The sequence below is a fragment of the Castor canadensis genome, chromosome X (genome assembly GCF_047511655.1).
Source record: "Castor canadensis chromosome X, mCasCan1.hap1v2, whole genome shotgun sequence".
NCBI classification, from domain to species: Eukaryota; Metazoa; Chordata; class Mammalia; order Rodentia; family Castoridae; genus Castor; species Castor canadensis.
In genome coordinates this window covers 61,067,861-61,139,949 of record NC_133405.1, presented here as the reverse complement: position 1 = coordinate 61,139,949, position 72,089 = coordinate 61,067,861, and the positions used below count along the sequence as shown (strand labels likewise).

At 34.5% G+C, this 72,089-nt stretch overlaps 2 protein-coding genes across 2 annotated transcripts; one reads left to right on the top strand and one right to left on the bottom strand.

Annotated features, from left to right (window-relative positions):
• Window positions 1-22,905: 22,905 nt before the first annotated feature.
• Window positions 22,906-25,896, bottom strand: Nap1l3 (nucleosome assembly protein 1 like 3). The gene has a single exon (XM_020186408.2). It carries the CDS (start codon window positions 25,502-25,504, stop codon window positions 24,014-24,016), a length of 1,491 nt encoding a protein of 496 aa, XP_020041997.1. The 5' UTR covers window positions 25,505-25,896; the 3' UTR covers window positions 22,906-24,013.
• Window positions 25,897-26,007: 111 nt separating this feature from the next.
• On the top strand, window positions 26,008-61,721 carry Fam133a (family with sequence similarity 133 member A). Its single transcript, XM_020186409.2, has 4 exons — window positions 26,008-26,453; window positions 26,859-26,919; window positions 30,873-30,946; window positions 60,335-61,721. The coding sequence occupies exon 4, from the start codon at window positions 60,438-60,440 to the stop codon at window positions 61,176-61,178; it is 741 nt and encodes a 246-aa protein (XP_020041998.2). The 5' UTR covers window positions 26,008-26,453; window positions 26,859-26,919; window positions 30,873-30,946; window positions 60,335-60,437; the 3' UTR covers window positions 61,179-61,721.
• The last annotated feature ends 10,368 nt before the right edge of the window (window positions 61,722-72,089 follow it).

The following is a 72,089-nucleotide window of genomic DNA, read 5'->3' as shown; positions in this document are numbered from 1 at the left end:
GAAATATCTGATTTTCATCTATCTTCTCCCAAGGGACTTTAGGAAAGGGGAAGAAGATAGGGGGAAGGAGGCAGAGAGGGGAAAGAGAGGGCAATAGGGAAGGTGGACATGATGAAGCACAATACATGCATGTCTGCAAATGTCACAGTGAAGCCCACTCATTTACTCAATTAATATGTGTTAATAATTATAATTTTTAAAACTCTGAAAAAAAAATACAGTAACTTTCTTTGTTTGCCATAGTCAGGGCAAGGGACAATCACCATTCAGTATTGACAAGCTACAACTTAATAAGTTCATTATTCTGCTTAAATTAAGTTAGGATTTTAAGGATCATTTGAATTCTTCCTTTTCATGAAAGACATCTGCTTTCTGTGTTTGAATACCTTAAACTGTTATATTTGAAAAAAATGAAAAATTGAAAATAATCAAAATCAAATGAAATAAAGTTACAAAGATAAATTATTTAAAAAGGATAAACATTTTCAGATGTCTAGAGTCAAGTGTTATTACCACTTTGCTAAGAATATACATGAATATCTAGGAAAAAATTTTAAAACTTATCCATGTAATAATTTTGAGTTTTATAAAAACACGTGCTATGATCCCCTGAGAAGTTGGAATATAACATTAATAAATTTCTCTTTGCTTAGAAACTCCTCAAGGAGAGGGACTGTTTTATGATAATTAATGATAAGGTTGTCTACTTTGGAGAATTTCATTTTAATTCCCTCATATTTGATCAGAATTTTCAAATAGAAGATCTTAGGTATGTACTTTGAAATAATTTCATTGCTTTATAACCATTAATAACTCTTTTTTTCTGTTATCTCTCTAGAGTCATCACAGTCTCTTAAAGATTAAGTTTATTATTTATTTAGTCTAGATTAAGAGGCACTCCAAATCTTACCAATTTGTGTGCATAGTCTCTGCAGATAGTAATAAGATGAGCTACGTTTTCAAGAAAATCACTTCATTTGTAAGAAAATTAGTGACTAGTACAAATGTTGGAAATAATAAGGATAGTATTTCATTAATTTCCTTAATCTATTGTATACTACTACTACAGTACTACTACTATAGCACTAGTAGTAGTAGTAGTTAAATTTTATTGATCATTTATTGTGTGGGAAAGAATTCCTGCTAAATGTTTTACATATTGTCTCAGTTATTTAACACAACTTTATGAGACAGTTACCATTGTTTCTATTTATGGTGAGTAGGTTCAAGTTAGAGAAACCACACTAATTTGCTCCATATATCTAGACCAGGAATTTAGGTCTTTCTGACTCCTAACCAGCTTACTAATTTCTCCTATATGTGTACAGTTGAGGCACAATCAGAGAAGAAAATATAAGAATGCAGGAGGTTGGCCAAATATTGTTAAAAACATGAGAATTTCCTGGAAAATACAAAATGATCAGTGAGTAGGAGCCTATTCCTTACATAGTGGTAGAAAAAGTGTAACTTCAATACACACACACACACACACTCACTCACACACACACACTCACTCACACACACACATGCCTTCTTTATAGGGATATTGGACCTCTAAGAATCATTGAAGGTAGTCAAGTCAGTTATAGTTTTTAAGAATCATAAGATTTATGAGAGAGGAAAAGGGTTTCCCAAAGATAGGGATAAGGGTCATGGGGATAAACCCTGTGAAGTAAAGATAGAATAATAGTTCTGTAAGTCATGGTTCTCAAAAGAAGCAGAACTCTGGTTATATATAAGAACAGGGGAGATTAAGTATAAGAAATTTTCCCTAATGATTGTGGATGTTGACAATATCTATAATCAGCAAACTGGTGACCAAGAAGAGACAGCAGTATAGTTGCAGTCCAAGCTTGAAGGCAAGAAGAAGGTGATATTCAGCTGGAGGCACCAGGGCAAAAAGAGTTCCCTCTTCCTCCAGGGAGAGTCAGCCTTTTAGTTGAATAGGCCTTTAAGAGATTGGAAAAGACCCACCCACATTATGGAGGGCAATCAGCTTTGCTTAGTCTACTAATTCAAACATTAATCTTATTGAAAAATATCATCCCAAACAAACCACGAATAATGTTTGATCAAGTATGTGAGCACCCCGTGGCTAGTCAAGTTGCCACATTAAATTAATGATCACATTGGTTGTAGGTCATTAAAATGGTGGCAGTTGGAACTAGTCCTCTTATGACAACACTTCCTGGTGCTGGTAGGAAATGTTTGATGTGGGAAATTTGAAACAGTTGACTAATAGATCATTAACATAAAGGGTTCAGGTATACCAAGACTTCACAGCCCTGACATTCAATATTTTAGCCAAAGAATTGTTACAACGAAGCTATTTATGAAAACTACCTGAGCAATAGACTTAATAGAGTAGGGTAGGCAACATACTTTCTTTTTTTTGCTTCCAGGAATGAGCATTGCCCCTCACTGTATATTGAAAAGATGCTCACCAATAAACTAGTATATTGCTTACCTCTTTTAGCCCAGCACTATTTAAACAATTGACAAGGGGAAAAAATCATCTAAAACATCACAGTTCAAAGTTTCTATGGTGCAATAAAAGGAAAAGTCTTCTTGGAAATGGAATGCTACACATTTAAGGCAATTTCCTCTTGACTGTTCTCCAAGAACTAAAAAAAGTACAATTCTTAGCATATTTTCAGGAATAAAATGCAGATTGTTACACAGGACTGATAAAAATCACCAACATTACAGAATAAGAGAAGGTGAACAGAAAAATGTGAGATAGTTTAAATAGGGAAGCTCTAAAAAAAAGAAAAAATAGTTTCAATAAAAATGAAAGACAATAATATAAATAAAAATACTGCCAAGGTCCAGTAATTTATCATTACTTTATAATCCAACTATTTAGACAGAGTAACCGTGAAGCATCAAATCTTCAATGTCTGTATTTAAGAAGTGCTCAACTCCAGAGCTATTACACTTCTACACATGCCTTACATTTAAAATTTAAATAAGTTGGACAAGTAAATCAGTATCTGTGGTATACCAGTACACAAAGTAAAATCAGCATTATACAAATGACAATTTTAATGTATGAGTTATTTAGTAGAACAAATACTTTTTAAAATCCTTGGAGCTTTACCAAAAGAGAAAAATTTACAGGCACCCAAAACAACAATAAAGTAAATAAACAACTTATTCAAAGGATGGAACTATAACCTAAAAATGAAATTAAGAACAAAGTTCAATGTTAAATTGCATCAAAAAGAATAAAACACTTAGGCATAAATTTAACCAAAGAGGTAGAATGCATGTTTATTGAAACTACAAAAAATCACTGAAAGAAATCAAGGGAATTTTTGATAAATGGAAAGACAAACTATATCTATGGATTTATGGGTAAATATGGTCTTCATATTGTTAATATAGCCACACTCTCCAAACTGATTGAACAAGTCCATGCAATGTCTACCAAAATCCAAGCTGTGCTTCTTTTCTGCAGAATTTGACAATCTGATACTAAATTTCATACAGAAAATCCAGGGAACAAAAGTAGCTGAAATGATTTTGGAAGAACAAAAGTTGGAGCACTTATACTTTCTGATCTAAAAACTTACTATAAAGGTAGACTAATCAAGAATGTGTGGTGCTGGCATGACACCAAAAAAAAAAATTCAATGGTGAGAGGGGCAGCTGAAAAAATAGTTTATGCTATGTAATTCAAAATTCTCTTGATGGCTCATAGAAAGAAATTCATACTCTTCGTATATATCTGAATAATCCAGACTGAGAAATATGGTACCGCAATTGTTTTAACTGGAACATGGTGGCTAGATTAGCTATAGCAAGAGTGGTGTTATTGATGAAATAAATGTACACTTCAACTTTCCCACTGAGAAGACAATAAGCTTTTGGCTGGGAAAGTAGAAGAACCTCTTTTATTCTCTCATGTCTAAGAACAAAGGGAACTTTGGAAACTTGTAAAGGAGGGAATCAAGGGGACTTACAGTGTGGAAAACATGATTGCACTTGAAACTTGAATGGCATTGAATAGGACTTTTGTTAAGGCACCCCTGCGCTGGAGGTGTAGCTCAAGTGATAGATTCTCTGCCTAGCATGTACAAGGCTCTGAGTTCAAACTCAGGTACCACCAAAACAAAACAAGGGACTCCTGTGCAGAAGCATAGACAACAGATCTTTGATAGGTAGCTTTAAATTTTCCTTTTCCCTGTCGGAAAATTTTTTTCACTATCCCCAAACCATTAGTAAAGTTTTGTTAAGCATAAACATCAGCTGTAAACTGTAATTTGGGGAATTACTCCTTAAAGTGATATGTTAATTCTTAGTATAATGTGGGTTGAAGTGACAGCATCATGGGAAAGTGTTCATGAGACAGCACAATATAACCAGTAGAAAAGTATAAAGCACCTATCCTAAGAAAGAACCAAAAAGTGACATGCAGACACACTTTGGGAACATATAACCAAGTATTCTCTACTATTTCTCAGAAATCTTGGGAAAGGAAACTAGACTCATACTAGAGAAGTTGGTCAGATTAGTTAGGTTACATGGAGAAAGAAGGCTGGTAATAGTTTATTTGGATATTAAAAGAAAAAGTAACCATTGAAGTTCATGATGTTGGAAAAATATGGATTTGCAGTACTAGTCAATTATCCAAAAAAAATGGAAAATGAAATCAGCATGGCTTTGTGGACCTCCCCACTGTTGCCTGATCATGGATTGCATTTAGATACAATGAGGCCAAGTTTCCTCACCTATGAAATGAGGAAGTAGGAAATCTAACTTAAAGATTTAATCTTTAAATCTTTAGCATCAGCTTTATTGGAATAAGTGTTTATTCTTAAGGTACCCACTGTGAAGAACACTTGTGAGTATACTATAATATATCATTCTTAAAATAGCCTCCAAGATTTCATAGTTCCACTATATGCCTCTATGGCACCTTCACAATTGTGAATCTGTTTTCTGATTTTGCAGCTCCAGAAAATTGTCTCCTAGACCCTATATATAACTGCTATAACTAATATGCTCCTTTTTTTTCCCACCATGCTTTTCTAAAATGATAACAGTAAGTTCTGATCATTATATAAAATTTAGAATATTGAAATTCATAAATATAAGTTACTTAAAACCCTGTTATAGATAATCAATATCAATAATTTGTGAACTATGTACATATCTATGCATTTATTACTGTATTTTGTGACATTTTTTCATTAAAAAATTTATCTTAGCTGTCTTTCAATGTCAGTATAGAGCTAAATTATTATCTTAAATGCTTTTATCTTATTCAATCACTAAATAAACTATAACTTATAAACTGGTATATTGGCAGACATTTAAATTGTTTCTAATATTTCAGTATTATGAAAGAGTGACATTGAAATGAAAAATATTATAGTTGCCTTCACATATTATTTTTTCCTTAGGACAAATTCCCTGAAGATTTGCAGGGTCAAAGAGTATGCACACTTTAAATGTTTTGTTAAGTATTACTAAATAATACTATGGAAAATAACTACAGTTTTACCTTTCCACTTGCAATATGTGACAGTGCATTCTTTCATTTGATGGAACAATGATGCAGAATTTTGTTACTTTAATTTTGTCAACAAACAAGGGAATAGCAGTAGCTCATTGTCATGTTAGTTTTCATCTTGTTATTGGTAATGAAAGTGAGCATTTTGCATACTTATTAGTCTTTCATATGTACTTTTCTGAATTGCTTGTTTCTTTCTTTTACAAATAGTGTTCTCCTAAATTTGTCATTCTTCTTATACATTATTTAATCTCTGATGTTAATATGGACTTTAACTGAGAATATTAAAATAGTTCTAAAATTGGATGAGGAATACCATACAGTCTTTCTGTCTTCTAACTTTGCTCATGTACAAAGTGCCCTCATGAAAACTATCACAAAGCAAATTGCAAGAGCAGACAGACCAAATCAAGGTACTTAAAAATCATCCAATTTTGGTATTTTTCTTAAAAGCACCTGATGTATTTTTGGTGGATGGAGATATGATAATTAGCCCTGAATAAAAAATGTTTGACACATCTGTACTTTACTGCACGGAAACATTTTATATTACCAAGAAAGATGGACAATGCAGAGAAAACCAAACAAGCAAATAAAAAGCTTAACCTGAAAGTAAAATAGTGATTACTGGGAAAATTGGGAAGGTTGCAGGGGACAGAGCTGGAATAAGTGTGGTTGAATGCAATTACTGCATGTTACATTCATTATGAAGATACTACACAGAACCCCATTAATATGCACAATCAACACGTAATAATAAATAAAAATTAAATAAAATGTAAAAAAAAATCGTGAAACAAAAATCAAATGGCTGCTGTAATACTTCTTCAAACCTATAGCTTAGTACATAAGATTTGTTTTGTTTTGCTATAAAGTTATTCAATCAGTAAAATTATACGTGTGGGAATGCTTAATAGTACAAGCTAAACAAACCTAAACAAAACATTTGAAAAGACCTAATGTATTGCTAAAATTGTTATTTAGAAAATTAATGAGAGAGTTTGCTAAACTAGAGAAATTTTCTGATGCTTTTTCATGTACTACTTAGAGAGTCTTCCTTACTATAAATTAAACAAAGTCAGAATTTATTTTCCTAAAGCCTCATCATTTACACAGATTTTTAAAAAATAGCTATATTATTTCTCTAGCCCTTCAGCCCAATTAAATATAGCTGTAGTCTTCCCACAAAAGACTTTAAATTAATTGACAACTTACTAACACAATTATTACTCTGTGAAAATAGAACTCTTCCCATATTTAAAAAAATTATACTTGCTGAAATGCTTTCCTTGTACCCTGAATTCAGAAAAAAAAAAAATCAAAATAATAAACAAAAGTGATTTATTTTTCCTGGTGCACTCTTTTGTCTATCTTTCAATTGAAAGACTAGAGAGTTTTATTAAAACCTGAAGTACACCTAAAAATTGTAAGTAACACATCTTATTTATTCCCAGAGTCCTTTTATTGCATTGATTTAAAAGATATTTTCATTTAACACAATATAGGTTACTATGAGTTAATAACAGTGTCATTAGCTCTAACATTGTGATAGTTTACTTGAAACTGTAAATAGTAGTAATAGTTCAAGGAAAATATTACAAAAAAAGGTCTCTACTCTCCTCAAATTTCATTTCTCACTGGGTGTAGCACAAATATTTTAAGAAAGTTCCATCTTGTATGCCATTCATTGTCTTTCACTCACTGTGTTCTCTTAAAGTTCTACAAGCAATTATTTTATTTTATTTTATTTTACATGTGATGATTATTCTTTTATTTTATTCATATGTGCATACAATATTTGGGTCATTTCTCCCCCTTCCCTCGTCCCCCTCCCTTAGCCCCCTCCCCCTGCCTCCTCCCTTAACCCCCAACCCCTCGCTACCAGGCAGAAACTATTTTGCCCTTATCTCTAATTTTGTTGAAGAGAGAGTATAAGCAGTAATAGGAAGGACCAAGGGTTTTTGCTAGTTGAGATAAGGATAGCTATACAGGGAGTTGACTTGCATTGCTTTCCTATACATGTGTGTTACCTTCTAAGTTAATTCTTCTCGAACTAACCTTTTCTCTAGTTCCTGGTCCTCTTCTCCTATTGGCCTCAGTCACTTTAAAGTATCTGCATTAGTTTTTCTGCATTGAGGGTAACAAATGCTATCTAGATTTTGGGTGTCTTACCTATCCTCATACCTCCTTTGTGTGCTTTCACTTTATCATTTGATCAAAGTCCAATCCACTTATTATGTTTGCCCTTGATCTAATGTCCACATATGAGGGAGAACATACAATTTTTGGTCTTTTGGGCCAGGCTAACCTCACTCAGAATAATGTTCTCAAGTTCCATCCATTTACCTGCAAATGATAACATTTCAGTCTTCTTCATGGCTGAGTAAAATTCCATTGTGTATAAATACCACATTTTCTTAATCCATTCATCAGTAGTGGGGCATCTTGGCTGTTTCCATAACTTGAGTATTGTGAATAGTGCTGCAATAAACATGGGTGTGCAGGTTCCTCTGGCGTAACCTGTGTAACATTCTTTTGGGTATATCCCCAAGAGTGGTATTGCTGGATTACATGGTAGATCTATGTTAGGTTTTTAAGAAGCCTCCAAATTTTTTTCCAAAATGGTTATACTAGTTTGCATTCCCACCAGCAGTGTAAAAGGGTTCCTTTTTCCCCACATCCTTGCCAACACTTGTTGATAGTGGTGTTGCTAATGATGGCTATTCTAACAGGGGTGAGGTGCAACCTTAGTGTGGTTTTAATTCAAACAATTCTTTAGAAGGAACTTCCTGACTAAAAGTTCATTTTTAAAAAGCAAGTCGAGCAATCAATGACCCATCTCTGTGTCCCTTACAATATGTTAGCCCAAACTAGAAGAGGTTGTGAAGAGAGCATTCTACTCCGGAAATTTTTCTCAAATTTTTATCTTACAATTTTGTTGATGTTTTGAGTAAGATATCAACACAGAAATGAGGGTCAAGGACTATTGAAAAGGTCCTGTAGTATTTGACATTATGTGGGAAAAGAGTATATATTATAGATTTTCAGTCAGGCAACAGATTAGGCAGAGCATTGGCTCATCACCAGGGTGAATAAAAATTCAAAATGACCTTGAAAGGTTGACAATATAGGGATGCTACAGGTTTGCCAGTCAAAAACTATTGATTTAGGGAGGAAAAATATAAGAAACAACAAGAATATGATCTATTCAAAACAGTAACTATTTTCTCCTTGAAGTAAGGAGGAATGAGAGAGTTAAAACCATTTTTCACATATTCAGTACCATATTTTATCTAAAATATCAAATAAAAGTTGCTTTTCTCAGTTTTTCATTTGTTAAATAGAGATAACTAAGGCTGTAGGAAGGATCATGTTAGTTAGTAATATATATAGAACTGACATACAGTAAGCATTACATTAGTTTTGATATTAATATTATTAAACTTTCAGACTTCAGAAAAGATAACATTTCAATCCCTTCTTTTGTCTCTATGGGAGGTTCTGGTCACTAGCAACCATACTACTTCTTTTCACCTGGTTTTATTTTCTATAGAATAGTCACAAATTAGTGATTAACACAGTGGAATTTATTACTCAGCAATAAAAAGAACAAGCCATTGATAGAGATATAATTTGGATGGATTTCAGGATTACTATACTGAAGAAAAGTAGTACAATGTCAAAAGTTTACATATTATATGATTCCTATACAACCAATCACCTGTACGATTTTGTCATTTGTCTTAGAGACAAATATCTTGACAAACTATTGAAAAGGAGGAAAGATGTATTTTGTATCACAATTTCAGAGGCTTTAGTCCACAGTCAGCTGGTTCATTTTTTCTGAGGTGTTGTGGGGAAGAACAAACTTGAGGTGACACAAAGTGGTTCAACTCAGGACAGACAGGAAATAGAGAAAGAGAGGCAGAGGAAGGGGCCTGGGACAATATATAGCCCTTAAAAGCAATCCCCAGTGAAAGGAAATAGTGAATAATGTTAAAATACATTGCATTTGTGTAATAAAAAGGCAAAATGAAATGAATTGAAAGCTGTTGAATAATAGAGGGTGGGAGGAGAAGGCATGAGAGTAATAAAGGAGGTTAGACAATTGATGTACAATATATTCACAGGTGAAAAACCATGATAAAACCTCTGAGCAGTGAATATGCTCTTAAATAATGAAGGACTGGAATGTAAAACAAATCCTATTAAGGGGAAGATACTAATGGGAGAAGAAGGATAAATGCAGAAAGTAAAAGAGGCCAAATAAGGTCAATGTATTTTATATACTTGTATAAAAATTGAACACTAAAGCATGTTGAAATCATTTTAAGTAAGGGGGAAGGGGATGAGGGGAATGATGATGGGGATGAACCTAACCAAGGTACATTTTAAGAATATATGAAAATGTCACAAAGAAATACCCTGTACAACTAATGTATGCTAATAAAGTGTTTTTTAATAAAGAACAATCACTTACTGACCTACTTCCCCCAGCTAGACCCCACCTCTGGAAATTCCACTGCCTCCCAATTATACCATTAAATTATGAATTCATCAATGTATTTATCCATTTGTTAGGTCACACCCTCAATGATCCAATCATTTCCAAAAATCCCATCAGATGGCAGCCAAACCTTTAACACATGAGCCTTTGGGGTGACACTTCAGACCCAAACCATAACATCATTTAAAGAATGAGAATAAATTAGTGGTTGCCAGGAATTTGAAATAAAAACAGAGAGTTTAGTAGGAGGGAGTTTCTTTATTGAAGAGGAAGATAGCCCTGGAACAGGGTTGTAAAACATGGTAAACTGTCAATTAAAAGCTGTAACCTCGGACAGAGCTGTGAGGAATTGCCCATTAGAGCCCTGCAAAAGCTCAGGACCGAGATAAGAGGCACCAAGCAGAGATAAGCACCCATTCCTGCCCTTCTTTGTCTCCACTTGTAAATAAACTTCCCAAAGCAGGTCTCCCCTGCTGTTCTTATCTAAACAACACTAGGTTCCTAGCTCACTACCAGCCCAATTAACCTAAACAATCTAACTCACTGGTTAGGACACCATGACCTGAGCACATCTTTGTAACCTGATGCCCTACACTACCATTTAAATATCTTGTGAATCCTTTGTTCAGGGCTCAGACACTGGTACACGTCTGGGCCCGCTAGCGTAAAAATAAAAAAAACCTGAGTTCTCCACTCCTCTGAGTGTCGCTTGGTTTCTCCTCTGACTACCCTGCCATAACATTATGGTAATGGGATAGTTCTGAGTCTTGATTGCAGTATTAGTTACACAAATCTACATATGTAATAAAATTGCTTAGAAACACACACACAGAGAAAGATATATACACATGCATGTAAAATCTGGCATGATATAAATAAAGTTTGTAGATTGAATCAATATTAATTAACTGGTTTTGTTGTGTATTATATAAGATATTGCCATTAGGGACAAAGGTGCAAAGGGCACACAGGACCTTTCTGTACTATTTTCACAGCATTCTATAAGTCTTTAATTGTCTCAAAACAAAAAATAGTGATTAAGAATTCTTGGACTTATGGGTAAACTGGGCTGATTTACCTAGTTAGCGAAAGCCAATATTCAACAAACTGGTATTTCTGAGCATTATTCAGTTTGGAAAATTGTTTTCTGCAGCTGAGTTGCAGAAACAACCAAAAAAAATGGTTTATAAAGTCAATACATTTAAAAAACACTACATACTCTACTCTTAGAGATTGCCCTTTATATTTTTCTAAGATTTTCATTCTTGACTGTGTATCAGATTCATCTGAATTAAAAAAAAAGGGATTAAATGATTTTTTAAGAAATCAAAGCTATACTCACAACTCCAAACCACACACTGGAAGGACTACCTTCCAGTTACAGTGAAATTTGGGCCAAAACAATGCCGAACTCTATGTCAGTATTTCTATACCTCAAGCATAGTGTAGTTTCTCTTATGTGTGCAAGCCCTGATTATTTGATTTAGGACTCTAGCAGATAGTGAAAGCAGCAAGGAATGACAACTTAAGGAGACAGCTCTGTAACACACAAGGAGAGTTGAAGTAAGGAGAAATTACACCTGATAGAACAATAATGTCACCATTTTGTGAATCAGCCAAAATGGCAGCCCTGCCCTTGAACAAATTCCCATGATCTAAGACAGCCCCACCCCTACCAGAGACTAATGCACCTGTACTAACTTCCTTACCCTCCCTCTTCTATAAAAGCCACTGCTTTTTGAGGAAACTGAGGCCCAGAACAGTTCAGAGACTTGCTCTCCAGAGTGTCAGGTGTCAATGTAAAATAACAGCTTTACTTTACAGCAACAGCTTAAAAAGAAAGAAGAAAAAATCCTCTTGCCTTTCTACAGCATCTTAAGGATGCTATCAGAAAGCATACCATGGTGGACTCAGAGTCACAGGTGAGAGAGGTTCTCCTCAAAAATAAATTTCTAACAGCCCCAGATATTTGTAAAAACTCAGACTGTGGCTGAAGGGAAAAGTCATTGAACCAAGAAATACAGCTAGCCATGTCTGTATTTATAGCTATGTCTGTATGTCTGGGACCTTACTAAGAGGAGAGAAAAAGATAAGAGACACCATGGCCTCATTGCTGCTCTCAGAGAGAGCTCCACCCAACTGGGGACTGTATCCTGAATTTGCTACCATGGTGGACAGGAGGGGCATTTCTGCAGAGAATGCTTAAGGGGGGACAGCCTGGGAGTCAGTCCCACCCCCAACTGGGACCCTGCCCTCTACAAGGGTAACCACTTGAGGTCTAAGTGCCCCCATCACCAGATAGAAGGCAAGGTGCCTCCTCCTATGGATTGATGGGTGATGGGTCTCAGCCTTCCGTCCACACTCCACTTCTTGGCATCAATGTTGGGGAGCCATAATGGCAGAAAAACAAAAGGCCATTTTCCTCCTAGACAGTGGAGCCCGTTTCTCTGTTTTACCTTTTTCTTCTGGTCTCCGGTCCAATGACAAAAGTTATCGTTCGGGGTAAATCTGGCTAGCCCCTAGAGCGCCAGTTTACCTGGCCTCTGGCCTGCTCTTGGGGAGACCTCTTCTGTCACTCTTTCCCCATAGTTCCTGAAACTCCAGTGTCCCTGCTGGGATGGGATTTACTATCTCAATTGAAAGCTCAAATTCTCCTTCCCCCAGGCAGCTATCTCTGCTGCCCCTCCTTCAGGAACAAAGAGATTCTGCAGTGTGGATTGATGGGATGAGTGTAGGGTGAGCCAGGATGGCCCTCCCTATTCAAATAAAACTCAAAAATCCCCCACAGTCTCCACACCTAAAACAATATCCCTCAAGCCTGAGGGACAATGAGGCCTTATGCCTATTCCTTAAAACAACAAGGGCTACCAATTAGTTGCTCCAGCCCCTATAATAAATTTAAAATTCTTATAAAAGTTAATTTTAAAATACAAGTTACAAAGTAAACAACTGGAAAGGATATAGATAGGTAATAAATGTATTTTTTGAAAAGTTAAAGGAAAATAAATGTTTTTGGATAAGAAAGGATTTTGTAAAAAAGGGTTTATGCTAAAGATTGTTTCAAATAGGAGGGATAAAAACAAGCCATCAAAGGGTTTAGTATGTTATATAAAGGTCTAAGTAAGTTTTAAAAGTGCATAATAAAACTTTGGTGTATGATAAAATTAAAGTTGAATATAATCTAAGAGTTGCCTAAAAGATTTTTAGGGTCATATCAAACTAAAATCAAATCCTCTATGTCTATGAAATAACAAGGTTATCTTAATATTGTTCTGCTCTGAGTAACATCTACAAAAAACCATTACAGAGAAAGATTTCATCAAAGAAATTACTTCTGTTTTCTGCTGATCTTGTCAAGCTTTAAGTACTACTAAATCAGAGTTCATTTACATATTTGCTTATGTGTCTTAAATGACCACCTTGTAACAGTGTTATGTTATACTTTATCTAAATATGGTACAAACATTTAAAAAGTTAAAAGTGTCAATTTATATAAGCTAAAGTTTTCTTTTATCCAAGAGTGCTACATTTAATCCTGACAGCCCCTGCCTCCCACAGGTTACTTACCTAGGTGTGGCCTTAAAGGGAAAGACTCATTCTCTGAGTCATAAATGCATCAACCCAATCTTCCGTTTCCCAACCCCCATACCATAAGACAGCTTACAGTTTTCCTGGCAGTTATAGGATTTTGCAGAATTTAGATCCCTAGGTATGTAGTCCCTGAACAGACACCTTTTTATGCTCCTCCTAATATTCCTATTTGGTTCTTAGATAATGTATGGCCACCCATTTCTCTTAGAAAACTTGCCTCCAACAGACTCTGCTCCTCTGGCTGACTACTTGCCTTCTCAGGGAACTTCTCAGAGAGCATGCAAACCAGATCCTGCCCCACCCTTTAAAAATTTCTATCAAACCAGAGCATCTTGTTCTCCAAAAGGATCTTCTACCCTCTCCATTGAGACTCCGATGGACCAGCCCTAATCTGGTCATTCTCATGACACCCACTACTGTCAAGCTCAATGTGTTCCCCCAATGGTGGCACCACTCAAGAAACAATTAGGAAATGGAGAAGGGAATTGGAGGACTCTTGAAATTGTCTAAGGAACAAGTTTTCACAGTGGTTCCCCTGGCTAATGCCCATCCTAATGCCTGTTTCTTCTTGCTGTCTTATTCTTAAGCTTCCTCCCTTGTATCATATTACATGTCTGCTATTGCTAATCAAAATTTAACCAGTTGTACCTCCAGGGATACTAACCTCTCCAAAACCATCCAGGGGACTACTCTGAGGACCCCCACTAGGACACAGGAGCCTGAGGATCTTGGCCCATACAACGCCCCCTGCCAGCAGGAAACAGCTAAAGAGACCAATGTTTCACCCCAATTCCTGATCCTCAGCCCCTACCCTCATCATTATTAAAGAAAAAATGGGGGAATGATAGAACAATAATGTCGCTATTTTGTGAATCAGCCAAAATGGCATCCCCGCCCTTAAACAAATTCCTATGCTCTAAGACAGCCCCACCCCTACCAGAGACTACTGCACCTGTACTAACTTCCTTACCCTCCCCCTTCTATAAAAGCCACTGCTCGCCCAGCCTGGCAGTTTGGGCCTGCCATTAAACTTTGCTCTATGGATGTGAGACTTTTCTCGTGAGCTTTCTTTGAGAGCAGCGTTTTTCCTAACAACACCAACATATTATCTTCATTTTTCTGAGAGTTATTGGACACTGCTTTGCTATGAGACTATGAGGGGAGTCAGTTGAGCAGAAATTAAGTACACTATCACCACAAAACATCTCTGACTCAAGGCATTTCACTGAATCATGCTGACCTACATCTCATTCCACAGGTTGAGATTGTGATAGCTGAGAATGGAGAAAACACCATAAAAGAAGGGAGAAATGACCTGCAGCAGAAGAAATGACAACTTGGGGAGAGAATGACACTAGACAAATTTAAATTCAAGCTCCCAGATGCTAAAGCTCATTTTTCCCCACCTCTTCACACATTACATTTCTACATTTACTCTAATTCAAAGCTGAAAAGCAGGACACAACTGCCTAAACACAAGTGATTTAACAATGAAGGAATACAGCATAAGCAAAAGTCAAACAAGAGGAAAAAAAGTAACTGAGGAACAGGATTTTCAAAGTTTCACAAGCCATTTAAGGGTTGCCAAAGTGGCTCATGTGGAAGAGTGCTGGTCTAGCAAGCATGAGACCCTGAGTTCAAGCCCCAGAATCTCAAAAACAAAACAAAACAAAACAAAAACTCACACACCATTTGATGAATAAACTTGAAAACTCTAGTGATGAATATAAGAAAGATTTGATTTAGATAGTAAGACACACCCTATTCTTGGATGAAGACTAAAGTTCCGGATTCTCTGTAATTGAACTATAAGTTCAGACAAATCCCAATCAAAATATCAATAGGTTTAGATAAGTGTGTTGGGGGAGGGGGGAACTTGAAAAACAAGGTTGATATTGCAATTCATTTGGGAAAAAATAAATGAAAATATCCAAGAAAATCTCAAAAACTAATTGTATAAGTACTTATTCTTACCAGATACTACAATGCATTAGAAATTTGTGTTTTAAAAAATTTATACTAGTACAAAAATAATACTTCTGAAGAGGTGAGAAATATGCCCCAAAACATACATAGATGAATTAGATAAATATAAGAAAAAATTAATTACACTAGATATTCAACATTTAATGAATAGAGTTTAAATAAATTATTAGTTGTATTGAGGAAAATATAAAGGTGGTGCAACTATCTTGGTCTTTATATCAAAATTACTCCAGAAATATTAAAGCTTTAAATAAAGCTATAAGTATTGAAGAAACATAAGCAAATAAAAACTATTTTGGTGTGGTAAGATATTTCTAACCCAATACAAAAAATCCACAATGGTAAAAAAATGTGGTTATATTAAAATTATAACTAAATATGATATAACTAAATTATAATTATATCTAATTATAACAAGATTAGTTATATTAAAATTAAAACTCTTCTGCTGGAAAGAGAAAATAATATAAACAAAATTAATAGAAAAATGTATGCAACACATCAATCATTTTCTCAGTTCAAAAATAGTGCTTATAATTAGTAGTCAAATAGACAAAAAAATGTCTATTGCTTATTTAGGCCCATAAGAAAATTATGAAATAAATCATGGTATATAAATATCATGTAAGTTAAAAACAACAAAGATTTTCACATATTGGTATAGAAAGGGTTCCTAAATATAATAAATGAATAACATAAGTTATAAAATATTAGTTGTGTCAATAAACACATATAAAGTTATTTTTCATATAACCTGAGACTTCTTTGAATGAAGAATTAATGTGTTCCTGAAAATTCATAGTGAATTTTACCACGTCATTCATGTGGTAAAGTTTTGTAATGTATCACAGCATAATAAATGTCACATTTTAAGACAAAATAATGAAGGTACACCTAGTGCAAGTTGACTTAAACCCTTTTTATTTTAAACTGGAGGGAAAAAACACCACTCTTTTATTGGTTCTTCAAGTATATTTTTCCTCAAGTAAATAGAAGCATCTCTGAAGAGCTTTGAAAATTTTCAGAGTAACTCTCAAATAACTGTATAAGAAAAAGTCATTGTAAGAACTAAACTACAAAGCAATGAATAAAAATGCTTTGGAGAATTTTCTGTGCTCTGTATTTAAAGAAAGGTGTTCTTCTAAGTGCTATGTGTTTCAATACTTAAACATTTCATCTTTGATATTTTTAAAACCCACTCTACAAAAAGACCAAAATGTAAAATTTTAAATAATGCATAATTTTGAAGTGTTACAGCAAGTTATACACTCTGCTTCACCATGACGTTTGTTCTTTAAACTCATATGTTCAAAATAGTTTCCAGACCTGAATAACCCAAATTTCTCATCCCATAAACAGTTGGCTCAGGATCTCAGTCAGCCTGTCACTTTGTTCTATTTATTTATTTATTTATTTTTTTGGTGGTACTGGGTGTTGAACTCAGGTCCTCATGCTTGCTAAGTAGGCACTCTGACATTTGATCTATTCTGCTAGCCATTTTTGCATTGGTTATTTTTGAGTTATGGTCTAGCTTTCTGCCTGGGCTAGCCTGGACTATGAACTTCCTATTTGTGTTGTCCAGCACAGCTGGAATGATAGGCATGCACCAATGAACCCAACCATTGGTTGAAATGTGATCTCTTGAACTTTTTGCCTGGGCTGCCTTGGGACCATGATCCTCCAAATCTCAGCCTCCCCAGTAGCAGCTAGGTTTACAGGTGTGAGTTACTGCACCTGGCCTGTCACTTTGCCGTTATTCTTTAGTTGCACAGACTCTCTCCTGTTTAGGGTAATTCTCATTTCTGAATTTGAAACATATGTGGATTAAGTTCCAACCATTACAATGTCATAAATGAATATGACTTTTTTTCATGGGTTCCACTTTCATGCACTAAAAACATTTCAAGAGAACTAGAGGGAACTAAAAGAAGGAAAAAATAGAGGCTTTGAGAATCTGTTCAGTTTGGGTTGGAGTGCCCCAATTAAAATGTGATTATCTTGCCTTTTCAGAGGGTTGTTCTTTATTTCTCTTTATTCTATCTGACACCCTTTTCAATTCTCAGTTTCTATATGTTCAAATAGGAGTGGATCAAAATCACATTTTAACATTAGTTTCTTTTTTCTTCAGCACCTTAGTTATGAAACATCCTTTTTGTTCAAATGTAGTATAAATGTATATCTTTTAAAAACCAGTGTATTCTCAGTACTTTAAGGATTTTCTCCATAAATAAGTTTTATTTTATTCAATTTTTGTCTGGTTTCTCAATTTTACCAGTGGCCTCAAAATCTGGATCCTCATTTTTCAAAACCTCATCACTTTCATGACGTATAATCTGCAGGCATAATCCCTCATTATTTTCATAGGAGCACCAGTGGGCTGAAATAGCTTAAGTGAGAGTTTAAACTTTTACCTGAGCATACAATTACTAACTAAATTAAACCTCTACTTCATCACATTTCCCCAGCACATTTTAAATGGCAAATACCCCTGTATAGCCAGACAGCATGCACTCTTGGCAGCAGAATGGGGAATTTGCATCATTTGGCTATGTTAACATTTTCTTAGCTGAGCTTAAGCTTTTTCCATTACTTCTTCAGCAGCTTCTGTTGCTGCTGCTTCTGTTCATGAAAGTCCTTTGCTATTTTGGTCTCTTACACAAAAGGAACAGAGGAAACATTTAGGGTAACTATGGTGACTACTCAGAGCCCAGATCAGGACCAAAATGAGAATGAACACATCTCCTTAAGAAGGCAGTGGAACAATATACATTCTTCTAAGCAGCCTGTGGAACCTTCTCCAAAACTGATCATAACTTAGGGCACAAAGCAAGCCTCAGCGAATATAAAAAAAAAGAAACAATCCCCTGCATTCTATCTGATCACAGTGCACTAAAATTAGAACTCAACAACAAAAAGAGCAACAGAAAATACATGAACAAATGAGTGCTGAATAACACATTGCTCAATGATCAGTGGGTCATAGAAGAAATAAAAGAGAAAATTAAAAGGTTCCTGGAAGCTAAGGCAGTCCTAAAAGGGAAGTTTATAGCCATGAATGCATATATATTGAAAGGACAGAAAGATCTCAAATAAACAACCTAATGCTACATCTCAAACTCCTAGAAAAATAAGAACGAGCAAAACGCCAAACAAGAAGAGGAGAGAATAATAAAAAAAGGGCCAAAATTAATGAAGTAGAGACCAAAAAAAAAAGAATCAATGAAACAATATCCAAATCAATAAATGTAATACAGCACATTAATAGAAGCAAAGACAAAAAACTAACATTTGATCATCTCAATAGATGCAGAAAAAGCCTTTGATAAGATTCAACACCACTTCATGATAAAAGCGCTAAGAAAAGCAGGAATAGAAGGAATGTACCTCAACATTATAAATGCTATTTATGACAAACCAATAGCAAACATCATACTTACTGGGGAAAAACAGAAACCATTTCTTCCAATGTCAGGAATAAGACAAAATGTCCACTCTCCTCACTCATACTGAACATAGTCCTGGAATTCCTAGCCAGAACATTAAGGCAAGAAGAAGAAATAAAAAAGAATACAAATAGGTAAAGAAATAGTCAAAGTATCTGTATTTGCAAATGACATGATCCTATAACTCAAAGACCCAAAAAACTCCACTCCAAAATTCCTAGACATGATAAACAGCTTTAGCAATGTAGCAGGATACAAAAACGACTTACAAAAATCAGTAGCCTTTCTGTACACCAACATGAAGAAATTGGGAAAGAATATAGGAAAACAATTCCATTTACAATAGCTTCACAAAACCAAATACCTAGGAATAAACTTAACAAAGGATGTAAATGACCTGTACAAGGAGAACTACAAACTACTGAAGAAAAAAGTTGAGGAAGACTACAGTACATGGAAATATCTCTAAAGCTCATGGATTGGAAGAATCAACACAGTAAAAATGGCTACACTACCAAAAGTAACCTACATGTTCAATGAAATTCCCATTAAAATTCTAATGACAGTCATCACAGAGATTTAGAAATCTACCCTAAAGTTCATTTGGAAACACAAAAGACTACAAATAGCCAAGGCAAAACTGAGCAAAAAGAGCAATGCTACAGGAATCACAATACCTGATTTCAAACTATACTACAGAGCCATAGAAATAAAAACAGCATGGTACTGGCCCAAAAACAGATATGAAGACTAGTGGAACAGAATAGAGGACCTGGATACGAATTCACACAGCTACGCCCACCTTATTTTTGACTAAGGAGCCAAAAACATACGATGGAGGAAAAAACAGCCTCTTCAGGAAATGTTGCTGGGAAAAGTGGTTATCTACCTGCAGAAAACTGAAACTAGATCCATGCCTGTCAACCTCTACCAGTATCAACTCAAAGTGGATTAAGAACCTTAATGTCAGATCTGAAACCTTGCAGTTAGTACAGGAAAGATCAGGGAATATCCTGGAAACAATAGGTATAGATAAGGACATCCTCAGCAGAACTCCAGCAGACAAGCAACTAAGAGAAAGTGTGGACAAATGGGGCTACATGGAATTAAAAATCTTCTGCACAAAAGAAATGGTCTCTAAACTGAACAGACCACCCTCAGAGTGGTAGAAAGTATTTGCTAACTGTACATCAAAGGATGGATAACCAGAATATACAGGGAGCTCAAAAAAACTAAAGTCCCCCAAAATCAGTGAACCAGTAAAAAAGTGGGCACTCAGATAAACAAAACTTTTTCAAAGGAAGAAGTCCAAACGGCCAAAAGCACATGAAAAAATGCTCACTATCCCTGGCCATGAAGGAAATGCAAATTAAAACCACACTAATATTTTAGTTCAGACCTGTGCCAATAGCAATCATTAAAAACACCACCAACAACAAATGTTGGCGAGGATGCAGGGTAAAAGGAACCATCATACGCTGCTGGTGGGAATGTAAGCTAGCACAACCACTTTGGAAAACATTATGGAGCCCTCTTCAAAAACTAAATGTAGATCTGCCATATGATTCAGAAATACTACTCCTAGGGATAAACCTGAAAGAATGCAAGACAAGTTATTAGAAAAGCACCTGCACACCCATATTCATTGCAGCACTATTCACAATAGCCAAGTTATGCAGAGTCAAGATGCCCCGCTACCAACAAATGGATTAAGAAAATGTGGTATTTATCCACAATGGAATTTTACTCAGCCACAAAGAAGAATGAAATTTTGTCATTCTCAAGTAAATGGATGGAACTGGAGAACATCACCTTAAGTGAAGTTCACCAGGATCAGAAGGCCAAAGATCGCATGTTCTCCCTAATATGTGGACTTTAGACCTAAAAGAAATGCAGTAATACTATTGGACATGGGTCACACACTAAGGGGAGAACGCATACAGGAGGAATAAGGAAAGGGAAGGAAATCTAAAATATGAATGTGGTTGATATGTCCACTATAGAGGAGCGAATAAAGTAATCTTAAACTGGCAGAGGCCACTATGGAAAAGGGAACAGGAAGTAGTGGAGAAGTCTGGTAGAGACGAACCAATGTGGGTTTCAATACACAAGTGCATAGAAGCAAAGCTAGGAATCTCTCTGTATAGCTACTTTTAGCACAAACTAGCAAAAACGCTATGCCTTTTTATTATCTCCCATGTTTTCTCTTCAACAAAATCAGAGAAGAAGAGGGCAGAACAGGTTCTGCCTGGAAATGAGAGGGGGAAGGGGGACTAGAGGGGATGGGAAAAAAAAGGGGAGGTGGCCCAAACAATGTACACATATGTAAGTAAATATTAAAATGATTTTAAAAAAGAAAACAAACAAAAAAGGAAAAAGATTCCAAAGGAGAAGATTCATAAACCTTTAAACAAACAGACAAAAAAAAAAGAAGGAGGTGACAGCAACTGCAGAGGAAGGGAAAGAGGAGATGGCAGGTACCACCTACTTGATCAGGTTGGAAACAGCTAAGGGATCAGCTAGCCTCACCTCTGAGTCACAGCAAAAGGAAACTGTGTGCCACAAGGACAGCATGGAAGAAGACTTTGTTAAGCATTTCTCATATTACCCCGCCCATTAGATTTATTTCCAGCTGTCTTCTCCTTCAACCAATCTTCATTGGCTGGGCAGGTGTGATAGACAAACATGCTGCCCAAGGAATGTGTCAGTCCAACAGGTTTCTAGGCTCTACCCACCCTCTTCAACCTGTTGAAGTGGCTGAACTATCCAGCACAGACTGCTTGCATTTCAGGAATCTTAACTGTACTGCCATGTAAATCTTTGTCACCTCTTCCCCTCTCCCATTTCAAGCCTTAACATCCATTGAATTTGAATTACCTTTTGTTAAGGAAAGGACTAGGAGAAAAAAAAAAAACACTCATCTGCAAGCAGAGCATATCTTAGTTTAGTGTGCTTTGGAATGTTTATTTTCTGCATTATGGAAAATACAGGGAAATTGCTAAACTTTGGTGAGTGTTCTAAGAGACAATAAACATTGTGCACTCAATGTAGAAGTTTTAAGGGTACTATTATGTGTGTTGTCTGGAAAGCACAATACATATCCAATTTGGGAATCTATGCAGCTATGGAGTCAGTAGAACTTATTCATTATAGCCTTCATTTTAGATCTGGCATAAAAGTAAATCTACCATATAGATTCTTGAAGTATACTAAAATTTCATATTACACAGGCACTCTCAAAAGTGCAATGGTACTGCTAGAATAAATAATTTGCTTCCTAATATTGTTTAAAGAGATAAACAACATAAAGATCCAAACACATGACTGGTTAAATATATGTCATAGAATGTAAATATTTTTACATCTAAATACAAGGGAAGGTACCCATTACTAAGCAAAGATAAAAACAAAATACTAAACTTTATACTGTGAGGCTTAGAAAGACTCTTAGGAAAAGGAAATTTTATGCTTAGAAACTCAAAAATGTTCAAATCCTGCTTTCCTTCTGCCACAATTTTTCCCATAAGGCCCTAAAGGAAAATATGTGTATTGAGTAATGGCAAATGTGAATTAAGATACTACTTTATAATTTGCTTATGCCTTGTGCAAAGCCCTCTAGTAAACTGACCTTAAGAAGTCTTCTCTTCTTACTAATCTCACAGATCCAAGGTATAGAAGAGGTGAGAGTATGATGTCACTTACCCCATGGTAGTGACCTCTTCCCCAGTCAAGATAAAGGGTGGGCCCAGAGCATGTAAAAACAACTTACACTGATAGCCTTTCTTGGTAAGATACTCTTGCCCTTCTCCCCCTTTTCTACCTCCCATTTATTTTATGCCCCCTTCCTTCTTCCACTGCCCTTTTCCCCTTCCTTTTCTAATTCCACTTTCTTCTTCTTTCTTTTTTTTCCTGTTCTGCCTTCCAGACCCATTCCTCTCCAATAATTCAAAGGCATATATTCCAATAGAAGAACTGAGACCTAGGAAATATATCAAAATGTTAATAATACTTATCTTTTGTTAAATTTTCCTTTTCCTAAGTATTCTCTACTTTTTTTTCTGTAATGATCACTATATTTTTTATTTAGGAGAAAAATGTTAGATATTTATAGCATGACACACTTTATTTGACATTTATTTAAGTTGCAATAAAAGAACATGAAAAAAGTATCAAATGATGTAATCACTTCAGCGAAAGGCAAAGTAGAACATATTACAAAGAAAACATGTTATCTTTAGTTTTCAGTTACATTATATGAGGCAACATTTTTTATAATATTGTCATGTTCAACACCTCAGTGACAAATAATAATTTCACTATGATGAAATTTACAGGCCACCATTATATAAACAAATTCACAGAAATCAAATATGATTTTGATATTCTTAAATGTATGCTAATCTTTTTTTCAAGCTGTTAAATTTCAAAATGTATTGTTCTAGTTAGTATAAGTACTGTGTTTCTATAGCAAAATAATAAAGACACAACTAGTGCAAGCAGATATAAACCCTTAGTCTTTTGGGCTGGAAAAAGAAATAAGAAAAACACTTGCATTGGTACTTCAGGAATTTTGTTTTTTGCAAGCAAAACAATTGTCTAACAACTTGTCTAACAAATTTGTCTAACAATTCTCTTTTCAAAGTTACAATTTAATAGAAACATGACAAAAGGACCTCACAAAAATCAACACTCTATAGCACCAAATGAACAACATGCTTTAGATAATTAACAGTTTATGTATTTTGAAGAATATTAAACAGGCTAAATAGAATAAACTGTTACTTAAGACACTTTTTAGAACTTTTTAAAAAAGGTCTACCAAGAAAATTTGAAAACACAAGACCATAAAGAGTAATAGTGTTCAGGTTATAGAGCAAGCTTTATTTTTCTCCAAGGGTACATGAACCTGCTTCACTTCTGCTTGCTTGAATTTTTAAGATTCTTGAAAATTCTTTTAGCTGGTCTCTTTTATTTTCGGTATTTCCTTTTTCCATAATCTTTGCCATCTTGATAGTAGATGCCATTGACTTCTCCTGTATAGTAATAGATTGATTTCAAGATGACATTATCATGTAAAATTTGACCAATTTCAAAGTCCTCATCAAGAATAGCATCTTCTTGTGGTTCCAGCTTTCCAATCTTAGGAATCTCAGGAGGACTAAAGAAATTGAAGAATGATGCATTAGGAACCACTCTTGGCTGGATTTCAATTTCTCCAGTAGCAGTTGTGGGGTTCTGGGTGGTTGTCACAGTAACATCCTTTCCTGTTCTCCAATCTATATTGCAACCTTTGCAATCTTCAATTTCCCATCCCCAAGAAAAGAAGGGATCATTGTGATCTGGTTTTGACTTTATTATGTATGTCTTCATCAGGAGCTCATTTCTGAAGTAAGGATTGGGTAGAAAATGAAATTCAAAGGTGTAACTTATGGGCTGGCCAGGTTTTGAGAACTTCAGGCTAACATCCGACAAGAACTTCAGAATGGGCTCATCACACTTTTGAATCATAGGCCCAAGCTTGTCAACATTCTTCAAAACTGTAAGCCAGTAGTCAGGAATGCCTTTAGGATCTTCTCTTTTAGCTTTTCCTTTCCGAGCTCTTTTAAGATTTACTCTTTCTTTAGGTCTTGTCTCAGGAACTCTTTTATGAGCTTCTCTTGCCTTACACTCTATTACTGCAACCCTTGCCTTACACTCTATTTCTTTAGGCTCTTCTTTATTGTCTGTCATTGTGTGTGGGGGTTCTTTAAGACCTTCTTCTGGAGTTGCTTCCACACAATCTATAGAATCTGCTTTGTTTTCAGCCTTTACCTCACAAATTTCTTTAGGAACTTCTTCTCCTTCAGCCTTTAAATCTGGGATTTTTTTAGGAACTTCTTCAACCTGAACCTCGGATTTTTCTTTAGCGTTTTCTTCTTCCTCACCCTCCAAGGGAGGCATTTCACTGGGGATGTCATCCTGCACCTCCTCATCACTGCTGAAGTCCTCATCTTCTGAATTCCATTCGCATTCTTCTTCTGTAGGCTCGTATTCTGCATTGATGATTTGAAATCGCCTGTCATATAAAGGCTTATTTAGTTCAGCATACTTTCTTTCAAGATCATGAATAGCTTTTAAGAACAGGGCATCTACCTTGTCACATTCATCTTGAATATTTCTGAGCGCCTGCACCCGATTTCTAACTGCCTGTGGCAGCCTACCCACGAAATTAGTACCCGACGGAGCACGCCGTGCCCTTTGGGAAGGCTCAGGTGCCCTCTTCTTTTTGTATAAGCGGCTGCGGCTGCTGCTGCTACTGCTGTTGCTGTTGCTGCTGCCGCTGCTGCTGCAACTATTGCTGCTGCTAGAGCTACTGGTGTCAGATTCTTCCCCAGAATCACTAGCGAAGCTAGTCATCTCCTCTTCAGCAATCCCCTGGGCGGCAGGCTCCGTGACCATTTTAAGATCCGCTTCTGCCATGTTGCAAGCCTGCAAAACTCGTAAAAGACCGCGCGCCCGGCCGGAGGTGGGCAGAAAATGACTCACGGATGCTCGGGTGGCGTCGGCGGAGGCCGGGGTTGCGGAGGTGGCAGCGACAACAGCCACAGCAGCGCTGAACCGGCAGGGCTTCAGCGGTGGCGTTGAAGGTAGCAGCAGCGGAGGAGGCGTGGGGGAGAGACGCCGTGGCAAGGCCTCTGCTGGCTGCAGCTGAGGCAGACAGAGGCGTACTGCAGAGGAATGGCGCAGTATGAAACCCAGAGAACTCTTCTCCGTTTAGATCGAGAACCCCCTTTCTGGCAGTAGGACCTCCCGTTAATTTCGTTCCCAGTGTGCTTTTAGTTCACTTCTCATTTGCTGGGCAAGCTCGTTTGACAAGCCCTAAACCCAATGAATGGCAAAACGCAACGTTTTCCCCCCCTCCCTCTTACCGACTCCTCCCACCTTCCCAGACGCTCTTTGGTGGCTGAGGCACACACCCTTGGAATATCAGTCCCCTCCCTTCAATATTCTATATAGTTTTATAATTTAAAAAAAAATACAAGGGTAGACACGAGGTAAAAATACCAGTCACAGTTCCTAACAAGGGAAGAAGAGGAGTATCTTTTCTCAACTTCCCATTCCGAAATCCTGTTTGGTTGGTCACGGTCTCGACAAACGTTTTAAAAAATATTTGTATGAAATCGCTCTAAATGGCATCGTTGGAGAGTGTGACTACGGATACTTAAAGAAAAACGAACACTATTTTCTCTAAATATTCTATGAGCATGTATTTTTACAGTGGTAAAAAGTGGGGAGTCGTTTATTGGCGGGGGGGGAGGGGCTAGACAGCAGGCATATTGCATTCCACGTAGCTGATTTAGTAAATGCTGTCTGATGTTTGGCAAGCCTGGTTTATATCCATCCACAAGGTTTACGAACCCATGTTTCCGTGAGTCAGTTACATCATTTTTATTACATTTCTGTATTTAAGCTGGCATATTGTATACCCCAATTTTGCTGCAGAATTGCCACGTAGCCTTTTTCAGTGCTTGTAACAAGGTTTTATATAAAACGAAGGGACATTCAAATGTTAGGTACCTTTAGTAAAAAGCAGACGATTTATTTCAGACTTTTGTGCAGCAGGTTTCAATTCCACGAACTGCAGGATGGGAGGGGGATTTTGTGCTAATGAAAGTGCATCCTCTGTCAGTGTATGAGATGTCATCTGCCACCAATATCCTTATTATTGTTAAAATTTTATCCATATTAAATAAAGATTTATACGTTCCGAAAATATGTGAATAAACTTTTACAAAATTAAGTTTAAAAACATATTTATTATTTTTATTTACAGGATTCCTTTCTGCTACAGAACAACTCCCTTGGTACAACCCGTGTTTACTTTTCATTGAAAGGTAAGGAACATATTTAGCTCATTTTTGTGAATGACAAGAATTGCCCATCAGAATTTAAATAATCTCTTTTAGAGATTTAATTGGAAGACATCTTGCTATTTTTAAAGAAGCACAGAAATCCAGAGGTGATTTGGCATACAAATGTGGAAAATAACCTAAAGACATTTCCTATGTAAACTTAGTCATGAACTACAAGTAGTCTATTAAAATACGAAATGTTATTAATTTAAAATAAAATATTAAAATTAGATTAACCTTTACACTGATTTCATTATAGAATTTCTGCTTTGTCATTTAGTCACATATTTTTAAAAGTTAGGCAAGACTTTTTGAATTTGTAAATAAGTTTACTTTTATTGTTTATCTCTCAAAGCTCATTGTAAAGATAAAATTTCAACGTAGGAAATTCTAATGATAGCAAAAAACACCCAATCTTAACAACCATATATTAATCACTGTTAAAATTTTGATGCATTTTCTTCCAGAAATTTTCTTGTGTATATTTAAATTTGCCAGTATGTGGGTATTGCTTAATCTATGTGATATCATATTGTTTTGTAATTTGCTAATTTAACATTAATTAATTTTAGCTATGTTTTTGTGATAAATGAGCAATATCTTATTTTTAAATAGAAAATAGACAAATGTTCTTTAGAAATAATTACCTTAATTTATTTACCCAGATTGCACATCATCTTTCCTACATACACATTCTTTTCCTGTATTAAAAAAATTGGCCGTGTATGCCTAGATTATGTATTTTTATGCATTTGAGAATATTAGTATAGGATAAATTTCTACAAATGAGGATGCTGGACTAAATTGCATGCTCATTTTATTATTTTATACAGAATGCCAAGATCTCTCCATAAAGGTTATCACAATTTGCAATACATTAAGGGTTCATTTATTCATAATTCTATTAATATATGTTTGTGCCCATTGTGTGCCAGACACATTGGTAGAGGAAGGCAGTACAATGGTAAATAAAGTATATTAGATGTAAATTCTTTCACTTCACAATTTTAATCAAAACATAATACTGTATAAGCAATGATTAACACCAACAGGGTTAAACCATAAATATTGTTCAGTAATTTATTTTCAGTTAAAATGATGGGCATATTTATAATGGATGTTCTTAAATTTCTATAGTGTCTTATAATACTTTAATGATTTAATTTACAAGTTAAGCTTTGTAACACCAAGAATTAGTATTTTTGAAGTAACAATGAGTTAGGGATGTAGATTTTTGTTTGATTTGCAGTGCTAGGGATAGAAACTATGGCCTTATACATGCAGCACAAATGCTCTACATTGAGCTACACTCTTATCCCTAGATTTTTAACAAAATTGTTTTTATTATCTAGTTAATTCTTAGAAACCATTTATTTGATAATCATTCTGGCTTTTTATATTTTTCTTTTTCTTTATTATTATTTTAATTTTTTTATTATTCTTGTATTAGGGTTACAATGTGAAGTTTACAAAAGTTTTACAATGTATCATAGTTGAATTCATCCCCTCCACCATTCTCCTTTATGTCCCCTCCCCTATTCCTGAAATAGTTTCAACAGGTCTCATTTTTCTATTTACAAACATATGTACAGAATATTTCCACCATATTCAGTATATGCTTATTTTAAATGCCTTTTTCACCATATTAACTGAATTGATTGTGTCTAGTTCTAAATTATTTTTTCTGATCTTTTGGATATACTTTTTCTGTAAACAACTATTGAGGCAGTTTTTTGTTTCTTTGGGTTTTTTTATTTGTTTGTTTTGTGTTGTTTGAGACAGGGTCTCCCTATGTAGATATGTAGCCCATGCTGGCCTCAAACTCCTTAGTCTCAATAACAAGGTAGCTTTAATACAACTTTATATATTTTTTAATGGTACTTTTTTTCTTTATTAATTTATTCATATGTGCATACATTGTTTGGGCCATTTCTCCCCTCTGCCCCCTGCCTCCCCCCTCCCTGGCCCCTCACTTCCAGGCAGAACCTGTTCTACCCTTGTCTCCAACTTTCTTGAAGAGTGGACATAAGCAGTAATAAGAAAGACATAGCGTTTTTGCTAGTTGAGATAAGGATATCTATACAGAGATTCCTAACATTGCTTCTATGCACATGTGTATTACAACCCGAATTGGTTCATCTCTACCAGACCTCTTCACTACTTCCCAGTCACCTTCCCATCTTGACCTCTGTTGTTTTAAGCTTACTATATTAGCTCCTCTGCAGTGGGCACATCAAACACTTTCAACTTTTGAGTTTCCTACCTTTCCCTATTCTTCCTGTATGTGTTCTCCCCTTAGCTTGTCACTCAAGTCTAATAATATTACTGCATTTGTTTTAGATCTAAAGTCTGCTTATGAGGGAAAACATAAAATCTTTGGTTTTCTGAGCCTGGCTAACTTCACTTAAGATGATGTTCTCAAGTTCCATCCATTTACTTGCAAATGATAAGATTTCATTCTTCTTCATGGCTGAGTAAAATTCCAATGTGTATAAATACCACATTTTCTTAATTCGTCAGTAGTGGGTCATCTTGGCTGTTTCCATAACTTGGCTATTGTGACTAGTGCTGCAATAAACATGGGTATGCAGGTGCCTCTGGAGTAACCTGAGTCGCATTCCTTTGGGTATATCCCTAGGAGTGGGATTGCTGGATCATATGGCAGATCTATGCTTAGATTTTTAAGAACCCTCCATATTGTTTTCCAGAGTGGTTGCACTAGCTTGTATTCCTACCAGCAGTGTATGAGGGTCCTCAACCAACATTTGTTGTTGGTGGTGTTTTTGATGATAGCTATTCTGGCATGTCTGAGGTAAAATCTTAGTGTGGTTTTGACTTGCATTTCCTTTATGACCAGAGATGGTGAGCATTTTTTCATGTGTTTTTTGGCCATTAAAAATGGTACATTTTGATTGATAAAAGTCACACAGTAAATGAAATGCAGAGAACAAATTAAAAATAACTCAAGATTCACCAAGGTAATTACTATTCACATTTTTAATAAGTATCTCCCAAATAATTTCTCAATATGATGTATTTATATTCCTTAAATTAGTGATAAGATTGAATGTGTTTTCTTAGGTATATTGTCCATTTGAGACTTCTGTATTTATGACCTTTGTTTCTTTCCTAATGAATTTAGAAGGTAGTTAATCAATGTTGAAGTCCTGAAGGTAAAATGACTTTGGCCTTGATTTAAGGCGACTATGATTCCTTTAGAAAATACCTCTGTTATGACTAATGATTATGAGCAAATGGGACTTACTTACAGTTTTCATTCTAAAGGTATCTGCTTAGATTTTCTTTTTTGCATTATTTTCAAGGGTTACTTCTGGGAATGTCTGGAGAATGAAAATAGAAAAAAACTTATGAAAAAGTAATGTTAATAAACTATTGTGATTTTCAATTTGAAAGTATTTTTCCCTAGCAACACACCATAAAAGTAAGCAACTTTTTCCAGTTATAGTACTGTACTTTTGTTGTATATATTCTGCCTTAGATATCTTGTAATATGCTTTTATATTTGTAACATTTTTGTCTATTATTTAATATTTCCTTCGAAAAAAATAAGAGTTCTTTATATTAAATTTAATTTATGTTATACCATATATTTCCTACTGTGAATATATTTATAAATAGGAGGCCTACTATGTCATATGTTTATTTTTCATAATGTTATATATACATTTCTTGAACACTGATGTGTTCTTTGTTCCATTATTTCTTGATAGTTTACATGAGATAGTGCTTAACACAAAATCTGTTATTATACACAGGTTGAACATAGCTCTTGGACTCGGTTTATACCTTCCCTGATGTGAATATATGTAGTCTCTTCTATAACCCACCCCAACACATAATACAAAAGTTGTGTATTATGCCACCCATACAAAATAGACAAGTACAAATATAGCTGTATTATCTTTTTTTTGTAGATATCTAAGAAGATAACTATTACAAGTTCAATTATTTTTGAAGTTTTTGTTTTTGTATTGGATGAGTCATCCAGGTAAGTTTTATCTGAATACTCTGGTTAATACCTTTTAAAAAATAATTTTATTGGAGTACAATATGCACAATACTTGTATATAAGGTATTAAAATTTATTAATTTTGATAAATATATGTATACCTATGAAAGCATCACCACCATCAAGGTAATGAAAAATATTTATGATACCAAAAGTGTGCTTATATAACCCTTTGAATCCCTTCCCTTGGCTAAAGGCAATCACCAATTTGTTTTCTGTTTTTGTAGATTATTTTGTATTTTCTAAATTTTTACATAAATGAAATCATGGAGTATGACTCACTTTTTTACTGTGTTCTTTCACTAGTATAAGTTTTTTGAGATTCATCTATGTTGTTCTGTGTATCATGAGGTTTTTTATTTGTTGTTGAATAGTGATCTTGGAACTACTGTAGTTTATTGAAGGACATTTATATGGTTTTGAGTTTGGAGTTACTATGAACAAAGTTGCTATGATCCATTTGTATACAAGTCTGTGTGGGCACATGTTTTCATTTCTTTTAGAAAAATAAATGCTAGTAGTGGAACAGTTGGATCACATGGGGGGGGTGTATGTTTAATTTTGAAAGAAATTACCCATTTCCCACAGGGGTTGTGTTTTTGTTCCCAGCATCAGTCAAGACACTTGGTATGGTCAGTCTTTTTAAATGTAGCTGTTCTAATAAGTATGTAGTATTATCTCATTGTTTTTTTAGGTTGTGTTTCCCTAATGATGAGTGATGTTGAATATTTTTCATTGCTGATTTGCCATCCACATATCTTCTTTGATGAAATGTCTACTGATATTTTGTCCATTAAATATGGACTGCTTGTTGTCTTACTATTAAGTTTCGAGAGTTCTTCATATACTGTATATACAAGTCCTTTATCAGATATAATCTTTGCAAATATTTTCTTGAAGTATGGATTTTCTTTGCATTTCCTTAATATTGTCTTTTATTGTTTTCTAAAACCAGAAGCTTAAAATTGTAATGACATCCAAGTTATCTTTTCTTTTTCCTTCTAAGCGCACCATGCATTGTGTGTTATTGCTAAGAGACCTTTGCCATTCCCAAAGTCACAAAATTGTTTCTAGAAATTTTGTACTTTTAGGTATCACACTTTGGTCTAATACAGTTTTATGTATAGTCTAAACAGGAAGTTCCTTTATTTTTTGAAGAAGCACCACTTCTTCAGAAGACTCTCATTTCTCCATCAAATTGTTCTGTACATTTGTCAAAAATTTTCTTTATGTGTGTGGACCAATGCAGTCTTTATTCTGTTCCACTCTCTACTAATTTTAATCACCTGGTTGGTAGATATGTATTTATTAGATGTATTTGGAAGGGAATAAGAACCAAATTGTGGGATAACAGAATTTTATTACAGTGGAGGTAGTTATACCAGCTAGCTCTGCATCATAGACCTTTCTTTTCTTCCAATTATTTGAGTGAAAGTGGTAAATAAGAGCAGTGAAAACCTAGAAGACAAATCAAAACAATAAATACAAATGTTCTATTTTATGAGTTGCCAATATATAGCTATCTATAACCTAATCAAAGGAATAGTTTTAGCATTTTTAGGAACACAGATAATGCCTTTGTTTTTCTAATCTGTTAGGGACATCTATTTATTAAAATGGAAATATAGTGTTTTTAAGCTGCTGATAAATTATGGGTGAATAAGGAATAGTATATCCTATACTATACAATAATATAATATAGTATATTCCTATACTATATAATAACATTGGATGTTATTTTTCCATGGTATTATTTTCAAAGTAAAAATAATTGATTTCATACTCATCCTTCTGGTAAGAGTACATACAATTGAACAGAAATATGATATATAGCTTTAGCTTTTGTTTATTTAAAAGGAAATATTTGTGAATTTCATTTCTGGCACTATAGCTTTAACTGCATGGAGTCTAAAAGGGGAGTTAAGTTTAATGCAATGGCAGATAAGGAAAATCAGTTAGTAATTTGGGTATTTGGTATAATGATGGTGCTAAATTTTTTGATAAGTAAACATTTTATATGTGGCATATAATATGATGTTTTGATAAATATGTATATACACATATGTACCTATACATATGTAGAGATTGACAAAAATCAAGCTTTTTGTCACATACATTCCCTCACTTCTTTTTATTTAGGGTGAGAACACTTAAAATCTACTCTCAGCAGTTTTCAACTATACATCATATTGTTATTGACCATAATTATCATGATGTACAATAGATCTTTTAAATTTATTCTTTCAGTCCAACTGAAATTTCGTGTCATTTGACAAACATCTCCCCAGTACCTTGTCTCACCAACGTCTAACCACCATTTTGCTTTCTATTTTTATGAGTTTGGCTTCTTTACACTCCACATATAAGTGAGAGCTTCTATCTTTCTTTAATTTTCTGGCTTATTTCATTTAATATAATATCCTCAAGTTTCCTCCAAGTTTTCATATATGACAAGATTTCCTTATTTTTTAAGGCTGAATATTATTCCAGTGTGTATGTATACTGCACTTTCTTTATCTTCTCTTCTGCTTATGAACACTTAAATTCAATCCATGTCCTATGTAAATAATGTTGTAATGAAAATGGATGTATAGATATTTCTTTTTTCCTTTTTTAATTGTTTAATCATTTGTTCATATGTGCATATGTTGTTTGGTCCATCTCTCCTCCCTACCCCACTTCTTCTCCCCCATCACCTTGCTTCCTGGCATAACCTGTTCTGCCTTCTTCTCCAATTTTGTTGAAGAAAAGACGTAAGAGATAATGAGGAAGACATAGCATGTTTGCTAATTTGAAACAAAGATAACTATATAGAGAGATTTCTAGCATTGCTTCCATGCACATGTCTACTACAACCCAAATTGGTTCATCTCTACCAGACCTTTACACTACTTCCCAGTCACCTTGCCATAGTGGCCTCTTTTCAGTTTAAGATTACTTTATTCGCTCCTCTACAGTGAGAACATCAAACACTTTCAAGATTTCCTACCTTTCCCTATTCCTCCTGTATGTGTGCTCCCCTTAGTGTGTGACCCATGTCCAATAATATTGCTGCATTTATTTTAGGTCTACTGTCCACATATGAGGGAGAACATGCAATTTTTGGCCTTTTGAGCCTGGTGAACTTCACTTAAGATGATGTGCTCCAGTTCCATCCCTTTACTTGGGAATAACAAAATTCCATTCTTCTTTGTGGCTGAGTAAAATTCCATTGTGTATAAATACCACATTTTCTTAATACATTCTTTGATAATGGGGCATCTTGGCTGTTTCCATTCCTTGGCTATTGTGAATAGTGCTGAAATAAACATGGGTGTGCACGTGCCTTTCTGATAACTTGACTTTCATTCCTTTGGGTATATCCCTAGGAGTAGTATTGCTGGATCATATGACAGATCTATGTTTAGTTTTTTAAGAAGCCTACATATTGTTTTCCAAAGTGGTTGTACTAGCTTATATTCCCACCAGCAGTATATGAGGGTTCCTTTTCCCCCTCATCCATTCCAACATTTGTTGTTGGTGTTTTTCATTATAGCTATTCTAACAGGAGTGAGAAGGAATCTTAGTGTGGTTTTGATTTGCAAGACATTTCTTGATACTGATTTCTATAGTGGCTGAAAAAGTTTACATTTCTGTCAACAGTGTACAGGATTCCCTTTCCTGTACCTACTTATCAAAAATAATTATCTTCATCTGTTCGATGGTAACCATTTACAACAGTTATCAGGTGATATGTCATTTTAATTTGCGTTGCCTCAATGACTAGGAGCGTGGAACTTCTTTTTCACATACCTGTTGTTCATTTGTTTGTTTTGTTTTGAAACATTCTATTTTTTAATCATATTTGTTTTTACTATTGCCTTGAGTTTCTTACATATTTCAGATACTAACACCCTTGTGGGATGCATGGCCTACAAGTGTATTCTCCCATTCCGTAGGATGACATTTTACTGATGATGGTTTCCTATTCTATGAAGAAGCTTTTTAGTTTAAAACAATCCAGTTTTGTCTTCCTTCCTTCCTTCCTTCCTTCCCTTTTTTGTTTGACAGTAGTGAGGTTTTAACTCAGGGCCTTACATTAAGAAGGCAGGCATTCTAACACTTGAACTATGCACCTGAATCCTTATTGCTTTAGTTATTTTTCAGATAGGGTTCCACACTTTTTTGCAGGTGGCCCAGGACCATGATCCACTTACTTACACCTTCCATATAGCTGGGATTAGAGGTATACCCCACTATGTCCAGTTTGTTTGTTGAGATGAATTCTCACCAACTTTTCCCATGACTTGGCCTTGAACCTTTATCCTCCCAATCTCTGCTTCCCGAGTAGCTGGGGTTACAGGAGTGAACCAGGATGCCATTTTTTTTTTTTTTTTTTTGCTTTTCTTGCTAATGCTAGTTTTCAACTTAAAATACCACATAGTGGTCAAAACGTGAAGCCATATTACAAAGAAATACTTTTACAAAGGTATTCGGAAGTCTTTTGCCTGTAATACCAATCTGAAGAATTCTCATGAAAATTCTAATAAATTGTGCCCTTTTGATTGCAAGTTTGGTTGTATTTTATTTAACCTTACTGAGAATGAATGAAAATTTCAAAGAATTTAAATAGTGAACACTGTTCATATATTTTTACATCAATAACTATTTCTAAAATTTGAAATTATTTCAGACACAGTAAATGACCAAATTAACATTTTCTCTCAAGTTTTTGCCTGAATACCTAAATATATTTAATTGATTCCATTAGGTACCTCTTCTGAGGGAAAATTAGTCTTATTCTAATGTAGATATTCTTCTTTTTGTTTTTTTTATTCATATATTCATATGTGGATACATTGTTTGAGCCATTTCTACCCCCAGCCTCCTACTCCCTCCCTTTCCCCTCCACCACTTTGCTTCCAGGCAGAACCTGTTCTGCCCTTTTCTCCAATTTTGTTGAAGAGAAGACAGTAATAAGAAGGACAAAGCATTTTTGCTAGTTGAGATAAGGATAGCTATACAGAGAGATTCCTAGCATTTCTTCAGTGCACAAGTGTATTACACCCTGAATTGATTCATCTTTGACTGACCTCTTCACTACTACCTGGTCACCTTCACATATTGACCCCTGTCACTTTAAGGTTACTGTATTAGTTCCTCTGCTGTGAGCACATCAAACACTTTCAACTTTTGGGTTTCCTACCTATCCCCATTCCTCTGTATGTGCTCTCCCCCTTAGCATGTGACCCAAGTCCTACAACACTACTGCCTTTGCCCTTGATCTAAAGTCTGCATATGAGGGAGAACATACGATTTTTGATCTACTAAGCCTGGCTAACCTCTCTCAGGATGATGTCCTCCAGTTCCATCCACTTACTTGCGAATGATAGGATTTCATTCTTCTTCATGGCTGAGTAAAATTTCATTGTGTATAAATACCACTTTGTCTTAATCCATTTGTCAGTAGTGGGGCGCTGTGGCTCTTTCCATAACTTGGCTATTGTTAACAGCACTGCAATAAACATGGGTGTGCAGGTGCTTCTGGAGTAACCTGAGTTGCATACATTTGGGTATATCCCTAGGAGTGGGATTGCTGGATCATATGGCAGATCTATGTTTAGTTTTTTAAGAAGCCTCCACATTTTTTCCACAGTGGTTGCACTAGTTAGCATTCCCACCAGCAGTGTATGAGTTTTCCTTTTTCCCCACATCCTTGCCAACACCAGTTGTTGGTGGAGTTTTTGATGATGATGGGTATTGTGCACAAAACTTATGCACAATAGACATTCTTCTCAGCAGCCCATGGAGCCATCTCCAAAACTGATCATATCTTAGGGCACAAAGAAAGCCTCAGCAAGTATAAGAAAATAGAAATCACCCCATGCATTCTAACTGATCACAATGCATTAAAACTAGAACTCAACAACAAAAACAACAGAAGAAAACATGCAAACAATTGAAATCTGAACAAAACATTGCTCAATGATCAGTGGGTCACTGATGATGTGTTTACCTTTGTATGTTATTTGTTTTTCTTCTCTTACAGCCTTCAATATCCTTTCTCTAGTCTCTGTGCTTGTTTTTCTAATGATAATATGTCATAGGGTAGTTCTATTTTGGTCAAGTCTGTTTGGTGTCCTGGAGGCTTCCTGTAACTGAATGGGCATAGCTTTCTGTAGGTTTGGGAAATTTTCTGTTATTATTTTGTTGAATATATTATGAATCCCTTTTGGTTGCACCTCTTCTCCTTCTTCAAAGCCTATGATTCTCAGGTTTGGTCTTTTGATGGAGTTGGTGAGTTCTTACATATTCTTTCTGCAGGTCTTGTGTTGTTTGACTAATAGCTCTTCAGTTTTTCCTTTAATTTCAATTTTATCTTCATGTTCTGAGATTCTGTCTTCTTCTTGTCTGCTGGAATGGCCTTCCATTATGTTTTGTGTTTCTGTTTCATTTTTTTTTCTGAGGTTTTCCATATCATGGATCACTTCCTCTTTAATATTTTTTATTTTTGACTTTAATTTATTTATCTATTTATAGTGTGCTCTGTTTCACTTTGGTGTTTATTTAGGGCTCCTATGATTTGTGTCTTCTCATATTCATTATTTTTCATGTCTTGAAATTTCTTGAGTACCTCTTGTACATTTTGATTGACCATGTCTGGTTACATCTCCAAGAAATTCTCAGTGATTACTTGCAGGATTTCTTTTTTGAGTTTGTTCTTGTGGACATCATTGGATTCCTTGGCATCACTTATCTTTGTTTTGTTGGAGTCCAGAACTGAGCCTTAGTTTTATTCATTTCCCTCTGAATCCTGTATTAAATTATTTTTGGAAGGAGAATTGTTTCCATCCCTTTTTCATCTTCCCATCACTCACTTGATACTATGCAACTATGTTCTTGATAGGCTAGTTGGTGGTTTCAGTCATCTGTTTTCTTTTTCTTGGTTTAATTTTGTTTTATGTCTTTGTTGGGTTTTTAGCTAAGTGTGTGTGTGTTATTTCTGTCCCTGGTCTGGTTGTAATTTAGTATTTACTAATTTGTAATAGTAAAACTAGCAACAACAACAACAAAAACCCAAAAAGATCAATGTGGAGAGATGAACAAATAAACAAGAAACAGAACAAACACACAGGCAAACAAACAAGCAAACAAAAATTCCAGGTTCAGGAAAAATAGAATTTCAGTCTTATTTTAAGTTCTGGTGTTACTCCTTCAGCATCCAATCTTGGTGTTGGTATTTATGCAGGAGCTCTGTTGTAGTCTTGCCAGGTGGTTGGGCAATGTTTGTTTGTTATTTTTTGTTCTGTCTTTCAGAGGCAGCTGCTTGGTCAGCTCCTCCCTCACTGGGGTGTGGAAGTTTAAGTTTGTGTGTTGTCCTCAGGTTGTGGAATCAGCTCTGTAGCCCACCAGCTGTCCTGCTTTGGAGGTGGGTTTTCATTCTGCTTGATTTCTGGGGCTTGTTTCTTTTCCTTTCCCCCTTTCTCTGAGGCAAAGTCAGTGGTCTGTCTGCTGGCCCCCTACTGTCACTGTGTTGTGATGGTTTGGTTATTATTTTTCAATTTTGCATTGTTGTTTGACTTTGGATGTTGCTCACTGGTCAGGAGATGAGCTTTGTGGACCGCTACCTGCCCTATTTCAGGCAGTGGCTTATCACCTGCCCGCTGTTGGCCCTTCTGCCTTTCCAGCCTTTGCTTACTGAAAGTTCATGTGGAGATCAGGTCCTTGCACTTCCCCCCTTCTCCAGTGCACTTTCAGCATCTCCGTCCCTGTGCTGTGTATTAGTTTTCAGTTCCTTGTTTATTGTTCAGTTTTTTTTTTTCCCGGGGGCATCCATCTGCCCAGGAGGCTATGCTGGTTTATCCCAAGGATGGCTAGGGGAATACTGTGTGATGCTTGGTGCTCACCTGTTGGTCTTTCTAAAAGTTTCCAAAGCAGGTTTGGATCCAGCGTGTGGCACTGTGGCAGCCCTCCTGTTTTCTTAGTATAATGTGGTGTGGAGCTTTGCATGGGCTAGGGGTTCAGGATGTTGAAGTTGTGATTCTCCTTGCTTCTTTATTTCTGCTTTGAGTGGCTCCAGAGTTTCAGCAAGGTTTTGGAGTCATGGAGCTCAAGCTGCTTCTATGTCCTAATCGACATCTTGGATCCAATCCTAATGCAGATATTTCTGATGATAGGAGCAAATGCATATTCCACAACTCTTCAGAGGTTATGGTAATTGTTTTTTTAACCACATACATGCAATTAACAAAACCCTTTCTTTGAGTTAAGAAAAATTAGCCATAATAATCAACACTTGATTTCCTTAGAATAATAGATAATATTTCATAAATGACTTTAGCACAGCCTCTAAAATCAGAATTCACAGGCTTGGTCCTTGAATTGCCCTTACTTGCTATTTTATTTCCTCTGTTCCCTCTCTCTGAAATGGGACTAAAAAATAGCACATAAAATACAGATTTGGTATTCTTTGCTATTTGTCATATTATATACTTAACAAGATTTTGTGTAAAGAAATCTTACTTGTTGTAGCCTCAAGCCACTGCTAGAATTTCCCCTTGGTTGTGCTGTGATTTCTATTTTGGAAGCAGTGTAAAAGTTTGCAAATAGATTAAGATTTTTTTGAACTTAATTTGCATGATGGTGGAAATTTCATGGATGTTGGCAATTTCTTGGTATTAATAATGATATTTGGTCTTGATAGTTCTCAGGTCAAATAGACACTCATCTTGTGTGACAGTATTTGCCTTCAGAATATCTCCTGATATTCTGATTTTCAAAGGAGAAAATCACAGTTTAAATAAAATATCAAATGAGATATTGTAATTTTTGCATAATATACAGCCCCCTTTCCTCCTGAAAAACATTTAAGCTCCCTGATAGTCTTTAATTACAGACTTTATTATCAAAATTTCAAATTCATTGTATCTCAAATATAAGTCTGATCCCATTTATTTACTTTTTCTTACGTTGTCATTAGAACACATTTATTATACAATGTATGTGATTCATTTTGGTATTTCCATACATGTGTATAATACTTTGATCATATTCATTGCCTCTATTAGTTTTTATCTTTCCTATTCCAGTTATGCTTTTATTCCATTATGAAGTTGAAAAATATAAAGCTTTTATACAATTAACTATCTATATTTTAAAATATACTGACCACATTTTTATTAAATTTTACCTTCTGTTCTTAATATTCATAACCATTTTGTACTTTGTACATATGGATTAAGTTTAGGGTACTATGTATTATGATTTAATTTTACATACTCACCAACTACATTAAGTTTTCTTTTCTTTTTTTTTTCCTTTGTAGTACTGGCATTTGAACTCAGGACTGTATGCTCACCAGACAGGCACTCTGTTGCCTGAGCTATGCTTCCAGCCAATGTCTATTTTTATGGTCATAATTGGGTTTGAACTCAGGGCTTTTGGCTTGCTAAACAGGCACTCTACCACTTGAGCCATGCCTCCAACTATTTTTTTTCTTTTATATGCTTAAATCATTGATTTCAACCCTTACTGCTATGTGAAAATCTTGTTCTTGTTGGAGGTAAAATAGATTTTAGTAATATCTAGTCCAATTTTCTCATATTCACTAGGGAAACTGAGGTTTTTCCTGCTGATGGACATTCTAGGTATTTTTTTCCAGTAGTACTGGGGTTTGAATTCAGGGTCCCCCACTTGCTAGGCAGGTACTCTTCTACTTGAGCCATGCTCCCAGCCCTTTTTTGCTTTAGTTCTTTTCTGATAGGGTCTCATGTTTTGGCCTAGGTCCAGTCTCAGACTGCAATCTTCCTACCTCTGTCTCCCAAATAACTGGGATCACAGCTGTTCCATGTCTAACTTATTGGTTGAGATAAAGGGGTCCCACTAACTTTTTGACCAGGCTGACTTCAAGTGGCTATCCTCCCACATTGCTAGGATATTAGGCGTACAACACCAAGTCTGGCCATTCTGGATGTTTTTAGGTATTCATCACTACAATTTTGTTCAACATACTTTTACATTATCATTTCTATAAATATTAGGAGTTTGATTTTTGGATAGATTAAGGAACATATGACATTTTCTACAGGTATTTTAGTAAATAATTATGTTTTCATAGCTATCACTGAGTAATAATAACTAACTTTATCACTTTCAATGTAACACTGGACTAAGTACTTTGTTTTTACTATTTCATTTTAATGAGCCCATTGAGGGAGTTCTTTATCATCCTCTCACTATCTTCTAACATCCTCATATAGTATTATCATCATTTTACCCTTATTTTCTTCACTGATAATACTAAGTAACTTGTTCCAAGTCACATAGTTTATAATTGGAAGAATTCAAATGTTAAATCAGGTGAGCTGACATTAGATATTAAGTTTTTAACCACTCTACTTTGCCATTTTTATTGAACAAAATGACAGGAATCATAGACAAAGTTACTACAACTAGAGTTAAGTTACAGCCACATCTACACTTCCATTGTTCTAATGACAGTTATATTGTCATAGTGTCAACAGGTTTAGGAGCACCAATCCTTAAGTTCTTCTGGCTTACATAAGAGTCTTACATTGAACTAACAAAAAAAAAGCTAATTTAATTTAAAAAAAGGATGTATTTCATTAATTCTAACATGCCTAATGACTTTATTTGGTTAGCATCAAAATTTTAGTAGGTCAGAGCAAAAAGATAATGCCAAACTATTGTGTTGACAAGTAACGGAAAAACATTCCAGGAATTTTTCCATGTAAGTAGCCCTAGAATCAGAAAAACCTTCACCTTGAGGGACCTGAAGTTACCTATGGAAAGCATGAAATTTCCTTGATATCTATGAATTTTAACTACAAATTCCTCTTGAGCATTTGAATTATATTCTATAATTTACCAATATTAGTTTTTAAATGGGATAATATTACCTCTTCTTGCTAACTGGGCATCATGAAGATAGTGTGATAATATCTAATCCTGTGAGTTTGAGGTGACAGCACAGGTTATGGGATCAGTTGCCTCAATTTGTTTATTTAATTAATCAGTTAATTTAGTTTGTTAGTTAGTTAGCTAGTGTTTGGAGACAGGGTCTTCTTATATAGCCCAGACTTGCCTGAAATTTATCATCTTCCTGCCTCTGTTTCTCAAGTATTGGGAATAATCAGAATGTTCCACCATGCCTGGTCTCAGTCTGCCTGGGTTTATCTTCTTCCACATAACTTTTGTATGGCCCTGCATAAGTGACAAATCTCTGAACCTGTTTCCTCATCCAGCAAAGAAATAAAATTATAGAAATTGTTCCATAATGTTATTTTATAAGAATTAAGGTGATAATTTATGTTAATTGCTTATCAGTTGCATCAAGTCTCAAAAAATACCATCTTTTGTACCTTTTGAAAGGTCACAAAGGGATTCCTCTCTCAGTTAAATAAGGATGATCCATCATTATGGATCAGTTTGAGTTGCTTTGTTTTCATTTGAGCTATCTCTTTTAGCTTAGAAACTAAGTCAAATCTGCCTTGTGTTCCAAAGCCCTATTTTGTTGTTGTTAAGATGAAATTTAATATCTTTGGTTCAGTTATTCTCTACCCTGACAGGTTTTCTTATTAAATTATACACTAGCACACAGTGAAGACTAATACTTCAGCAAATCCAGTATCAATACTTTGAAGGTGAAGTTACCTAGCACTTCACTGTTCTCTAACCAGCAATGAAAGAATAAGGGAAAGAGGCAACTGCACCATTACTGACTACAAGTAGCAAATGAGTAAGGTGTCTGATGAATTGATTGTTGCTTTTAGTTATCATCAAAATATAGGCTTAATACAGAGAAAGAAACAAGAAATAGTGTCATAAACTCTGTAGATTCATTACTAAAATTTTAGTGACTCTCTAAAAACAGATATAAACAAAATTTCAAAATTATTATATTAAGTAGATCATCTATCTTCTGTTATAACCAATGTTTGTTTATGGAAGAGTACTTAGGCAAGGCATTCTTTGTTTAGAAATAACCAGAAATTCCAATTATCACTATTTCATTACCTGACATCATGAGAATGTCTCTAGCCATCTCTATAAGAAAGATTAAATATATAATGAGAAGCTTATGTAAATGGTTAGACTAGTTGATTCTTCTGGTTGCTGAAGTGTCCCAGGTGCTCCCTAGCTTCACTTAAATTCTATAGATAAGTCTTTGAAATATCATCCTGAAAATGCACTTCATATCACTTCTCTAATCCCAAAATTTTAGTGATATTCCACTGACTGGAATAAGATCTGTGTATTCATGTCTTTTATACTCTGGTGACCATGGACAAATTTCTCAAGTGCCTATTCTTTAGTTGCCTCATTTATGAAAGGAGGCTTGTGATAGTTCCCAACCTCATAGAGCCATGGTGATATTTAAGTGACATATAACACTTTTTGACCATAGCAAGTACTCAACCAGTCTTTATTGCACTTAACCTTCTCCAGAAATGCTCGCTATTTGGAATATGTAGTTCTTTAGTATTTCCTTTCCTTAGTCCTTATTTACTTGGACTACATTACATTTTCGTTTACCCCATTATAAACATTATAACACAGCCACCCAGATCAATTTTTATATGTACATACATGTTCCTTTCCTAATCATATTTTAGATTTCCCTGTGAGCAAATCAATATATTCTGCATGTAATTCTTTATTATCCCACAGAATACTGTTTTGCACAAGGACATACTTAGTTCAAATAAACGAACTTAACTTAACTTATTGAAGGAACGAACTGCCTTCCAATCAGCAGGACCATTTTTAAATGATGCTCAAATAAAAATCTATTTTTACCCTTTAATTGGATCAGAATTTTGTTTGTCAATTGTCCCCTAAGTGTGTCAGATTTAATGATATATAACAGCCACACAACAAATCACATTATTTTACTAAATTTTAACGTGTAAAATTGTTTTAAAAACCAACTTCTAAACAGGAACACCTCACACACTTTATTAATAGCTAAGAGGCCATAAAAAGTCTTCAGAATAAAAATTCTGGAATCTGATGAGGTATCATATTTAATGTTAAATATGGAAGGTCTATTTACTTAACCTTCTGTTTCCTTTGTATTTTCTTTCTACAGGAAAAGATATCTAGAGAATAATTATCTCAAAATTGCTTTCTATGTTATAGGCATTTAAAGTAAATATATATATGTATTTATATATATTTTGTATGTTTATATATAAAATCACAGTACCAGACTTTTCCTTTTCAGGAATCATATTCTAGATATATCATGATTTGGGGATCAAATTATTTGATCTCTGGATCAGATTTATTTTTATCATAACTTATTGCCTGAGTCTGTATTCATGTGGAATTTTCATTTTTCATAGATTATTAAAAATAATGCCCACTAGTCTCTTACTGTTTTGAAAGACACTGTTTCTTAGGAGTTTGAGTTGTTGGTTTTTTTTTTTTTTTGGTGGTACTGGAATTTGAACTCAGGGCCTCACACTTGCTAGGTAATCACTCTACCACTTAAACCATGTCCCCAGTACTTACTTATTTAGTGTGATTTTCAGATAAGGTCTTGCACTTTTTTCCTGTCTTGGTCTCAGACCAGGATCATCCTATCTTTAATTCCTGTGTAGTTGTGACTGCAAGCATGTACCACTACACCCAGCTAAGTCACAGTTTTTACAAAAAGCAGTTGTTGAAACATTTAGGTGATTGGGGAAATGCCCTAAACCAGAGCTTGAGGACATATCTACCTTATTATGTCTTACTTAGAAAATAAGAACCAGTTCTAAGCTGAGTGCCAGTGGCTCACAGCTGTAATCCATGCAATAGTTTGTGAGATCCCATTTCCAACCCCATCTGGTCAGAGCAAAATGGACTGGAGGTATGGCCCAAGAAGGAGAGTGCCTGCTTTGCAAGCATCTTAGTTGCAAGAAGAATACCCTGAGTAAAAACCCCCAGCCCCTCAAAAAAAAAAAAAACAAAACAAAATACAATGCAAAGAAATAAAAAAAAACCCAAAGAACTCCTTCTCAATACGTACAACTATGTACATAACAGTGTCAAATGAAAAGGACCTGTTGCCAAATGGTATCTTTACCATACCATCTATTTAAAAATATATGTGACATATGTATTATTTGCTTTTATATAGAGAGAAAATGTCTGACAATATGTACACCAAACTGATGTAATTAGAAGAAATAACCTATAACATTTTATTTGCTATTCTGAAGCATTTCTTGAATTTTTAATAAGTGTATATTATTTTTGTGAGTAAGCAGAATTTTAAGGTAGCAATGAAAAACATGGAAGAAAATTTGGGTTTTTTGATCAAGCAATTGAAAAACTGAAGTAGTATCCCAATTACCACTTCTGCAAAGTAGGAATTTTCTTTCACATAAGCAGCACTTTTTGTCAGCAATTTCATGCTTTATTCTGATAGGCATTTGAAGCCTTTATATATAATTGTCCTTTCCCAAACATGGTATTTGGTTAGGAAGGCTATAAATTTAAACAGAGGGAACACTGTCCTACATCTCTTCATTATGTTCACAGTGTAACTACAAAGCAATTTCTCTCATTTGAATTGCTCTGCTCCTCTTATTTCAAAACTCATGTTGTTTTCCCTGTTGATTTGGATATATATAAATTTATTATTATTATTCATTTATTCAAATGTGCATACATTGTTTGGGTCATTTTTCTCTCCTGCCCCTACCCCCGACCCCCTTCTCCCCTTACTTCCATTCAGAACCTGTTCTGTGCTTTCCTCCAGTTCCTTTGAAGAGTAGAAATAAGCAATAATAAGAAAGACTTAGCATTTTTGCTAGTTGAGATAAGGACAGCTATACAGAGAGATTCCTAGCATTGCTTTCATGTACAAATGTGTTACAACCCAGGTTGATTCATCTCTGACTGATCTTTACACTGATTCCTGATTCCCTTCTCATGTTGACCTCTGTGCTTTAAGGTTTCTGTATTAATTCCTCTGGACTGTGGCCATGAAATGCTTTCATGTTTTGGATTTTCTATCTAACCTTGTACCTCCTGTATATGTTCTCCCCTTGTCATGTAACCCAAGTCCTACAACAGTGCTGATATTTTGAATAGAGAAAACTACTTTCACTCTAGAGACTTTTGTTTCCTGATAAATGAAGATCAATCTTCTGAAAATTTTATTTTAACCCTCGTAGGAAAACTTGAACCAATTCATACACACTTCTGTCTGTATTTTGTGAAATCCTTTTTCTTATGGTTTTGTGATAATTTCGAGAAACTTCTAGCCATAAAATTTCTAACTTAATCTTAAAATTGCAAAGCAAATTGCACTTTTTGGCCAAATGATGTGCACCTAATTTAGCTGCAAATGACATATGCTTCCTTATAAGTTATAATATGCTTACTAAGAGCTCTGTTTAATTCAGTTAGAGTTATGCTTACTGGACTAAAATTTGGAATCTCTGCATCAAAGTTATTATGAAATTTTATAAAACCCCATTAATTGTATGCATATTTCAGAGAGAGAACACTATCACAATGATTGAATATTCTAGTAACTGTTTCTTTCTATACTTTCTTGCATTCTGTCATTTCACTATTCAGATATCTGTATTCTCCCATCCAAATTATTTATCTCATCATTTTCATTTATTTTCTTATATTAAGCTCTCTTGCTTCCCTTCTAACATATATAATGCTATAAAATTCACTTTTCTGAAATGTCATTTTCATTGTGTCATATCTGTCCTTCTCTGAAATCTACAGTGATTTCATAGTGAAAGCCAGTAAGACGTAGGGAAAAGATCTCCTGTTTGATGAAGATTTAGAGTTTAAATCTTGGCCATGCCTTTCAGTCCATAGTAAGTAATTTTATGGAACTTAGAATTCAGAGTCTAACATACCCTTAGATTTGATATCTGTGTGGGCTTGGAAATTTACCTTATTTTATTTATCCACAGTCTTCTTATCAATGAAATGTGGAAAATAATACGTAAATGTATCTATTAGGAATTCTTAGTTGGTTACAAACAGCAGTAATAGATTCTAACTTAAGCAAAATTTAATTTGTTGGAAAAATATCACGGTCTCTCTGCATCTGTAGAAACAGGGAATATATTGTGGCCCCACAGAAAGAATAATGTCAAAGCTGAGTTAACTGTAACTTCAGTTATGTACAACTTAATTATTTTCTATTTAGCTACGGTACAGTAAGGCCTCTGTTCATAGTCCCTCTGGACTGTTGTCAAAGAAAATGAGTGCCATGACACAGAGAAAATGGATGCCCAGTAGCCCAGCACACAATAGATGCCTACTATGCTTGTGAACCACCTATCACATAAATAGTCTTTTTTAACAAGACTAGAAACCTTTATCAGGTATTCATGGCTATCTTCCTTTTTGGCCTCAGCATTTTTTAACTTAACTTTCTCTGAAAATTCTCTCTGTAAATCTTGAATTCTCATGTCTGCTTTTCTCTCTCAGTCCATATCCCTTACCTAAAATGCATTCAACATCTCCTTTTATGGGTCAGCTTAGTTATCCTTTTTCTGATCCTTAAAGCACTGGTTTTCTGTTTACTCATTTTCTCTTTGCCTTTATCGTTGTGCTGGGTAGGGGGTACACTGTGGCACTTACAAAGGTTCTTTCAATGTATCAACTATATCATACTTGAATTCACCTCTTTCACCACTCTTCTTATGTCCCCCTCCCTTGATTCCTGTAATAGTTTCAACAGGTATCATTTTTGCATTAACATACATGTGCACACATTTTTGCACCATATCCACCCTCCTACCCCCTTTCACTACCACCTCCCCCCCCACTTCTTTCCCCTTCCCTACAGAACCTATTCCACCCTCCTGTTCTCCAATTTTGCAGAAGAAAAAAGAGAAAAGAGAAAAAGAAAAAGATGACATTTTTGCTTGTTTGAGGTTAAGGTATTTTCATGTATATATGCATTATAACCCCAATTGGTGTATCGCCTCTACTTTTTTCTTTCTATCTTAGTCCCTTTCTTATGGTGATTTCAGCTGATTTAAGATTTTTATATTCATTCTTGTATAGAGAGTATATCAGCCATATTCAAGTTCTTAATTTCCTTCTTTTACCCTATTGTCTAACCATTCATGTGCCTTACTTCTCCCAGCTGTATTACAAGTTTCTTGAGAGAAGAGATCACATACTAATTTCTTTGTTTCCTTGATAACACTTAAACAGTGTTAAGCACACATTGAGTGCTCACAATCTTATAATATTTAATATAAGGATGTGAATAATTAATTTAAATGTACACTAATTTAATGCTCATCTCCTGTGTTCTCAGCAATTTAGTGGTTGATTTAAGGGTACAGAAAAAACAAACACACAAACTTGAAATTTGCCATAGGAATAGTTCAGAATGTAATATGAAAGAGAAAATAAACAAAAGCATGAAGCACCACAGGAGCAATCATATAAATATGTAAAAAGTACTGTGTGAAAATTTTATATGTTAGTGATGGTAATATAACAACGTATAAATATGGAAATGTGTGAGGGATAAGCATGTTGCCTTTTTGTGGGTTGAAAAGTTAATACTGAAAAATAATGAAGTAGTATTAGAGAAAATAAAGGTTGAGGAATATTTGGACAGTGTCATAAATTTAAATCTGTGGGATGAAAGTAGGGCTGCATGACCCAAGGAGATCTGAAAAGTCCTTCTTTATCTAACTATGTTCATATATCTGAAAAACTTTGGTTGACTTGACAAAACATTAGATTTAAGCTATCACAATTTATAGAAACTGATATCATCAGCAAATTTAAATTTTATTATCATTAAACTCTCTGCTATCTTTCCAGAGGAACATTTGTCCTATGACTTGAGCACAAGGTGTAAAACTATAAATAATGAGTCTATTTACCCTTAGAGAAGCCACTTTTCCTGATAGAATATTAATAGTATAAGCTTTAAGTCAGGCTGCTAGAAATCCGATCTTTGTTTTAGCTCTTAATAGCTATGAAATCTTTAACAAATTAATCAGCTGCTCTGAAACTGTTTCCTCTTGTCTACCAAATATGGGAAATAAGTGCTTATTTCATGGAGTTGTTGAGAATTAAATGAGATAAACCACTTGGAACAGCATCTGTTCATGATGAGTGCTGCATACTTTCAGACATTATTATATGACTAATGATAATAGTCATAGGTAATTTCACCTTTTTATACATATATAGACTTTTACAGTTTTCAAACCATGAAAAAGAGTATTTTATTTGAATTTGGTGGCATGGGATAGGGTTGCAAAAGAGAAGGATCTTAGATAAACTTGATTTTCAGAAATGACCCAGGATTATATAATTTAACTTAACATTCAACAAGTAAATGGGGCTATTGGGCCTTCATCTATAATAATAATGAACTTTAATGATGAGTTGTCACATCAACTCAGTTAATATAGCCTGTGCAGTAAATTTTCTTAAGATGCTTTATCTACCTTTGTACAGCTACCTCTTTTTTAGTGCTTTTTCCTAGAATTGGAAACTTTTTCCTCTCCCTAAGGATTAACACTGAGTGATTGCTCCATGTGGTTTTCCAAATAAGACCAGACAATAAAATGTATTTCCTTTTAATTCCAGCATAATAAAGTAATATTAATGCAACTTTATATAGTTCATGATGTTTCTGAGCACTTCCTACTATTGTTTCCAATACCCGTCTATAATTTAATTATTGTGCAGTGCCTATGTGTTGTGGCCTTTAAATTTTAAGAAATAGTATATTTCTAATATGAGGAAATATATGACTCATGCAACTTACGTAGCATCAATAAATGTGAAGTTTTAACTATTTTATAGTCAGCATATTCACATGTACCTGTCACAATTTCTGTTCTCTATTTTCAGAAATAGATAAAATTTCACATGGGGGTGATGGGTTGCAGAAGCTACTATTGAGGCATTGATACATATGAAACCAGGTAAAGTTATTTAGAGCCATACATACATAGATTGATTTTGACCTGTGTTCTCTAGGAAAATAGTAAGAAACTTCCCTGTTGTTTTGGTTCCGCTTCTTAGGGGCTTATTTTTATAAGTTATTGCAAGCAGTGACAAGTGTATCTTGGTACAACTAGATCCTAGGGAAACACTGACAGATTTTAAAATACAAATCAGGTTGGATGCACAGTGCATTGCCTCAAGAGGTATCTCATGGCCCTCTACAACAAAATATGCCACTTTAGTACTAAAATGTAGATAAATTATAAGGAGTAAATGAAGGTAGAATTATATATCAGTTTGAAAGTTTGAAATAATATTCTACTTGCATACTATCCATGAATGAAATTGATTTAAATGTTTAGTGCTGAACTACACTGATATAACCAGCTTTGTGATTTGAGGAATCTTTTCAAATATTTCTACAAAATTCATGCTATGATGATTTGTTAAATAGCAACTGGGACAAACAGCAGAGAATTTGAAGCAAAGCTTATTTCTTTGAGGTGTATTTTTGTAGCACTACCTATATTATATACATGGATAAGTAAGCATATTCAATTAGTTTATGCATGAATACAGGGACTGGAATTTTCAGGACTCTGTGATATTTTGGTTGTATCTTGTAGGTCTTAGCACATTTAAAAATAATTCTAGAGAAAATTTTATTGTATAAGAAGAATGAAGGGAGTTACTAGTGTATATCCAAAATATATCAAATTCACTAAAAAAATAACTACCTTCTTGGCAAATGCTTAATTGAATTTGGTACTTATGTATATACTGGTTGTCTGCAAAGGATTGATTTCCTTAAACATTGACATTGACACTGTAGACACTATTGTTATTTTTTGCTTCTTCTTGGGCTAGGGAAAATTACTAATGAGAGAAAACTTGTGAATTTACTTCATTTAAAGGCCTTTGCTCTTTTTTTTTAAACTATACTCTTGGCCTTTTCAAACAATTTCTGAAAAGTATACCCAGGAGGTCCATTCCTACAAGTTGAGAAATAACTGTAACATGAATTCTACTGATGATCAATCATTCATGTCACCTAATTAAATACTGCATTATAGTCAATATAATGCTCTGTATACCTTCTCTAAATAATTCAGATCTGTAGTCCTGGAGGCAAGTACTTAGCTCAAACTTAATATCTGATTAAATTTAAAACATTTCATGTATTTCCAGGTTCTGTCTACTGAGAGGGCTTAGAAATGGCTGTACCACAATATCCGCGACCACGCCTAACACCTTGGTCTTATTTTCTAATATCATTCTTACCAGGACTTTTTATAGAAGTAGTTGATTCTAGGTGTAATTTAGGACATATGCAAAGTTATTCTGGAATATATTTTAAGAACCAGGTAGTACAGAAGTGCTTACAAAGAAAATTATGGGGATATGTCAAAGGAGGCTTACTAAAAGAATTCCCAAGACCAAACCTGGAACATTTTAAGCAAATAAATAAAGTAGTATTTACTCAAAGGATAAAATCAATACTCATGAATCCATACAAACTGATATAAGTAAATGATTGAATGAATTAATGAGAGTGAATATATACGATTGCTGTAAGGTAAATTCTAAATAATTTGTGTAGGTACTACACCATCAAGAAGGTGGAATATAACTCCCTTAAATGTGAATTGCCCATAGTGATTTTTTTCCATAAAACTGTGGACAGGGAGGAGTTGGAGCACGACCAACCTTCCAGAAGAAAAAGCAACATACTACATCAGTCAGGGTATTAAGAACAATAACATTAGTCATATGCACCCTAGGTATGTTGTGATGAGACTAGAACTTTACCTTTGTTCTTTGTAAGATTTTATAACATCAGAAAATCCCAAATTGAGGTAATTCTACCAAAGAAATACTTGGTCATTAGTTATTGTTTACTATTGTTGTTCTGGGTGGGGTACATTGTAACATTTACAAAGGTTCTTAAATATATCATTCTTGAATTCACCCCCTCCACCACTCTCTTTCATCCACCCACCTCAATTCCTGAACAGTTTCAACAGGTATCATTTTTGTATTTGCATACATGTGCACACATCATTTTTACCATATTCATCCTTTTATCCTTTTCACCACCACCTCCCCTCTTCCCACTACTGCCAACAACCCCACCGTCTCTGCCAGAATCTGTTTTCCCCTTCTCCAATTTTTTGGAAGAAAAAATATAAAAGATAAAAAGAGAAACATGATATTTTTGCTAGTTTGAGATAAAGATAGCTACACAGGGAGTTTCCTTGTGTTGTTTCCATGCATATAAGTATTATAACCCCAATTGTTATAACTTCATTTCTTCCAGTCCTCTTCACTCCTCCCAAGCTCATTTCCCATGGTGACCTCAGCCAGTTTAAGATGTGTATATTCATTTATGTATAGTAAGCACAGCAACTACATTCAAGTTTTTGTTTCCTTATTTTGCTCTATCCCTCCTGTGCATGACCTCCTCTTAGTGTGACCCATATCCCATAACAGTGCTGCATTTGTTTTAGGTCTATAATCTGCATATGAGAGAGAACATGCGACTTTTGGACTGAGGAGCCTGACTAACTTCATGTAAGATGATATTCTCCAGTTGTATCCATTTACCTGTGAATGACAAAATTTTATTCTTCTTTGTTGCTGAATAAAATTCCATTGTGTATAAATGGAACATTTTCTTAAGCCATTCGTCAGTAGTAGGGCATCTTGTCTGTTTCCATAGGTTAGCTATTGTGAGTAGTGTTGCAATAAACATGGGTGTGCAGGTACTTTTGTTATAACTTGAGTGACATTCCTTCAGGTATATCCCTGGGAGTGGTATTGCTGGATCATATGGCAGATCTATTTTTAGTTTTTTAAAGACCCTCCATGCTGTTTTCTATAGTGGTTATACTATGGATATTGTCACCAGCAGTGTATGAGGGTTACTTTTTCCCTACATCCTCACCAGCATTTGTTGTTGTTGGGGTTCTTGATAAGAGCTATTCTAACAGGAGTGAGGTGTAATCATAATGTGATTTCGATACATATTTCCTTTATGGCCAGGGATGGTGAGCATTTTTTCATGTGTTTTTTAGCTATTTGGACTTCTTCCTTTGGAAAAGTTTTGCTCAGTTCAGTTACTCATTTCTTCATTGGGTCATTGAGTTTTGGGGAGTTTAGTTTTTGAGTTCCCTGTATATTCTGGTTATCAGTCCTTTGTCTGATGTATAGCTAGCAAAGATTTTCTCCCATTTTGTGCGAGGTTTTAGAGGCCTCCCACAATTCTTTCATTTCTTTCATTGTGCAGAAGCTTTTTAATTTGATGTAGTTCCATTTGTCAATTCTTTCTCTTAGTTGCTGTGCCATTTGAGTTCTAATGAGGAAGTCCTTGCCTGTGCCAATTGCTTCCAGTGTATTCCCTGCTCTTTCCTATACTACCTTCAAGGTTTCAGGTCTGATATTAAGGTCCTTAATCCACTTTCACTTGATAATTGTACAGTGTGACAAACATGATCTTGTTTCAGTTTTCCTCAGATAGATATCCAGTTTTCCCAGAAACACTTCTTGAAGAGATTGTCTTTTTTCTATGATATGTTACCTTTGTTAAAAAGTAGGTGCACCTAAATTCATGGATTCATATTCGGGTCCTCTATTCTGTCCCACTGGTTTTCATATCTGTGTTTGTGCCACTACAAGGCTGTTTTTGTTGTTATGGCTTTGTAGTATAGTTTGAAGTTGGATATTGTGATACCTCCAGCATTGTTAGCATTGCCTTTACTATTCAGTCTTTTGTGCTTCCAAATAAACATTTGTTTAAAATTTGCACTTAGTGCAGCTCTCACAGCCATTCTTTTCCAGTTTATAACCTGCTTCTACAATATTTTGCTGCTGCTGTAAACTTTCTGGTACCATACTTAAGAGTGAAGAAATTGATCCTTTGTCACTGACAACTCTGTAGAGAGGTGAAAATAGAAGTAACATTTTATTTTTTTATTTTATCATTTTTACATTTACTCACATGCGTATACATTGTTTGGGCCACATTTCCCTCCCCCCGCCTCACCCACACACTTCTGGGCAGAACCTGTTCCTCTGTCTTGTTCTCAGATTTTGTTGAAGAGAAAACATAACAGGTAATAAGAAAGGCATAGCATTTTCGCTAGTTTGAGATGAAGATAGATATACAGAGCGATTCCTAGTGCCACTAAGCACATGTATATTACAAATCACATTGGCTCATCTGTACCAGACCTCAGCAACTTAAAGAAAGAATGAACAAATGGGACTACATGAAGTAAAAAACTTCTGCACAACAAAAGAAATAGTCTCTAAATTGAAGAGACTACCCACAGAGTGGGAGAAAACATTTGCTGGCTATATATCAGACAAAAGACTGATAACCAGAATATACAGGGAGCTCAAAAAACTAAACTCTTCCAAAATCAATGAACCAATAAAGAAAGTGGGCAACTGAACTAAACAAAACTTTTTCAAAGGAAGAAGTCCAAATGGCCAAAAAACACATGAAAAAATGCTCACCACCCTGGCCGTAAAGGAAATGTAAGACAAAACCACACTAAGATTCCATCTCACTCTTTTTAGATTAGCTATCATCAAGAACACCACCAATAGCAAATGCTGGTGAGGATGCGAGAAAAAGGAACCTTCATACTCTGCTGATTGGAATGTAAACTATACAACCACTTTGGGAAACAGTATGGAGGCTTCTTTAAAAAATAAACAGATCTGCCATATGATCCAGCAGTATCATTCCTAAGGATATACCCAAAAGAATGTGACTTAGGTTATTACAAAAGCAAATGCACACCCATGTTTATTGAAGCACTATTCACAATAGCCAAGCTATTGAAACAGCCAAGATGCCCCACTACTGATGAATGGATTAAGAAATTGTCGTATTTATACACAATGGAATTTTATTCAGCCACAGAGAAGAATGAAATGTTTTCATTCACAGGTAAATGGATGGAACTGGAGATCATCATCATTTGAGGTTCACCAGGTTCAGAAGGCCAAAAATTGCATGTTGTCCCTAATATGTGGACTTTAGACCTAAAACAAATGCAGTAATATTATTGGACGTGGGTCACACACTAAGAGAAGAACACACATGGGACGAATAGGGAAAGGGAAGAAACCTAAAATTTGAATGTGGTTGATGTGCTCACTGAAGAGCAGTGAATATAGTAATTTTAAACTGGCAGAAGCCACTATGGGAAGGGGACAAGCATTTAGAAGCAGTATTTTAAATTTTATTTTCTACAATGTTGATCTGAATCAAGATAAGAACAATAATCCCTCCCTCATAAAATTCCTGTTAATAAATAAAATAGAATGTGCTCATGCTGAAGTTTTATTTACTAGAAAAATAAAGTGAAGCATTTCCAGGAAATTGTAAAATCTTATGAAATTACTTCATAAGCCCTCTTTATTTGTTATTTGGTTTGTGAACTAGAGTGTACTATGGCTGTTTTCTATTTTGCCATCCAGTGCAATTAAAGGTATTGTTAGTATATATGTGCAGATTGTTATCATTTTATAATTTAGTAGACTCATTGTTATCTTAAATCGTTTAAGTAGCTTTCCAAGAGGCATTCATTTCAGTAGCATGGTATTTAAAGTTATACAAGTTAGTGTGAACAAAGGACATTAAGGGTTTTTTCATAGAGGTCTCAACCAAATGCTCAGACCTTTGCAGAAGAATTGGGCACTGAAAATTAAATCTTGGAGAGATTACCAACCATCTTGAACATTTCAAACTCAAGTACATGAGTCTGTGAGAATTCATTAACAATTATATTGAACAGTCAGTGAAACAATTTATAAAATAGAGATCTGTACCTTTTGTGATATTTGTAGTAGAAAGTACAATGAAATTATTAAAATATGCTTTTAATAAACCTACATTGACATTTAATTTTGCCTGAGAACATTTACTGACAAATGCTATAAATATTTTATAATAAGTTTAATAAAGGATAAATTGAGATGAACTAGTTTATTATAGTATAATAATATGAATGTTTCACATTGAATTTGGCTTTTCCTTTTTTCACAAGAAGGCCTTCTTTTGTGATATTCCTTCTGATTAGACTATTAATTCCAATTTGACTCTTTTATTATTCCTATCCTGCTTAACACTGTATTTGAATAGCTCTGGCTTATCCACCAGATCTCACATTATATGTCAGTATCTCAGACTCGAACATCCCTTCTGAATTAGGTCCCTCATTATGTCTTTCATGATATTTTGTACTTTTCTTTCATTGTTCCAATCACTGTTATAATTATATCCTCCCTTTTTGATATTTTGTTATGAATATTACCTTTTTCAGACCATAATCTCCTTGTCATATAACATAGTATCTGGCACATAATAGATGATTGGAAGGGAATTGGAAGAATCAATGAACAAATATTATTATGATACCCTGCTTGCCAGGATGCATGCTGCAATCTCTATCTGTACACTATGTTTACATATTTTTTGCAAATAAACAGATACAGAGAATTAGTTTCTCTATGTAATAGGAATAGAGGAGATAATCCACAATACTTTTATAACAAATTGTATCTGAGCAAGAGACTTTTACTGTCACTTTTCCCTTGCATTAAATGTACTTTATCTTTGGAAAAGTAGCACACATAATCTGTAGTTCCAAAGGCCTTGCACATACTTGCATAGTGTCAGTGCTCTCTCCTATTACTCTCTGCTGTATCCAAATTTTAATTATTGGTCTCAAAATTCCTATGCTGTCTTGTCTTAGCAGATGACCTGGATACTTACCACTGAGTGAAAAACAACAGCTTTTACTTGAGAAATACTTCAACTTTTTCCTACCACTTTCCAAAAAGATAAATAATAACTATAAATCCATATCCTTTATTCCTTACCTCTACTCTTGGAAGGAGAGATGCCCTCTGCTTCTGGATTTGATTCTTTTCCACTTTTTTTCTGGTCTTCCTATCAATTATTCCCTCTCTTAATTATCTTTCAAAAATCTTTTCTTTTTGTACTTTATCTTTCTAGACATCTTATGAATGCACTCAGTTCTTTTCCACACTAAAAACAAGAAAAAATAAATTTCCTTAATTCTGTATCCTCCCTGTTATACTTTATCGGCTTACTTTCCTTGTCTGCTGAATCTATATATTCTAGGTCTCTAATTTTCTCACTATGGATACATTTTTTAACCCACTGTCATCTGGCTTCTTCCCTCACTAGCAGAAATTGGCATTAACAAAGGTTACTGATGACTTACTAATGACTAAGTAGAATGGACTTTTTCAGATCTTTATTTAACTTGACTTCTCTGTTGTATTTAAAATAGTGTTGCCCATAACATCTTTTCTTAATTTTTTTCTGGGTTTTTTAAAGGTAAAGATAATATCTTCTCATTGCAGGAAATGTAAGCATTACAGTTATGAAGATTGTCACCCTCATTTTGAAACTTTATTTTCCCTATGTTTCTATGACTCTGTTTTCTGATATTGGTCTACCTCTTTCAGTCTGGCAATTTTCTAAAATGGTCTTTATAGGCATTTCTTTCTTTGCCAAACCCTTGCTTTGTTGCTCCTGGGCTCAAATTTTTTACATTTAAAATCTTCCTGCAAGGTACCTTCATTTTCTCTTATGACATCAACCATGACCTTATGACTGCTGATCCTATATCTTTAATGCGGAGTGCCAATATCCATACTTCAGTTTCTTACATGCAGATTCATTTAGGTGTCTCACATGCATTTCAGAATTTATGAGTTCAAAACAGAACCTAGAACATTTTCACAAAGTCATTGCCATTTCTTATATTACCTAGTCATTGGCATTGCCTTTATCTAGTATGTCACTCCATATCTTCCCCTAGATTCCTTTCTTTCTCTCGCTGTTTGTCTCCAGTTGCTCACCAAATTCAGTAGGATATTCTCAGTATGTCTCAAATATTTTCCCATTTTCATTCATGATGGCACTGTTTTAGTTTAGACTCTTTCATTCTAGACTCCATGAATTCGTAAGTGGTCATGTTGCTTTAAGGGTTATCTGATTTCAGTTCATCTTTCACTCTGTAAATAATCATCTCTTAAGCACTCACATATGACTGCATCATTCTGCTTAAAATAGTATTTCTCTGTTAGCTTTACTATATGTCCCAAAGGATAAATTCTAATCTCTTTACAATAGCCTCAAGTGATTTGTCAATTGGCCTTTACCTATCTTCTAGCTGATGTCAGGACTAAGTCTCAAAGAACTAAAATCAGAATGGATTATGTTATTGTAAGCATTAAGTAGTAGAACTAGCAAATTTAGTATGAATTAAAGTCTTTAAGGGTTTCTGATGGTCAAATCAGGGACACGATAATATTTGACAAGTCTTTAGGGTAGGAGTAAGAATAAAAAATGACAGAAACACCTAAGAGGAGCTAGACAAAACTGAAGGGGAAGGAGAATGAGATAAAGAACACAGGAAATCAAATTCAGGAAACTATCACCAAGAAGTCACTCAAATGTTTATAGCATTGAATTTGTTATGGGTAGGTATGTTCACTTGACTTAAAGGGCCATGTTCAGACATTGTTTTGTCAAAGACTAACAAAAAACTCTATGATATGTCTGATCATCATTCTCTTCTGTGTGAAAGATTATAGTGACTCCCTGTCAGCTATAGAATAAAATCCAATATTTTTAAATTATGCAGGAGAGCCTCCCATGCTTCTTCTTATCTATGTAGCATTACCACTTACCTCTGCCTCCTTGCTCTTTAAGCGCCATCATTACCAATTACTTGATAGTTCCTGCTTTTTTTAAACACATATTGTTTCCTCTTACTGAAATGCCCCTCAGTTATTCATTGCCTTGGTGAACTCCTTTTCATCCTTCAAAATCCTGAATAAAAACTACTAACTCCTGGAGACTCCCTCTGAATAATTTTCTCTAAGTTACCCTCCACCTATTCATTCATGTGTTTGTTTATTAGTGAGAAAATAGTTACTAAGTATTTAGTATAGGTCAGATTCTGTTACAAACTGGAAACCCCATGGTAATCAAGGCAGACCAAATACCACAGCTTTTATCCTTCTCGGCCTTACATATTCCAGTGGACACACCCACACAGCCCCCTCCACAAAAATACAGAAAATTCTTACCAATTAAATAAGTGTTAAGAATTAAAGAACAAAGAACTGGAATATGGAAAAAGAGGATGAGGGGTAGATAGAGGCAAACTTTTTCAGTATAAGGTTGAGCTATATGAAATTATTGGTGTATTAACTGTTTGTGTCTCTTAAAATAGATAGTTTTATATAATCCAACCTAACGATTGCTTTCTGAGAAGTTATTATTTAACCTGAGACCTTAACATATTCCATGAACCAAGAAAATGCTACAGGAGATAGAATCAAGAAAAGTGAGTGACTAGATGAAAGTAAAAGAAATGAGGCAGATCATATATTATCTTTATGAGTATTTATTAGATTCTTATTAAAATATAAAGCTTTTAGAGTATTTTATGATCTTTCTTATTACGGTATGTAATGGAAATCAGTAAGGGTGGAAATAAGGATACCATTTAAGAGGAAAGGAGACAAAATAATGTTGTGTTACATGTTCAGGGTTTGGGATGAGAAGGCCTTGGTTTAAATCTTGGTTATAACATTTATTTTCTTGTTACATCATGAAATCATACTCAAAGTTCTCTGAATTTCAGTTTCTCCACGTGAAGTGGGAATAATAACATAATCAACTTTATAGGTTTTATTCTTGGAATTCAATGAGATAATCCATTGTGAAGTACTAAAGCACTCCTTCACACATAATAAATATTTACTGTCTGTAAATATTAAAAGTCCAAATAAGAGATTATAGTGATCTGGTCTAAATTAGTAGCAGTATATTTGGAGAAAAGCAAATACATGTGAGACCTACCATGAAGGTTTAAAAAGCACTATTTAGTAATGAGTTGGATGAGAGAGCTGAAGGAGAAGGATTTTTCAGGTTTAAATCCCAGGTTTCTGTCAAAAGGAATGGGGTAGATTTTGCTACACTTTCCTAAGTTGGAGAAGGTCTGCCTCATGCAGAATTTAGTTCAATAAATTTGTCTCTGTATACCATGTAAGGCAGAAATGAAAAAAAGAAAAAAGTAAGTATCATACCATGTAAAAGGAAACAGCATTTTAGCACTTCAGATACTTGTTAAAATCTTGCATGAAATATATTAAACACTAATAAGTTTATATTATATTCATACCCTAGTGTTTGTAATATACCAAAATCTTAAGTGTGTATGGTTTGTTTCCCAGGTATACAATTTTGGAAATTTCCACCATAGTATGTGATAGACAGTGAATAATTAAGCTTATTTGTTTATTTTCTCTTATATTAAAAGTGTTTTAGAACCCTTCCATCTGTTTCCCTCACAGAATAGAGACTGCATTGTATTCCAGCAGATCAAAAACTTAATGAGAGTATCTATTCTTGTTTTCCTTGGCATCTGAGAGTCTGCTCTGAGAACCATCAGGCAACATGGGAAAGCGGGATAATCGGGTAGCTTACATGAATCCTATAGCAATGGCCAGATGGAGGGGCCCAACTCAATCTGTAGGCCCAACAATACAAGATTATCTGAATCGACCAAGACCCACCTGGGAGGAAGTGAAGAAAAAATTAGAAAATAAAAAGAAAGGCTCCAAAGCATTAGCTGAATTTGAAGAAAAAATGAATGAAGCTTGGAAGCAAGAACTTGAAAGAAGCAGAGAGAAATTATTAAGTGGAAATGAAAGCTCATCCAAAAAAAGAGAAAGAAAGAAAAAGAAAAAGAAGAAATCTTGTCGATCATCATCTTCATCTTCATCAAGCTCTGACACTTCAAGTAGTTCTTCAGATTCTGAGGAAGAGGAAAAGAAGCAAAGAAAAAAGAAGAAAAAGAAGAGCCGTTCATACAAATCATCAGAATCCTCTACATCTGAATCAGAAGCAGAGAGAAAAGAGTCTCTAAAGAAGAAAAAGAAGTCAAAGGATGAAACAGAGAAAGAAAAGTATATTAGAAGCTACAGCAAGAAAAGAAAGAAGACTTATCTTGAGGATAAACCTTCATCATCTGAATCTTCTTCAGAATCAGATGATGAAGAGGTGAAAGCAAAAAAGAAGAGAAAGCATGAAGACCAAGAAAAAGCAATGGAAAAAACAAAGAAGAAGAAGAAGAAACACAGTAAAAAACACAGTAAGAAGAAAAAGAAGTCTGGTTCAAATCATATATCAGGATAATATCGAGGGGAAAAAAGCAACATTTCCATATTTAAAAAAGCAGTCTAAAGGAAACTTCAACTGCGAAAGTTAAATCATATTTACCAAAATGCATGAGTTTCCCTGTCTTAGTAGTTATTTTTGAACTTTGAGTTGCCAATCAAATGCCACTGTGCCAAAAAGAGTCATATTTGTTGCCTGCAGTTTAAAAATAGAGATTTGTTTGATTGCTTGTTTGTTTGTCTTTCCTTCCAGTAGTCGTTCCTCTGGGAGTTAAAAATCCTGCTGTCATACTAGTGGTGAAAACATTTGAAATTAAAAAGTAATGTTTTAGATAATGAATAATTTTGACCAAAAATTTATCTAAGTTTAAATGTATATAATTTGAACACATCTTTAAAATACAACCAGAAATAACCTGACAATGTAGTTGACATTTTTGAAGAAAGAATTTATCATTAATATCTCAAAATCCTTACCTTCGTAGATATGTTTCATTTATTTTACTTTTTCCTTCAATAAATTTTTGTTTACATGGGGAAAGGGTTTGCAGCAGGGAGTGGGGTGGGGGAGTGTTTGCTACTCTGGCTATCTAAATAGTGTGCCTTTGATCCTTATACAACCTATTTTTGCCAGTGCAGCAGCCATTTTTTTTCTTATTTAGTGAAATTCTAGGATGCTGTTGTGTGTTGCTTCAAGCAAACAACAAAGACAGCAGTTTATAACATAAGCCCCCAAATCTATGACATTTACCTCCTTCACTATACAGTACTGAATAATACTTAGCATTAGAATATTATATGGCTTGAATTAACTTTGATACCCTTTGGGGAATAATCATTTTAAACCATCGCTAATGTTTTTTGATTATGAATTTTTTTCACAATGACATATTGCTATCTTTTAATTATCCAGCTATATTCTTTATAACCAGTGATCATTTTAAAATATGATTTATGCTTAATATATGAATTTCACAATTGTAATTTCTTAATCTCCCTATATTAATTCCATTACTTTGTTAATTTCTCACTTGCCAAAATATTTGGCATGTAAACAAAGAAAGTTTTAAAATTTTCATGCCTTCATATTGAAGCTGGTTTACTGTGAGTTGAGTGCCAGACCTCTAGTACACTGTGTGTCTTGTTATAGAAAACTACTGCCAAAATCTTAGTAAGTATGCTATTTAATAGTTTGTTGTCTTATGGACTGGGGGCATGACTCAAGTGGTAGAGCACCTACCTACCAAGTATAAGATTCTGAGTGCAAACTTCAGTACCACCAAAAATGTTTGTTGTTTCAAGCATTAATAATGAATTAAAATAAGAGTTAAATTAGGTGATCATGACATCATTTATCTTCCTGTATCTGTATTTTACTAAAATTTGGTGCCTTGTGCATGTTGCAATTAATGTGTACCATTAATATTAAAATGTGTTGAAAATTATTGTTACTTTACATTTTTATATATGAGAGTAACATAAATTATAAATTTATGTATCAAAATACCTATTACAGAAGATATGCTAATTGTAATGTCATAGGTACAAAGTATTTTGGCATGATAATAGGCTCAATGGCTATTGTTTTTAAATAGCTGATTTCATCTCAGCTTTCTTGTATAACAAGTAAAATTATAAAGATAGAAAACATCTCGTAGATAAATAACATGTTGGCTCCCCAAATTTTTGCAGTAGTAATACTGGAATCTCTCAGTAAGGTTCATGTTTACATTATAATAACACTATGTTAGATCACCTTGGAGCTTCATACCTTTAGCTGTGTCTTAAAAATTATATCTATATGTATGTTCTGAAAAATACTGTTACATTTAGGGGACATTTTGTATCCATATAGAGTTTTTCAAGATTATTGTTCATTAAAATGTTTTTTAAAAGTTATGTTATTTGTAGAATATGGCAAAGACAGTTACAGCTTACCATATAGCTCTGTGCTCCCATTCACTTCCCAGCCCCTTGTAGTAGGTGATGCCATTTGACTACTTCTAGCAGAGGGACTGAAAAGAAAAGTGATTTCCATCCTGAAGAGACCCTCCAGCTATCTCTTTACCTGCCACCAAAACCTGAAAGCAATGTTCTGCCTTCAAGATAGAATGGATGCAAGCTGGATCTTGAAGTCACCATTTAGAAGGGACTTTCCCTAGAAACCTGATGGATTTTTTTTGAGAGTAAGAAATAAATTATATGTTAAGCCACTGAGACTTTCGATCTATTTTTTTAAGTGCTGCATTATTACCTAACCTAATCTGAACTCTAGAATAGATGTTTTATTATTTACATAAAATAATTCATTTATCTTCTGTCACATCTTCCTACAATCTGAATATTGAAGAAATCATGTATGTCACAATGGAAGAAGAAAATGTTTATTTTATTTGCATTCATTTTTACTTATTAAGAAAAGGAATATATGAATAAATGAATAAAAATAAAAGAAAAAGAGTAGTGTAGTATGATATTTCACTCCTTTGATTATATAACCCAGTATTCCAGGAAAGGACTAAGGAAGGACAATTTAAAAGCACTCATGAATGCTTGATGGAGAAAAATTTAATTTTTTAGATATTGGTGTAAACATTATAGTAGAGAAAAATATTATAGAAATATATAAATTACAGTAGAGTAAAAAGATCAAATGAACATTTAAGATGTAGCCTCCCAATTGAAAGCAAAATAATTGTGTCCCCATGGAAAAAGCACTAAAGTTGTTCTTAGTGATTTGCTTTTTATGATTAGTAAGAATATCTTTAGCCATAGCATTCAGCTACCTTCAACTATGAGAAGAAAACAGTGAGAAATTCAGTAAGAAAGAAAAAGGGAACTGGGAAAATCAGTAAAATTTAGATTAGAAATTTAATTTTCAATACAAGAAGAATGTGAAGAGCCTTAGGTTGTAGATGAAACAATTGGAAATAAGGAGACAATAAAATTCAAGGTTCTGGTGTCTTATCTTGTGGTAAGTTAGTAATAAACTTATTTAAAAAAATACATTTCATATTGGTACATACCTGTAGCTAATTTCTGTTAGTCTGTATTTTGCAAAATGTAATTTAATCTGAGATGGTCATTTTTACTTACTTCAGGCTTCATGAAAATTGTAGTCAGCTATTCAAAAATATCTATGTACTTTAGAGCTGAACCAGTTTTTCCATTGCTTCCTGAGATGCAAATAATGTATGTCCTTTAGTCAAATGTCTCTAGTCCCTAATAGCACATGCCTTTACTTTGCTTTATATATTTTTTTGTGCTTATGGTCTCTAGTTGTTAAAAACCCTGACTCTATGCTAAGCACTAGATTAAAATGCTCATTCTACTATTTATTGATATGTGATGTCAATGAAATTGTTTCACCTCTCTGATTCAATTTCCTCATATACAAAAGCAGAAAAAAATCGCATCTCAAGGATAGATTATAAGATCTGTTAGAAGAATAAGGCAAAATAACACTTAAGGCATTTAACTCAGTTTCTTGCACATAGTAAATGCTCAATAAATATTTTCTCTCTCCCTTCTTTTTTTAATCACCATTATCTTTATTATTATTATTATTATTATTCCATCACCTCCCACACACTGCATTTTTTATCTTCTTACAGGTAGAGGCTTTTTCTTTTATTTCTTGAAATGATGGTGGTACACATTGTTTTGTATGTTATGGACACCTAATTTTCATAAAATTTAAGACATTAGTCAGACCCCAGGAGGAAAGAGACAGGATGTATTGTAGATTTTATATACAAATTTTTTTTTAGCTAACAGCATGTGATATATACTGTTTTTTTTAAAGGGGATGTCCCCACAGGCTCATGTTTCTGGGCTTGGTTGCCAACTGATGGGCTTTGGGGAAGTGATTGGATCCTGAGGACTCTGAGGATCCTGAGGACTCTGACTTAATCAATGAATTAATCCCCTGATGGATTCATAATATGTTGGTATAATTGGTTGATGATGGGAAGTAGGAGATGGAGTTGGAGGAGGTAGGTCTCTGGGGGTGTGTCTTTAGGCCTATCTCTTACCCTGGCCACTTCCTGTATTCATTGTCTCGGCTTCCTGCCCACCATATGGTGAGTAGCCTCTGACATATGCTCCTATCATCATGATGTTTTATCTCAGCTCAGGTCCAGACCAATGGAGCCAAGGATTGTGGAGCGAAATCTTTGAAAATGATATATGTAAAAATAAATTCTTCATCCCTTAAGTGGTTTATGTCAGGTATTTTGTCACAGTGACAGAAAGTATAACATACATCAGATATTTGCCTCTATACAATGTAATGTTTTTTGTGTATTCGCAGATATATGCAAGTTTAACAAAAGTAAAGGTTAGAGTATTTTAATCCCCTCAAAAATTATACATACTGTATCCTCCCTGCTTCCACCCCCACAGCTTCTCAAGTCCAATCTAATGTACTTTCTGTAATTTTCCTGTTTTGAATATTTCATGTAAGTAGGATGATAAAATGTTGCCTTTGTGATTGGCTTGATTCACTTAGCATAGTATTTTCAAGGTTCATCCATATTGTAATATTATCAAAAATTATGCAAATATAAAATGAAAGAAAATCTAGTGCAGCCAATAGAATTTCCTCTAGAATCAGGAGAAACACTATCTTCCATATTTAAATGTGTAGGCATCATAATCCTGATTATACAGGAAGTTATTTAAGAAGTATATTTCCTGAATATAAAACTATTTAAATAAGGATTCTTACAGAGAAAGTGGGATCAGTTGTTTATGATGGAGCTTGATAACATCAACACAGCATGAGTATGATTTATGTTCAGAAATCTGGAAAGTGTAGAGCTGTTTTAAGGAAAGCATGGATATGCTAATTTTCCTTCCAATAAGCTATTTTTAATGGTTTAATCAACATTACATGGTATTTTGGGATGTCTTTTCCCAGAAACTATGAAAACCAATTACCAATTAAGTATACTTATTAGTAATGTTGCCTAAGAAATTACTTTATTGTTAATTACAGTTAGCATTTTGTTGCCAGTGCAGAGGAAGTAAATCTTTTGATTTTTTCCTTGTAAGTGAGCTGCAATGAAGTATGTAGAATTGTTTAATATACTGCAAAATTATCTGTTCTGCCATTCTACTGAGAACTCAAAGAAGCTATAGCTCTTGGGAATTTAAAATCAAAGATTAATATAACCCAGCCGATTAACCATTATGATAAATTGTGTCACTTAAAATGGTTGTATTGTCATCAAACATTTGATTGACTTCATTGTTCAAAATAACTTGATCAAATTGCCAGTGAAAATACAATCTTGTACAATCCATGCAAGGAGTAAAGCTTGAGTAGTCTGATAGTTTCTGCATTTAGTCTGTACATCTGTTGTGTGACAAGCCAGCAGACTATGAGATTAGTGTTCACAGCATTCAGATCACTTCGCCTGGCAGTTTTAGAAATCTGTGGAACTGTTTCAAAGAATTTTAGACAATAATGCTGACAACTTGGGGAATCTTTATTTTTTGACTTAAGGAGTGTAATCATGCAGTACTTTTATGAAAACCCCCTTTCACCGAAACAATTCTACAGGCTATATCTGAAAAATTTTACTTTATATTCAAACTGAAAAGTTTTGTATCTTTTGCCCATCCACTTTCCTTTGACAGCATTGCACAAAATTAAGACATACAAATATACTGAGTGGTCTATAAGCCCCCTACTATTCTCTGAAGGACAATGATGTTAAGTCAAGCTTTATAGCACAAAATATTTGCATTATCTTCTCCCCAACCTCATGGTAGTATTTTTATGCTTTTTTTTTTTACTTTATTAACTTACTCATTTTTAAACTGACAAAAATTATATGTTTAAAGAGCTATCAACATACTTCTTTGGAATAACTTTTCACATATTGTTACTCTTTTCTGTACATAGACAATTATATCTATCTATTGATAACCATGACACCCTCCAAACTCGAACATAGGCCACACATTAACTGTCAATAATTTAACAAATACAAAGTTGTTGTATAGTTGACATTAAATGTTATTAAACAGTTGACAGTTGTGGCTTGATAAGGAATTAGTTTTTTTGATTAGTTCATTTTGTATCTTTTTGCTGTAAACTCCATTTGCAAACTTAGGTGCAAAATATTAATGCCAAATTTAAGGAAGTATTGTTGGAGATTAAGTGTTCAGGTCTTGAAGAAAGATTACCTCATGACAACCATACAATTAAATAAGATAATACATGGAAAACATTTATGCTTTAAAATCCTGGAAATTTTCAATTACTCCCACCTATTGTACTTGAAAGGCAACCAATATCCCTCATACCACAATGTTGCACTGTGTCTTCAATTCTTAGTTTTCCCTTGCCTTAAATGTACACGGGTATCTCCAGCAATCTATCACCAAAATGGTAAGAGAGAAATTAATTCCATATATATTTTAAGATTTTATATTTTCTTGTCTTCATGACAAATGTCACTTTTTTGTAGTTTCCTAAACAAAATAGTTTAATTCCTTGTTTGTCAATATAGTATCTCCTTTTTCAAGCCACACACCCACATTCTAGCCGTTATTCTATAATTTTCACTGAATTTGTTTTTAAGATGTGTCACATTTACACCATACTTCAACCTTCACAGGTTTAATTTATCTAGACACCCTTTATATATAACATAGATGAACATATTTTCCTTTACTGTAGTCTCTTTAGTGAGATAAATACTTTACCAGTACAACAAACTTAATAGAAAGAGAAGAACTATATCACAAATAAACAGGAGGGATCTGCATACATAGAAATCAATGAACTAGTATAACTCAATAATCTCAATGTTTTAGTATGAAAAAGATGAAAAATGAAAAAACAAGTATCATCCCAAAAATTTAAACATTAAAAAGGACATATTACAGTCATTGAGCAGTCACTGCTTTTGTCTAATGACCATATATTTATGGACCTAACCTAAAATCCCATATGAATGAATGATTTTCCTAAGTCCACTAACATCAGATATAGTTTTCAGTGAATACTCAAAGTCATTTGTAACCAATTTTAACAAGATAAAGTTTTATTTTCACCAATATATAACCATATATGTACATGTACAAAGTAATCCTTTAGAAAACTGCCTGTAGTTATCCTGCACATAACCTCTTCGCCGTAGTTGATATGCTCTCCCAAAGAGAGATGCCCAGGGATTGTATCAGAGATCCAATCACTTAGCAGATGGTACAATCAAATTAGAATAATTTGGAAGGGCTTATTTTCAAAAAAGCTATTTACAGAGGTGTTGACTGGGTGTAGGAGAAACACAAGGGATAGTGCAGTAACCCAGAGCTATTAACAATAAACTGTTACTACTTCTAGGGCAAAGGCACTAGAAGCATGGAGGTGAGAGTTATGTATAATATGCCACCTTGAGCTATACATGGTCATAGTCAACTTGAGTAGCCATTTCAGTAGATAAATACCCTAAGTACCCTTCCTTCTTTTTTCTGATTTTCTGCTTTGGTCCCCCCTTAGCTGAACATAATTGGAAATCAGAAGTCATGGAATCTCATCAACATACTCCTTACAGGTCAGCCTCCTGGGGCATAGAGAAGGTTGAAGAAGGGTGGAGATTATACTGAAAGGGCAAATGAAAGATATATCCAGCACTTCCCACCCTTTCTGCATTTCCGCATCTATTCTTCCATTAACTAAGTAAAAGTTTCACATGTCCAAGCTGGATTGGGTTGCATGGAGTCACACAAGTTGCTATACAATTTCAGGATGTCAGTTTGATCACACTCCACATAAAATATTAGTCACTATTGAAATTATTCATTTAAAAAAATAGGGGCTGGGAATGATAGAGGAAGGGAAGATAAAACAAACTGCCACATTTTTTCTCCTTTATAGCTATCCATGAGCTTGAATCAGTAACCATAGCTGACTTTTCTCTCCATTCCATTCCTCCTTGCCCACTGCAAGAACCTAGATAGTAGAATTTTTTACTTGCTTGGGTGTAACAAATCTTTATTTTTGGTTGATATGAATCTTTGCAGTCTTGTCCTTATGGCAGTTTTCAGTTAAAGAGCAAAACTAGGCAAGGAATTAACAAGAGGCACCCTAATGAACTATCTGGGATCCAAATTTAATCCCTTTTGCCCCACTAGATAGCAACAACCAAATTTAATCCTAAAATTAGAATCAGTTACCTAGTTCAAAACAGAGACTCATTCTTTGCTTATCAATTTAGTGGTATAAGTAACTAATTATAGGTATATATATATATATATATATACATTTATATATATAATATATATAAATATATATGTAGGTATATATATATATACATTTATATATATAATATATATAAATATATATGTATGTATATATATAGTCATGAAGTAGTAGCAGCTTTTTGCCCATCAGATCCATTAGCTTGTTTCACAGTGGAAATACACCCTTTATGCACTAGGATTTTCAAACACGTTAAGACTAAGATTTTAGAAACGGAAGCAAAAATTATTCAAGTAACTTTTGAGCTGTAATAGAAAGAATGGCAACTCCCCTTCCCTTCCATTTAGTTCTTGGCTATGGATGAAATTTCAATATTTTTTGCCCACTAGTTTAAGCTACATATTGCATACTTTATGACAGTATCCTGAACTTGCAGGTTGTTTTCTTCAATTTGGCATAACAAATCTTCAGTATATCATGTAAGGCACAAAAGATCTGTAAATTCTATAGGTTTGGTAAATTATTCTAAAGTATGTTATATGATTAGAGATAATATTGTCTGAGGCTCCATATAAGTGGATAAATACATTCTATAAGTCCATGAACAATGGTGTTGATGGAATCTTTCCAGGCAAAGAAGGAAAATGCATATCCAGAATGTGTCTATCCCACTTCCTTTATAAGGGGAAGGGTAATAAGTGTGCCACAAGATTGCCTGCTAATGCATTGATAATGAAACCACATGAGAAAATCATCATTGGCATACAGTGTTAGCAAGTTGAACAGTCAAAAGTGGTGTTCACCATGTCAACTCTGCCCATAAAAAGACTATAGTTTTCAATACATGCTGCTATATTAGTTACTTTTGCATAGCTGTGAAAAAATACCTGACAGAAACAAAGAAAGATTTTAGCATATGCTTTCAGAGATTCAGTCCAATGCTACTTGGCTCTATGTTTCTGTGTAACCATGGTATTCCTGTTGTACAGAAGAATACCATGGTTGCAGGAGCATGTGGATAGAGGCTGTTTGTCTTATAGTAGACAGGAAATAGAATGCAAGGAAAGGACTCAGAACTAGGCATAGCCTTTAAAGACACATCCCCAGTGACCTACTTCCTGTTACCAGGCCCTAACTCCTAAAATTTTCAGACCCTTTAAAAAAGTGCCACTAACTGGAAAGCAAACATTCAACACATGAGTCTGTGGAAGACATTTCATATTCAAACCATAATATGTAGCATAGCCTTTAACTATGCCACCATGTCCATTTGTATGTTAACCTACTGATTAAGCATCAGGTTCCTGGAGAAAGATGCTAACTAACCAAAAGAACAGATTATCTTGTCCATCTAATTATTGAGAGTTTAGTCTGATATCGATGACTTCTTGTCAGCATTTGCATGGGCTATTAATGTCTTCATACTTTTAAGCCATTGAAAGAGATCCACTCCCTCCCATAAGTTTCTTGTCACTGATTTTAAATTTTAAACTTTCCTAACTCCTAACCAACCTGTGAGCCTTTACTCATAAACTGGTATAGTTCCATACATCAGGGCATCTCTCCTTCCAATGATGTATTATTTATAATGAGTCACACTGGAAGGATTTCCTTTCACCAGTGATTTTCAAAGCCATCCTTTTTTGTGATATTGTTATACTACATAGCTCCATGTGTAAAGAAGTCCCACTAATTACTTGTAAGGAACTCTTCATAAGATAATAGGTATAGTTGAGGGGGAAGTGGCAAACCAGTAAAATAAGGTAGAAGATTCTGATATATTTGCTTATATACTTTAATAGGCTATTTTTACATCAATTCTATGTTCACAGAAAAAATTATCAGAAAATAGAGTTCTTATAAACACCCTTTTCCTTTACATGTGCAGCCTCTCCCACTAACATTATCCAACAACCAATAGTAAATATATTTCAATTGATGATCTTTTATTGAAACATGTTTATCACCCATAGTCAACAATTTATATTAGGATTCACTCTTGGTGTGCATATTCTATAGATTTTAAACATATGTATAATGATATATAACCATGATTAGATATATAACCGTGATTATAGTTTTCAATAGAACAGTTTCACTGCCCTAAAAATCCTCTATGCCCTACATATTCATCCCTTCCTCTTTCTTAATTGCTGATGGCCACTGAATCTTTTTTTTTTACTGTTTTTATAGTCTTTTTTTGTGAGAGTGTCATATAATGGGATCATATAGCATGCAGACTTTACAGGTAGTTCTCTTTCACATAGTAGTGTGTGCATTTAAGGTTCACGTATGTCTTTCTGTATTTGATAGTTCATTTCTTTTTATCAATCCCTAAATAATATTCCATTATCTGGATGTACCACAGTTTTTCCCTTTGCATAATAAAGGACATCCTTGTTAGTTCCAAGTTTGAAAATTTTAAATAAAGTTGTTAAAATACCTGTGTTCAAAGTTTTGTATTTCCATAAATCGTCAATTCATTTGGGTTAAATACTAAGGAATGTGACTGCTGGATCATTGGCTCAAATTTTTTATGTTGCCTTCCAAATCTATTTAGGTCAGAGAATGCACTGCTTCCACTTTATAATGAAATGTTGCTGTGCACATTCAAATTCATGGTTATTTGAAATAACACCAATTCATGGTGAATACTGTAGTCTTCTAGAATCCAGTTACAAACATGGAACTGTTTTTCAAATGGAGAATAGAGTA

What these genes read in the sequence shown, in the direction of transcription:
- Fam133a (XM_020186409.2), top strand. Translation starts at nt 60,438, where the DNA reads ATGGGAAAGCGGGATAATCGGGTAGCTTACATGAATCCTATAGCAATG.
- Nap1l3 (XM_020186408.2), bottom strand. Translation starts at nt 25,504, where the DNA reads ATGGCAGAAGCGGATCTTAAAATGGTCACGGAGCCTGCCGCCCAGGGG.